The sequence below is a fragment of the Procambarus clarkii genome, chromosome 38, assembly GCF_040958095.1.
Source record: "Procambarus clarkii isolate CNS0578487 chromosome 38, FALCON_Pclarkii_2.0, whole genome shotgun sequence".
Taxonomy (NCBI): domain Eukaryota; kingdom Metazoa; phylum Arthropoda; class Malacostraca; order Decapoda; family Cambaridae; genus Procambarus; species Procambarus clarkii.
In genome coordinates this window covers 15,999,744-16,071,832 of record NC_091187.1, presented here as the reverse complement: position 1 = coordinate 16,071,832, position 72,089 = coordinate 15,999,744, and the positions used below count along the sequence as shown (strand labels likewise).

Here is a 72,089-nt window from a genome sequence, read left to right as displayed (position 1 = left end):
TATTATATCGTTTTGTTGTTTTAGATTCAGCTACTCGGAAATGTTTTTCCAAGTAGCACCGGATATAGTGAGCCCGTAGTGGACTTGTATATAATATCGATCACTAACTAAATAGTTGCCACTAGAAAGTAAATCGGTCATCTTTCATGATCATGATAGTCTATGGAGGCTGGGCTGAACAATTCACATCCACAGACTTCATGATGGAGGCTCTTAAATGAGGAAATCAACTAGAGCTGTGAGGTGGACGCGAACCTTCGACCAAAACCAGTCACGTACTCTTCCACTAGACCGCCGCTGACTTCTGAAAGTCATACAACCGGATTTCTACTGAAATCACAGGAAGTGTGGAGGTCTGGAGGCCCTTGGTGAAGCCAGTCCCAGTGTCTACATATGAACCACAGGCACTCTGGTGGAAGAACAAAGTGGTCCTACACCTTACGCACTTCAAAAACATAAATCACATTAACTTGATTCATATCAATGAGAACTTCCACTTGAGCTGTGAGGTGGTGCTTGTGTGTGTTTTAGGGGCTTTAAGGTAGAGTCCCCCTTCAGGGGATGGCACTACGGGGCCGACCCCGACACCCCTTATGTTTCTCTGGATAAAATCACCGTTAATTCTGCAAAATTTAATGGGTCTAGCCCCGAGCGTCTGGTCTCGAACATCGGACAGACAGACAATTTCATATAAAGATTGAAAGGGAAGTTTTAAAAGGAGTGAAGTTTGCCATCATCCTACAACATCAAAACTGAGCCACACACAGAAAATATTTGGATAGAACAGACAGACAAAAGGACATATATTCTTTTATATAAATATATATAGATATATATGTCCTGCCACCATCTTCCTCAGTTAAAAACATAATCCTCCCCCAAAAAAAGTGTTTTAGATATGATGTAACAACACTTGTGATTACAACTTGTCAAGTGATGCTGTACACAGGCTGAGAGCCCAACACTTCCCTCACACCACAACGCACATCTTCAGTACTCTATGCACAGTTTCATATGTTTTTGTACTAAGTCAGGGGACCCAGGGGACCTGCACCAGAACGGGGTAATTGTTATATGTTGAGAGAATCATCCTCTGGAGTTGTTAAGGTCACCATAATATATGATAGAGTTCAATAAGGTCAGGAACCTGTACACCAGTAGATTGACAGATGAGAGGCGGGACCAAAGAGCCAAAGCTCAGCCCTCGCAAGCACAAGTAGGTGAGTACAACTGGGTAAGTTCTACACTATTTATTTCCCATTTATTCAGGCAATTCCTCATTTATTCACTTTCATTCCTCCTAGAAACTTAGACTGATCGATACAGCGTCGGCCTGGCTATTTGCAGGTCTGCGTTCGATTTCCGATTGTCCACTTCTTTTAGGCACCGTTCCTTCCCTCCGTGGTATCCCATCTCCTTCCAAGAGCCATGTAGGCCTACTAGTCATGCACTTTCTCCTCATAATTTACCTTCTATTCCCAGATAATGAGTAGCCATAATTGTCACGCATTTTAAATAACTGTTCTACGGTAAAAAAAGGGTAAAGTGTGTCAGGAGGTCGGCTTTTGTTTGTCCTCCTCTCGTGTGATAAGATCTGCACGCTCTCATTTGCATACCTGCGCGGTGTGGGGGGGTTAATACCTGCGCGGTGTGGGGGTTAATGCCTGCGCGGTGTGGGGGTTAATACCTGCGCGTTGTAGGGGATAATACCTGCGCGGTGTGCAGTTAATACCTGAGGAGGGTATTATCACGACATTTGGCTACAAAATCTTATATTTTATCATAATCATGAACCATTGTTGTCTATAGTGAATGATTGCATGCAATATGATGTAATACATGGGGTAATTGTTATATATGTTGAGAGAATCATCCTCTGGAGTTGTTAAGGCCACCATTATATACACCTATAGTACCACCAAGTATACTTCAGCCCTCAGTATAGTCCAGGGTGAAAGTATACTCTCAGTATATATATATATATACATTGAGAAGTGGAATTTACCACTCTTTGTGTATATCATCGTATGGTCACCATTGAACTCAGTAATTATATTGAAAAATACTCTATACTAAAATTCGGGTTAGAAGTGTATCAAACAATGTACACTTTTCAGAATTCTTTTAAACAAAATACCCTTTTCAGACGTCATTTTTTTTTAACAAAATACACTTTTCAGAAGTCTTTTTTTTTAACAAAATACCCTTTTCAGAAGTCTTTTTTTAACAAAATACCCTTTTCAGAAGTCTTTTCTTAACAAAATAAACTCTTCAGAAATCTTTTTTAACAAAATACACTTTTCAGAAATATTTTTAAACAAAATACACTTTTCAGAAAACTAGTTAACAAAAATAGTTTTTGTTATCCAGTGTGTGTATAATGGTGGGAATTCAACAGTCACAAAATATTAACAATATTCATAATTATATGCTGTTGCTACAGGTTCAAGAGGCAGGGATACGAACAGTACAGAGACAACTGTGAACTCAGCACCCAGGGCGCCAGCAACTCCCATGACTTCACCCGGGACGAGGATTTTGACTTCTACGCCAAGAGCAGGAGCGGTCGCAATTGCTATTAGTAAGCACTTGTAGACTTGTTTTCAGTTATAAGTATAGATCTTCGTCTCGATATACAGGCGTGTCAGTAGCGTATGTTGAAAGTGTATTTTAATGACTGTCATTACATACACATATATATGCATACACACATTATATATATGTGTGTGAGTGAGTGTGTGGGGTACAGTCTTACAAGGGGGGGGGGGGGGACTGAATAAAAACATAAATGTCTTGCGAAGAGGTGAGTAATTGTATAAATATCTTGTCAGGGAGATGGTCAGTAACAATATAAATGTTGCAAACAATGCCCAATCCAAGAGCCAAGTTTGAGGCAGGAAGGAGTGACTTTAGTGATGGACAGCATTGTTCCATCACAGTTTGAAGGAAACATAATGGCAGCTGTGAAGGTTTGGTTAGAGCTGGCCTTCCTGCCTGACAGCTTAGCTTCTCTTGCTTACCAACACGCACTCCCAGATCCCCACAACTTCCTCATAACCACGTGCTCGGAAAAAAACAGGTGATGCTCATCAACCACGCGGTACTCAGTCTCAGAATAGCAGTTCCTTCAGAACATGGAAGCTGAGGCAGCTCACTGGCACGTGAGGTATCAACCTCTCGAAAGGACATATTCTGTAGGAACATGTCTAACACCACGCTCACGCCACAATGCTCCCTTGACCTATCCATCTCCATAAGGATTTAAGATGTATGGTTTGAAATTGGAACATATTCGTGAACAATTCTTGCATTAGTGATGAAAATTCTGTTTGGAGCTCTAGATGCACAAAGAACAAGCCTCAACAATTTATGCAAAATCTATAATAGCATTTGTTATAGGCCTAAAAATTCTAGAAAAACTTGTAGAAATGCTAATTTTCAAATTATCAAACCAAAGTTGAGAAGATGACTGAGCCATTGAAAATAGCCAGGTCATCTTATTCAAGAAAAAGGTGGAATTGAAAATAGGTATATTTTCTGATGCAAGAGATGCACATGACAAGTTGCCTGATCTTGACCAGATATATGGGGAGAGGGAAGATAAGTAAACAACTAATTACTTGAGATGAAGTTAATAAACGAACATAACAAAACCCAAACAACTCCCCCCGATGAAGTAGTTTCCAAGATGAATGTAAAGGATATCCTATTCATCCCTCGTTAATCACGGTCAATTAATCCCAAAGAGTTAGGCTCTGTTCAAGAATTGTGGAGAGTAACCTCTGTAATCCCACTTTGTTAATGGCAGATCAACCACACTCATTAAACTTCCCTCCATTGCTCATGACAGAGAGAGAACTGGGTAAATGTTTGATTTAGAGTGAAAAGCAGCAGCAAGTGAGGTGCTTCAGGGCTTGGTCCTGGGACCTATACTCTTTACCTTATGCAACAATGATTAAAATTAATTGAGCAGCGTCATTAATAAGTTTTCTGGAGAAGGAAACAGAGGTTGGCTTACTATTAAGCCCTTATTAGTAAGTAATTAAGCTTATTTCTGGATTTGTATGTTTATATGTGAACAAAGTAATGAATCTGACGTAAAAATATAGAATCAATGAAGATAAACATTAGTGTTACCGAATTTCAGGTTTTGTTTTTATGTAAAACAAAGATTTAAAGCGAAATAAAACAAATTGGGAAACGGCAGACAATTCAATGTGAAACATAACAAAAAAAGAACGTTTGCAAAATGTGGCAACCTCGGTAAAACAATGCATAACCTCACACAGGAGGATATCCTGGAGCTCTGTTTTTGCTTCGGTTAAAAAAATAAATCATAACCTCACGATTACGTGAACACACACACACACACACACACACACACACACACACACACACACACACACACACACACACACACACACACCATGAGTGTGTGTGTGAGTGTTCGCATGGAGTGGACGTGAGTGTTCACGTCCATGTGAACAATGGATCTGTTCACATATTACCATCCTTACTAATTTTGTTCACAATTTCAGTAATTTTATAAGCTCAGACTATACCTGACTTTTCCGTACATCAGTTAGGTACTGAGTGACTTGCCGAGGGCAAATCTGACAGGCAGGCTCTCTCATTTCATGAACCAGCTCAACTCTGATTGGCTAATATTTTATCTCTCACCCAATTATACCCCCATCATAATGTCGCCTATTTACATTCGCTAGAACACAGCACGTGGTGTAGTAACGGAAGTGACGTCAGAGCCTCGTTAAACACCATTGTTTCTCCTCGCCCGAGAGACATAATTTTGCATGCATAGGACATGAAATATATTCTAAACAGCTGAACACATCCTTAACTAAATACAACGCGTCCTCGCATTTACTTGACTGGTGTTTGGCTCGCTAAGGAGCAGCACACTGGAAGGAGACCCGTCAACCTACCGCTAATGCTCTCATGTTTAACACCTATTTGGTCAATTTTCCCTCTTTTTTTGAGTGAATACCCGGCGGTACCCGGCGGTGTCCGGGTCGACCTGGTGATCGAGTCGCCCAAAGCATTAATGTGTGTGTCAGCATGTATAACGGGCATCAGTATGTATCACGTGTGTCAGGATGTATCGTGTGTGCAAGAGAGAGAGAGAGAGAGAGAGAGAGAGATAGAGAGAGAGAGAGAGAGAGAGAGAGAGAGAGAGAGAGAGAGAGAGAGAGAGAGAGAGAGAGAGAGAGAGAGAGTGAGGTGCAGAAGGAAGGGATGCGGGGAAACCGAAGGGAAGAAAGAGGAATAGTGTGGGGAGAGAAAAAGAGAGAGAAGGGCGGATTTTGGGGAGAGGGAAGAAGAGAGTGGAAGATGGGGTGGAGATATTAGTAGAGGGTAAGAGCGGAGCGTAGCCCTAACACCACTGGGACACCCATGAACAATATGTACATATATAATGGTACAAATCGCAGGAACTAGTTACCATGTGATGGGACCACTGCCATCTGGACTTCATTTATACCACAGTTAAATCCAATAGATTCACGTAATAAGAAAGTCCTCGGAGCAAAGATTAAACCAGCATCCTGGGTCACCGTAGGTGCGCGTCTAGACAGCTCCAAGACGTCGGTTCTATACCCCCGATCTGCTCCAAAAAAATATTTTCATTGATGAATCGCGTTATTGGGATGTGACTGTTGATTCATGCAGGTTGAACAGCACCAGTCACCATATACATCAGCGTGCTCTAAAGAACAATAAGAAAATATGCAATTACTTTTTTAGTTGAGCTTGGAATTGGACTTTGGTCTCCAGAGTGTACAAGCAGACATGCTCTGCTTGTGGTCTCAAGAGTGTACAAGCAGACATGCTCTGCTTGTGGTCTCCAGAGTGTACAAGCAGACATGCTCTGCTTGTGACCACTGACGGTACAATATACTGAGAAAATATTCCTTGCTCTGTGACTAACAGCTCACAATACAGAGTAATTTTATCCTTTAGAGCATGTGAGTATGTATATGTGAATTATGCAACCTAACATCCCCCACTATTTTGCTGTGGCAGCAGTGGCGGTGAAAGTGGCGGCAGTGGTGGCGGTTGGGGAGGCGGCAGTGGAGGTTGGGGCGGCGGCGGACTCAGCAGTGGTCTTACTGACAGCAGGAATGGTAACTCAAACTCTTTGTCGTGTCTAGTGTTGACTCCAGTAATGCACTTTACCTGCAGTAATACCTTTCACTGGCAGACTCTGTATCGTGCACGTCACTTTGTCTCCTTGTCTGATGTAGTCAGTCATCTTCATCGTCATCTGAGCACCATCACAGTAAACTCACTCCTAAAGAGGCACTTCTTAAAATATTCTTCTAGACATCTACGACTCTGTTGCCATATAAGTGTTCATTCCCAATATTTTCTCTCTAACTCTAAATTTATTCAACCTGAATCCAGTGTTACGAGTTGTGTGTTCAGTTGATATATTGAACACACCATTTGCTTTCTTCCTATTAAAAAAATCTATCCCTGTATACACTTCACATAATCTACTTGTGTTTCATAGAAATTTTACAGTTTTCTGTAGTATAGCGATCCAAAAAGCACAGCTTAAAGTCCGCCACAAACTCGCATCACTCTTCTATCACTATTTCCGTAGCTCCTACTCTCAAGATTTAGTGAGTAGTGTTTTCTGTCTTCAAGTATGGTCTAATAATGCATCTTCCTCTAATTAAGAGCTTTAGCTATTGCTTATAAACGAATAAAACTGCTATATTATAGAACAGACAAGAACACGTTTGATATCCTAGATACTAAACCTCAATTTTTAGCTCACTTATATCGTTATATTGTTCTTGGTTATGCACTATGGGAAACTTTATCTTTGCAATGAACTGCGCATTAAAACGTTTCAGGTAATAACTTTGTTCTCATTTGGAGAGGTTGTTTAATGTTAGTAACTTTCCATGCTTCAGACACACTGTCATTGTTTATTGATTTATAAAACATGGTTGTTGACATAACAATTCCTTTCAATCTAAGAAAAACTCTAAAACAAGCATATTTCCAGTTCCTGGAAACTGTTTTGTGTCAATTAGAATAAACCTAAGCTTATGTAACTTAGAATTTATAAGACTTAGTAGTTATAATTGGTTAATGCAAAGCAAAAACTGCTTTTTCAAAGTTTCACCCAACATGACCCTTGAGAGCACGGGTGATGGCTGTAGTGTACTCAGGTATTATGTGGAGGTGTGTGTGGAGGTCCTCGAGCACATATTTACCATTTATAACCCAACCCTCACACATATGAACTGATATGTAAGTCACGACGTTTCGGATCGTCATATACCGAAACGCCGTTATTTAGATTTAATTTTACATGTGTGTAGGTTGTTTCACTTTATTCAGCCACGTTATTAATTATGTTTACCTAGTGGCCATTGTCTCTAGTGGCCACGTAGAGAACATGGAGCCTAGTGCCTACTAATTCTCTATTTGTTTAATACGATTTTTTCCAGTACATAATAAAGAAAAATTCTGAAGGCCCTATTGGCCCATCCGAGGTATTATATATATATATTGGCATATATATGTAATTATTAAGTAATTCCACGTCTATTATCAGGTAAATTGTTCCACAAATCAACAACTTCTTCCCCAACTAGTATTTACCCAGATCTTGATGCTTACCAAACCAGTATTTACCCAGGTCTTTTCTGAATTTAAACTTTTCAATTTGTGTCCACTGTTTCGAGGTCTATTTTGAGATGATATATTTAAACTTTATAAAATATATCTATATATTATTGTACTTCTGTTTCTTCTTCTGAAAACTGTTTCCAACTTATTTTTGTACCGCCTGTAAATATGTAAACGTTGCTGTTCACTTCTGAACCAAAATAGTTTATTTATAAGGTAAACATCAGAGGTCCCAAGACAGAGCCCTGAGGAACTGTCCTTACACTCGTATTTAACTGAAGTTATACTAACTCTGCTTTCTGTGAAATAACTAAACTCTAATCCAACTAAGGATAGTCCCTCCAATATCATGTGCCTCAACTTTTTAGTGAGTGTCTCATTGGTCACAGAATCAAAGGCGTTATTAAACTCAAAGAATAAAATTCAGAAGTGTTTTAGTTTCAGGTTGATCTTATCTCTGAAATCGAAGGTAGATAGGCTATTTAATCGAATTACTACTGCCGCCAGGAAGGAAAACAACCTAGTAGAGTGTTCTTCCTCTCGTGTGTCCTGTTTGACTTAGTAAAGAAGTTGTCTAGATTTGCGTTATCCAATTTGATTTGTATCTTAAGTGCCCCATAGAGGTCAGTCTTGTTTGGCCTTGCTTAAAAAGAGTTGTCAGTAGTGAGGTTCTCATCCTCTCTTGGTGTGTGAGTTGGCTATGTTTTGAGATGATTGTCATCATCCTCTGTTGTACTTTATCCACAGTGGTACTGTAGTCTTGTTACATTTCGTGCCCGAAATGTCTTGCCCTTTCCTCTGGCGTTTCTTGCCCGAAACGCTGTGCGTATAAGTGACTTAAGGCATTGTATGTACTAGCTCTTTCTAGAGATCCAACATTATCTTTGTAACTCATTTTGAGTGTACGTCACACACACAGAGATCACACTAACGTGATGCATCAAATGAACAAATCCACAAGGGCCGTGACGAGGATTCGAACCTGCGTCCAGGAGCATCCCAGACACTGCCTTAATCGACTGAGCTACGACAGGGTAAAAAAAAAAGAACTTCGGTTTAAACCCTTTTTACCCTGTCGTAGCTCAGTCGATTAAGGCAGTGTCTGGGATGCTCCTGGACGCAGGTTCGAATCCTCGTCACGGCCCTTGTGGATTTGTTCATTTGAATGTACGTACTTTTATCTGAATGAACATTTGATTTGATTTGACATGGAGGCCCTAGGAAAGGAGAGTGAACTGCACGACCATTTTCTTTTCCTTGAAGTCAATAGTTCGTCAGACTATTTCATGTGTTATTTTTAAAGTACTTTTAGTTGTTGTTAACATCTGCTCTAGAATTCCGGGGTTTAAAATGCTGAATTGTTTATGATATCATAGTGACTTGACCACTTACCGACAGGTAAAGCATGCTCGAGTAACGTTTAATGAACAGATGATCAACTTTTACATCGTTTAACCATTGTTAAATGACCGTCGTTTGCCGAGAATTGTCATGGGGGTTGAGAAGCTCATGTACACTACAATAATAATAATTATAATGATAACAATAATAATTATAATAATTAATAATAATAATTTTTATTCAAAAATATTCAGAATAACAAGAAGATACAAAAGTTGCTTATTTGTTACATAAAGATGCGTATTTAATATAGTTATTTATACGCAAATCGTATCGGGTATAACATGAAAATCTAAGACGCAAGGTCCTCTTTATACCCCTTTGGCTTCTAAGGTGTTATCGTGAGAGTGACTGAGTTAGAACACTAATATTGCAGATCCTGTTGTGACATTTTGGTCATATTACTATTTTGGTGGCATATTAGCTTGTTCGGAACGAGTCTTCGCATTCTGTGTTGATCATTTGCCGAAATCATTAACGATTCCGGTATTTGGTTGGTAATTTCGTGTCAATAGATATTATGACCAAGTCCTTTCTGCTGGCGAGAAGTCTAGTTCAACAACTTTGCCGTATAAACTCATGCACATAGCAACAACAGAAGGAAAAAAAAGACTCTCTGAGAGGAGGCGTTGACAAAGTTCGCGGGAGTATTTAGAAATACCTAAGTCTGCCATTTCGTTTTCTATAAGCTGTGGACTTCATCACATGCACTTTACGTTTTCTATAATCGAAATAATCCTCCATATATGAAATTTAAACTAATTCTTGCCAAAATTAATACTAATATTTTGGCAAATGACACTTAATACAATAAATGTATATACCATGTCATGGTCTAGTCATAGGAACATAGGTTCGAACCCTCATCACTTCTACGGATTTTGTCAATACAATCTTGGAGATTCACATTTACAGTGAAGAGAATCGAACTGAATTAACACATATTAAATTTACAACTATCATATCAATATTAATCACCGCCGAATTGTCAAAATATTCGAAATAAAAACACCTGAATTGGCTTGTTACAGTTATCAGGTATCTTGTGGGTTCAGGCTCATTAGTGCTAGAATAATTTTTTTTTTTGAGATATATACAAGAGTTGTTACATTCTTGTACAGCCACTAGTACGCGTAGCGTTTCGGGCAAGTCCTTAATCCTATGGTCCCTGGAATACGATCCCCTGCCGCGAAGAATCGTTTCTTCATCCAAGTACACATTTTACTGTTGCGTTAAACAGAGGCTACAGTTAAGGAATTGCGCCCAGTAAATCCTCCCCGGCCAGGATACGAACCCATGACATAGCGCTCGCGGAACGCCAGGCGAGTGTCTTACCACTACACCACGGAGACTGCAAAATTCATGAAACCATCAGCTAATTTGACCCTGTGATGAATAACAATGTCAAAGGTCAGATAGATAATTAAAATAATGATGAGGCGAAATCATATACATCAACGCTTTAGATTTTGATGCACAGCCGCGTGGATCAACGCCTTAGGTCGTGAGGCAAGATCGTGTACGTCAATTCTACGTCGTGAACGTCAGTTGTACGTCAGTTGTACGTCGTGTACGTCAATTGTACGTCGTGTACGTTAATTGTACGTCGTGTACGTCAATTATACGTCGTGTACGTCAATTATACGTCGTGTACGTCAATTATACGTCGTGTACGTCAATTATAAGTCGTGTACGTTAATTGTACGTTTCTTGCTTCAAGAATCACACCAGATGAGTTTGAAGTTATTAACTGCTTCTGTGAGTCAATCTTTCAGTATTGCAGAGAATGAGTTTCAAAAGAGCATATTTTCCTCATGAAAACAATATCCCCTTGTGTATATCATCCCTCATTCAGCATACGCACCTGATGTTAGTATACCTTGTATGTCTAGTAGTCATCATTCATGTGTTATACACACTCCTCGTGGCAGTATATCATATTCCTTTCCTCATGTTCAGCATCATGCAGGCGATATATTCAACTTGAAATAACATTCATCTTCCTCATATGCATCATCCATGATCTGGGGCCAGATTCACGAAGCAGTTACGCAAGCATTTACGAACCTGTACATCTTTTATCAATCTTTTGCGGCTTTGTTTATAATTATTAAACAGTCAATGAGCTCCGAAGCACCAGGAGGCTGTTTATAACAATAACAACAGTTGATTGGGAAATATTCCTGCTTGTAAACTGTTTAATATATGTAAACAAAGCCGTCAAAGATTGAGGAAAGATGTACACGTTCGTAAGTACTTGCGTAAGAGCTTCGTGAATCTGACCCCTGATTGCCTCACCTAATAGCGTTATAACTTACTCATTTCTCACCTCATCTCATGACCGCATATCGTCCTCATATACACCACCGCCTCTCATACTCTCTCACAAGCTCCCAAATCATCACGTAATCTTAACTTTCTCTTCAATATATCACTAACCTCCTCCTCCTTGCCCGCGCGGCCGTCAGAGTGCTTCCGGTTGGTGGTGACGGAGTCGGCGCTCGAGGGAAGAGTCGTTCGGGACAGCTTCACGGTGGCTGATATCCAGGAATGTGAGCGGGAATGTGCGCGATCTAGACGCTACATGTGCAAGTCCTTCTCCTTTAGGTGAGTCCTTCTTTTGGAGGATAAGTGCTTCTCCTTTAGGTAAGTCCTTCTCCTTTAGGTAAGTCCTTCTTTTGGAGGCTAAGTGCTTCTCCTTTAGGTAAGTCCTTCTCCTTTAGATAAGTCCTTATCTCTTAAATGAAACCTTCAAGAGAGTCCTTCTCGTAGACTAGTCCTTATCCATCAGGTAAGTCCTTCTTTCTTAAACAAATCCTTCTTTCTTAGACAAGTCCTTCTTTCTTAGACAAGTCCTTCTTTCTTAGACAAGTCCTTCTTTCTTAGACAAGTCCTTCTTTCTTAGATAAGTCTTTCTCTTTTAGGCTAAATCATAGTCCTTGAGGTAAGTCCTCCTCTGTCGAACAAGTCTTTCTCTCTCTGACATATCCTTCATATCCAGTCAAATCCATCTTTGGATAATTCCTTTTCTACATAAAAGGACAGAAGATAACAAGGTGTGTCGATAAACTAAGAGTTTCTCAAGGCAACACTGACGCTCTGGAAAATAAGTCACACTAATATTCTGCCACTTTAAAAATAATACGCTCCCGGGGGAGAGGTAATCTTAGTGATTTGAGAAGTGGAAGTAATCTTAGAACATTTCTGGAACAGTATAAGCTTCAGCTTTTCAAAATTTCAGAAAATTTCCTGCAAATGAAAAGAGAACGGCCATAAAGTAGACAAAGCCCTTATCTTGAGGTTATCTTGAGATGATTTCGGGGCTTAGTGTCCCCGCGGCCCGGTCCTCGACCAGGCCTCCTTTTTGTTACACACCCGCAAGAAGCAGCCAGTAGCAGCTGTCTAACTCTCAGGTACCTATTTACTGCTAGGCAACAGGGGCATTAGGATTAAAGAAACATTTTGCTCATTTGTCTTCACCTCCACCGGGGATCGAACTCGGAACCTCAAAACTACGAATCCGAAGCGCTGTCCACCCAGCTGTCAAGCACCTGAAGCCAAATGCTGCAAAACAGCGGAGAAAATATGAGCTCAAGCCAAAGGATCTTTATGGGCTTTTTTTATATAAAGTATGTGAGACCCGCTCTTAATTATGAAGCCCCGTCATGGAACCTTGCAAGAAAATACTCACGATTAAACTAGAAAATATGCGTGAGCGCCCACACACACACACCCACACACACACACACCCACACACACTCACACCCACACACACACACACACACACACACACACACACACACACACACACACACACACACACCCACACACGTAACTGTGAACACAGAACAGACGTAGAGAAAGTGAAGGAGGGCGGACGCTACGCTTCCTGCTTGTGACCTGTTAAAAAGTCATGAGTCGGGACCAATGACTCACCTTTCTCTTAATCAAGTTGTTCTTATGAACACCTTTAAAAATAATACAATCTCTTTATATTTAATATTATATTTTCTTTGTTTCTGTTTTAGGAATTTTTGAAACGAAATTTCTTAGATAATTGCAATTATTCAGTGCATTTATAAGATAATATAAATTGTAAAAACACAATATATTGTTAAAATATTCTCTAAGATTTCATTATAACATTTTTAAGAGTGTAAGACAGATAAATATTAACATTAGTAATCATACAAAATTTATCGTCACCGAATTTTTTTTTCGTTGAAAGAGAAACTTGATTGTTGTATATAAGAACGAAGCACTTCGCTGCGGTGTTAAAAATAACGAAACGTTAGCGAGAGGAGGCTTCACCGCGGCCAATCAGATAACGAAAGTAATTAACTGGTTTGATGTGAATATTTATTGCTGTGGTTCATGTCTTAAGCAACAGGATTGTTGTAAATACATTCAACAGGACCTGTTGTGGGAGACAAACCAGGGAGGTGACGTGGACCAGGCCATGGACTAGGGTAGTGGATAGGTGGACAAGGGTAGGGACAGGTGGACAAGGGTAGGGACAGGTGGACAAGGGTAGGGACAGGTGGACAAGGGTAGGGACAGGTGGACTAGGGTAGGGACAGGTGGATGGGGGTAGGGACAGGTGGACGAGGGTAGGGACATGTGGACAAGGATAGGGACAGAAGTATCAGAGTAGGGACGGAAGGAGCAAACAAAGAGACAAGTGGAACAGGATATGGACAGATGCAGCAAGTCAGGGACAGGTATAGGAGGGAAAGTACAGACAGACAGACGGAGAGAGGAGGAGCAGAACCAGGAGACGTGGCCATAAACAAGACAGCAAGAACAGTCTAGCCGAACTAGTTCCTCTCGCCAGACAGACACGGCCGCCACCCAACACTGATAAGAGTGATCAACATGACCCGGAACAGTTGACAGCTTCTATAAGACTAACCAGTCACGAGGAGCTGGATGCCGGTGTGACGCCAACCATATATCGAGGACCGTATATACAGGACCACCGTGTGAAGAGGGTCCTATGAGAATTTATTACCGGAGACTTGTCGAGCAGGAAGAGCGCTGACACACCAGCTTATAGCTGGAGATTCTCACTCAAGGTTCAGTTTTTGTTCACAAAACTCAACACAAGTGGCCAAAAAAAACAGACCGATCAGGTGAATGTCTTAGGAAATTGAAAACCTGCTCAAGCGGCAATGAACATGCTAATTAAAAACCAACTGCTGAAAGTAACAGTATTTACGAGCAATAATACTAATGAATTCTAATGCCTTTGCTGAATATTTCCAACTTTTGTACTAAACTTCAGCTCTACAGACATCTGTAAAGCCAATATTGACCAGACATCTTGGCCACATCTTTGGAAGAAGTTCAAGGAATGTAGATGAAATCTTTGGAGCAAAATGAGAGAATCGAACCAGCGTGTCCCGGGTAACCCCAGACGTGCGCGCCTCGCCAGTGAACCAAGACATGCGTCTACGGTAACCCCAGGACCCGGATCCGATCCTGATCCAAAGATCTTCTCATGGATATATCACGCTATTGTGATTTCATTGTGCATGAGGGCTGTGGCCCTCTACTAGAAGACAGAAATGACACTTAAAATGAACTACTGACCAATATCCTCTACACTCCAGCTGTTGGGTGGAGTCCTTGTTAAGGAAGTCCTTGGAAGGCCTTGTTAAGGAACTAGGCAACGACCATGTTAACAATTATTTGATTATTAGAAACAAGGTCTCAGAGATACTACATGTACGTGAGAAATGTTACAATGGATGGCTACAACATGGAGCCAGAACGTTTGTTATGGAGAAGCCATGTGTGTCATTGTTTAGGATATTGCTGGATAATTGGATTGGGTGTGATGCTGGAAGGAGGGCAGGTGGCAGGGTTTGGGGGGAGGGCAGGTAGGAGGGCAGGGGGAGGAACATGAGAGGGCAGGGGAAGGCAGGTAGGAGGGAAGGGGGAGCAACATGGTTGGGTAGGGGAAGGCAGGTGGGAGGGCAGAGGGATTCACATGGGAGGGGCAGGGAAGGCAGGTGGCATGGCAAGTGGCAGGCCCAGGTGGAAGGGTAGGTGGGAGGGCAGGTGGCTGGGCAGGGGGGGGGGAAAGAGAGGGCAGGTGGGAGGGCATGAAAAGGAGAGGCTCTCTCGTGGCTCCCAGCTATGTAGGTCACAGCTCCCGGAGATAACTTTCACCTGGGCAACGTCGCGTCGGTCGCTTACGCTCCACTTCAATAGCACTACTGCAGGGACTCACCTGTATGTTGGCGTACGGTACCTCGCGTCACCGGCACACCTGTATAGGTCAATACTAGTATCGTCACATTACCCACTTGTCTCACACTCACTCATGTGTACTCACGTTACCTGCTGAGGAATCACGTAAGGATGTTTTTACTCTGTAAACATCAACATATGACAAGAGCCGGCAACACTGTCCTGCACGTGTCCTCTCTATTTGTAAACATCAGCACGTGGCAGGAGACGGCAACACTGTCCTGCACGTGTCCTCTGTTTGTAAACATCAGCACGTGGCAGGAGATGGCAACATTGTCCTGCACGTGTCCTCTCTATTTATAAACATCAGCACGTGGCAAGGGACTGTACACAATCCGGTCATCGTAGAGGACTTACTGCCATGGCCTAAGGCCTTTTCCTGCAGTATAACAACATAATAGTATTTATCATGCATTAAATCTTCAAGTGCTTGTTACAAAACAATGTCAAAATAAATTAAAGCTATTAATAATTGTAATAGTAGCAAGATTTAAAATTGTGTTAATTATACTGTAGTTATCAGTAATATTAATGATAAATAACAGTAAAATTAATAATAACAGTAAAATTTCTAATAATATCAGTAACATTAATAATAAATAATAATGAATAATAATAACAAGAAAAATAATGAAAGGTCTCCACTTGGAAGGTATTACCGTGGCTCAATGAAGAACAAGAACTGTTTCCTGAGTGACCAGGAGCACCGAGACCTCTCCTCCTACAACCTGGTGAAGGAGAGAGAGTCAGACTTCTACGAGCGACGCCTCTACGACAGGGAGTGCGCTGTGGGTAAGTGAGAGAGAGGGAGGGAAAGTGAGAATATGAGATAGAGACAGGGGAAAACTGACAAGACGGATTAAGATATAGAGGAACAATAAGAGGCAGACAGAGAGCGTCGAAGCATCATCTTGACCCTTATTTCGCCCTTCAGACGAGCTCGAGTATGAGGACCAGTACCCCCCTGGTGAAGGCAAGGCGGTGGTAACGGGAATCCGTTGCTACCGCGACCACTGCCGGGAGGACCGAAAAGCCGGGTATTTCTTCTGTGAAACGGACCACACGGGTGCCTGGGACTACTGCTGCAGACCCCGTGCTCGATGTGGCTACTCTGAGGACTACCCAATTCCATGGTATGTTGGTGTAATTGGTACACTTGGAATTCGTCTTTTTGTTTTTGACTTTTCAAACCAGTTCTCAGTTCTTATGTTCAATGCTAGACTCTGGTGATTAACATAGTAGTTTAGGCTGTATTGAATACTGTAAGTCAATTAAACAATGAAAGTAGTATCATACATCAGCAGCTGCAGTATACCAATTAAGAATGAACTTGTTGCACCTGTGTTAGTCTTCATACATTATATTGACCAGGTAAACTATTAACAGAGAAAAAAGCCTACACAACTGATTTTTCTTTACTGTGTTGCAATATGTCAACATATTGCAATGTAGCGATGTTAAAACACTGATGGTGTGGCCGAGTATCTCCCGTGAAGATCAAGGATACAATTAATTCCTGTCTCCGGCGACAGTGGCAAAAGCAATGATCCTGATGATCCTGAAAGATTCTTCGTGCTTCGACTACAAAATATCAGGATTGATACGAAGCGGGTTTTCTCTTCACATGGTCTTCAATCTGACCAATGCAGACAACTAAACCGCTTGTCTACTCTGGCTTGAATAGCTGCTGGCGGTCATATTATAACTTGTGTAATACTAAGCAGCAGCAGCAGCAGCAGCAGCAGCAGCATCCTCTAATGTGTAGCCAATGACTTGACATCAGCAAGAGGAGACGGGATCATGGAAACTCTGTCCACTGGCTGTGTGTTTTAAGTTGGCTCCAGATAGCCTATCTGACACGCGGGCCCTGGCATTGATTCACTATTATGTTAAAGCTTGATCAGTCATTACCCACAATATTGTCAGCTGTTCCAACTGCATTAAACACGTCTTCTGAGGGAATGATGGAAGTCATGTTAGAGTCCCGAGAAATGCCATCTTTTCTCACGTAAGATAAATATTTTTTGTTGTTGAAAGGTTGCCAGGATTCAGTCTGTCAGAGGTATCGTGCCAGGCAGGCTTGGTGCCTCGTGGCTATGCAGTATTCATAAAAGTGGAACATAACTTCTCCTATGATCGAAAATTATGACTGTTTTGAGCGATAATAAATGTTTTACGTGACTCATATTACTGTCTCGTATTTGTGACTTTCATGATCAATTGCACTACACCAAATTTTTAGTATTTTCTGATGAGAACTGGATAATTAATGCTAAACTAATTATATATTCCTTTCATTTGTAATCACATATAAATTCCAACTTTAACAAAGCAATTTAACAGCTGTTGGAAATGTACCTCAAAATCCCTAATCATCATGTGTCCAACACATGACGCAGATGTTATATCGCCTGGTTATATTCATAACACAGGTGTGTTATGAATATTCACATTCACTAATAATTATACTAATTATTCACATTCACATTCACTAATTAATTATAATAATTAACACTAAGAATAATTATATTCACATTCACAGATGTTATATCGCCTGGTTATATTCATAATTTCTAAGAAATGTCACCATTCCCCACACACATATGTCTTTACAGGTGCTATGTAGGTCGAGTGGGTCACAATCAGTGGCGGCCGTGTAACGACAAGGGCAGGGAACGAGACTACCTACACGAAGACCCTCACCCAGAAGCCGACCAAAACCTCACCACACAGATGCCTATGACCACTCCCTATATCGAAGTCGTTGACCTCAACAACTAATATGTTCATCTCTACAGCCCTTTCCTGATATCCATTTCGAAGAGGTTTAGTGATAGCTGGCAAGATTTCACCTTTGCTCATATCACATGCTTTTGATTGGCAAAAGTGTCAAATTAAGCATTTTGTTTCTGGTTCTTGGTAAAGGTACTAAACAGGTGATAAAGGGGGGAGTTATCAGGGGAAAAGCACCAAGCCATTACGACTATATAGCACTGGGAAGGGGTCAGGATAAGGATTTGGGAAGGGACGGGGGAAAGGAATGGTGCCCAACCACTTGGACGGTCGGGGATTGAACGCAGACCTAAACAGGTGATAAGACATCACCAACGTCTGTTCTCCAGTTACATTATGTTTGCAGGTTGGCAGCTTAATTACTTTATTTCTTCCTATCAATCACTAGAACAAAATAGTTCCCGTAGCTGGTTTCAACGTTTGGGAAGAAATTGAAATCTAATCGCGAGTCTTGTTTTGGTACGAATATGATCAGAACTGACCCAAGACGTTGTCCGGTGCAGGTATGGTCCAGCGAGAATGTCTCACACCGGTATAAGTCCTTGAGAATTTGTTTGAAGCATCAGTATTGATCCAAGAGGCTGTTTTCAGACCTTCCCGCCAAACACACACCGAAACTACGACGTTGGTACAACGTTCGAGCAAGTTTTAACACTTCCTAACCAGTTATAACAACCAATATAGCAAGTTGTAACAACGTTCTAATACGTCATAAACACGTTAAGCCAAGATGTAACAACTTTATTTCAAGTTGTAACAAGCGGAAAATAGAGACAGTTTCGGTTTGTGTTTCCAGGGCTTCAGTATCGACCCAAGAGGCTGTCGATACTGAAGGTCTGAAGGTCTGAAAATGTTCTATTTTTGGAGGCATTTGTAAGGCAATTTTTTTTTACCGCATTTTTAAAATGTTTTGATAGGATTTTTAAGACTGTATTGATGGCATTTTTAAAACTGTTTTTTGATGGCATTTTTAAGACACTGAAAACCCCAAAACGATCGCGGTATTAATAGACATAAGGACAGTATTTTATGTTCCTTTCGAAACGATAATCTCAGCCCGTTTTCTCAATTTTCCACTACGTAAAAAATACAACTATTTTGACAAACCAGAAACGTGCAAACCCAAACAACCCCCCTAACCCCGTCGAGACCGATATACTGAATACGCCAATATTTCATATATTAATTTTGACTAATACATCACATTCTAAACCGCTTGGTCAACTCCGTAACAAAATGCGACGTATTACGCGAGAGACATGTGGTGGTCGTGTCGGGGTCTGTTAAACGGGTCAACGACATTCCTGTTAAACAGTATTGACCCGTTTCTCGCCCGCATCTTCACGCCATTTGCCACTCCGTAATAAATACGACTGTTTAGCGTTACCATATCAACGCACGCACTAACGCAGCCAACTAAACTTGTCGAGGGGCTGATGCGTTGAAAGCGTTAATATTGCTGAGGTTTGATTTGTGCTAACACGTCCGTTTTTTGACGGATTGGTCGATTCCGTAAGAAAATGGGACGTCTTGGGAGGAAAACCGGTTGTTTGCGCACACCTTCCAGCCTCGGTTCCTCTTACACTGTTGCCATCGTCGGCATTAATTCTCTCTCACATTGTTGCCATTCTAGGCGTCAATCCTCTCTCACTGTTGCCATCGTCGGCGTTAATTCTCTCTTACTGTTGCCATCGTCGGCGTTAATTCTCTCTCACTGTTGCCATCGTCGGCGTTAATTCTCTCGCACTGTTGCCATTCTAGGCGTTAATTCTCTCTCAGTGTTGCCATACTAGGCGTCAATCCTCTCACACTGGTGCCATTGTAGGCGTTAATCCTCTCTTACTGTTGCCATTCTAGGCGTCAATCCTCTATCACTGTTGCCATTCTAGGCGTCAATCCTCTATTACTGTTGCCATTCTAGGCGTCAATCCTCTATTACTGTTGCCATTCTAGGCGTCAATCCTCTATTACTGTTGCCATTCTAGGCGTCAATCCTCTATTACTGTTGCCATTCTAGGCGTCAATCCTCTATTACTGTTGCCATTCTAGGCGTCAATCCTCTATTACTGTTGCCATTCTAGGCGTCAATCCTCTATTACTGTTGCCATTCTAGGCGTCAATCCTCTATTACTGTTGCCATTCTAGGCGTCAATCCTCACCTAAACCTCAAATTCAGACGTACAAATATATGTGTTAATTATCTCGTGAAGAACACCAGACGTTTTAATTAAACATTTTATACGTAAAAAAAGCTACAAAAGCTGGACGAGTCTTGTACAACAGCACGAGATGCAACACGGCTTCTGTAATTATATATAATCTCTTTAATTCTTGACGACGGAATAGGAACAATTTAAATTGGATAATCTCTGTAGATTCTCGGTGAGTAAATGGAAACCAGGGGCCAGATTCACGAAGCAGTTACGCCTGCACTTACGAACCTGTACATCTTTTCTCAATCTTTGGCGGCTTTGTTTACAATTATTAAAGAGTTAATGAGCTCCGAAGCACCAGGAGGCTGTTTATAACAATAACAACAGCTGATTGTGAAGTTTTCATGCTTGTAAACTGTTCAACAAATGTAACCAAAGCCGTCAAAGATTGAGGAAAGATGTACACGTTCGTAAGTACTTGCGTAACTGCTTCATGAATCTGGCCCCAGGTGATTCACCAAGGGGGTATTGTCATTATAAGTGACTATCACTTGGTGAAGAAAACTGAAGGCATGAAAGAATTAACACATCTTGTCACTGAGGCTGCGAACCATATCCATCAGTGCCTTTACCTCTGGTTCCGGTAACTCACGTTCACGAGCCGCCACCAGTGAAAAAGAAGCGTTCAGACGTGTCTGGGAGCTGTGCTTGAACTTGACGTGACAGAAGAGAGATTTAAGAATGAAGGTAGCTAGTGAGAGACTTAAAAAAAAATATGAGAGCGTAAGAACGTAGAGTATCGTACCTCAGCCAACCAAAGACCCCAGTGACCTGATTGGGTCCCCGTGGTACCCCCCTCCCCCCCCACATCCCTCTCCACCAATCAAATCCTCGCCACTCCCTATTTACTCCCTTATATGGACCTGTTTTAGCTACAATCTATGATGTATCTGGCCCCATCTACACATAAACAAGCAGCACAAAATTCACGTTTTCTATCTGTCAATAGGTTAGGTGGGTTGGTTGGGTTTGTACGTTTCTGGTTAAGCAAAACGTAGTTTTTTATGTTTCTAGTTAAGACAAAAGTATTGTACTTTTATGTTTCTAGTTAAGACAAAAGTATTGTACTTTTATGTTTCTAGTTAAGACAAAAGTATTGTACTCTTCACCTTTTTAATTTTGCATTTTTAACAGTTGCATTTATTTACAAATTAAGAGAACAGACTGCAAGAAATGTGGTGATCAGTCATTTCCTGTGTGCCGAAGGTCAGTTCCAGACAGAAGAAGACATTTTATTGACGTATCTTAAATGATGCGACGGCAAAATTCTCTGTCGCAACTGTGTGAGAAATATTAAGAGAAAGTGAGTGCAGTTCTCCTTGTGTATTTAACATTATCTTCTTCTCCCTCGAGACTGAAGCCCCCGATGACCAAGCATATACAATCCCAGTCATCCATCATTTGTGGACTATGCTTTTTTTATATATAATATATGAGTGATGTAATATCTCACCCCACTTGTGCTTTCTGCTGCACGGAGGACAACCCAGTTCTTCAACATTTTTCCCCCCATGACATGACAGTATGATGAGCACTTTAGACTCCCACTAGTTAAAGAAAGGTTGACAGGAGAGGACCAGGTTGTACAGGGAAGGTTGCTCAAGCCCTTGAATTCCTCTGTTGACCTTTCTTTGATAACAGAAGCTTCATGTAGAAATATTTACATTTATGCTAGATAATTAGAAAGGCGACTGTGATTAGAGATAGCTAGCTCTAGATCTGGTATAGATTATAACTGAGGGATGCTCTACGCCGCCTCATATGTCCTTGTAAATATTTATGATAAAATGTGTTCCGTGCATCGCTTTCATGTATGTATGTAGCGAACATTGTATAATGAATGCCTGCAGTACAATGTAAAAGATGCGAAAAAGGTTATGATGAGGAAACTAAGTTCTTTACAAGTATACTATTATATATATATATATATATATATATATATATATATATATATATATATATACATATATATATATATATATATATATATATATATATATATATATATATATATATATATATATATACCAAATTTTATATAAATTTTATTTATATAATAAAATTTTGTTTCAAATATATTTTGATGCATGTATTAAGAGGGAAATAAAAGTGTTTTCGCAGTGCATTAGTGAAAAAATAGTAGCCAATTGACCATGACAACTTTATTAGCCTGTAATTAAAAATATAAATAAATTCTCAAGTAAAATAGTGTGACCTTCATATCGCATGTAATCGGTCATTATTTTAAGGTCCTGTTGCCCTTTTATTTAGAAAAAAGTATTTGAGTACATTTTGCTTTAAAAGTCTAAATAGAGTGCATTAAATGTATAAGTAAACATTGACGAATGTTTGAGAACGTTTTGCTTTAAATGCTGAGAATATAGTGCCTTAAATATTTAAGTAAATATTGACTTGAATGTTAAGGTAAAGTTTCCTTTAAATGCCTGAATAAATAATGACTTAAATGATTCAGAAAACATTGACTTGAATGTTCAAGTACAATTTTCCTTTAAATACCTTGACACTAAATAATAGTGTTAATGTTTTGGAGGAGAAAAACACCTTCAAACCAACATATACACACTTGTCAAACTTAACAGCTTATGTTGCTATATTATGTCTAGAATAAGGATTTAGCTTTAAGAATTACCTTTGTCTGTGATGTTTGTGGTATTTTCGTATATTTAAGTGTTATATCTTACAATTATTTTTTAAGTGTCACCTTTGTAAAACTTTGGAAATGTAATATGAACAAGCACTCATACAGATATTTTTACCGCATCTGTCAGAATTTTAATAAAAATATCAATGCCTGACTCGTAGTTCATTTAAACTTTGCGAATAAATCGATTGAGAATATCGTACTTTTGTTTCATTTAATTCCTTTTCATGCTTCTGTTAACAATCCTTCGAAATGATAGACTCTCATAACTTACGAAACAGTGTGGCTCAGTATTCAGCAAACAAGTTGCAAGTATACTTACGTGTGTAAGTATAGCTTACAAAATCATTTAGATCAGGGACAAAGTAGCTTGAAAAAATATCGTGGCTGGATGACTACGATCTAATGCAACACTTAACAAAACTGGTGCACAAGAACTACCTGAACTCACACAAACAAATCAATCATGCTCCCTACTCAAAACCTGTGATCACCAACAGAGGTAAAATCTAAATAAACGATATCAAAAGTGAGATTTGATTTGATTTGATTCAGTTAATCTCAAAACCTGTGAGCACCAACAATGAGTCAAGATCTAAGAGGGAAAATATCAGTGTGTGTTATGTAGGAGTCTTAGAATATTTATCACTAAGACGTTACACCTTCCTATGACAGTCTCGTAACACTGACTAGTCACCATGGAAAGTTAAGTGAGGCTAACTAAAGGTCGTCTTCCCTTCAATCTTACTCAAAGGTTGAAAATAAGGTTGAATATATTTCTAAATAAACGATATCGTTTATTTAGAGATATAGAAGACATTCAGTGATTAAAACTTTGAAAAACGTACCAAATAATGAAAGAAAACAATATGACTCAGGACGTGACAACCTCGGAGCGTCGACCCAGCCAGAGAATCCCCGCTTGGGCGAAATCGTCATTTTTCTCAAAACTCAAAATCAAAACCAGCCATAGAATCGCTTTGAAAATTACCAATTCACTAAAAACTAAAACGGAACATATAATGAAAGTAAACTTAGCGCTTCTTGGTGACGGGTCACACAATCAGACGATGGACAAGAAAAAATCGACGCCTCGGCGAAATCGTCATTTTTCTCAAAACTCAAAATCAAAACTAGCCATAGAATCGCTTTGAAAATGGTACCATTAGATTTACCACATCAATTTACGTTTCTTTCTGTAAAGTCTTTCTTTGCTAATTTTAAATATGAAGGCATTTACAGCCATATTTACCAAGATACAGCCATCTCAAATGGCAGACAAATCATCAGGTTTTCTCAACATATTATTAAGCAAAATGAGTTCAAAAACATCTAATAATAATTATGTTGATCACAATTAAAAATGGGTAGTAAAAATTGTCAATTCTATATTGTTTATTTACTTAGAGATATATTATTACGAATGGTTCTTAAATGAGAGTATGTGTGGTACTTATGTGGGCATACGTATGATACATATGGGCATATCTATGGTACTTTTATTGGCATATGTATGATACACAAAAATATGTACCATATTAAGGGCTAAATGCCCTTAAAATACCTAACATTTGCCCATATATGTACCATACATATGCCCATATTTGTACCATACTTATGCCCATAAAAGTACTATACATATGCCAATATTTGTACCATACATATGCCCATATTTGCACCATACATATGCCCATAAAAGTACCATAGATATGCCCATATGTATCATAAATATGCCCACATAAGTACCACACATATTCTCATTTAATAATCATTCGTAATAATATATCTCTAAGTAAATAAACAATATAGAATTGACAATTTTTACTACCCATTTTTAATTGTGATCAATATAATTATTATTAGATGTTTTTGAACTCATTTTGCTTAATAATATGTTGAGAAAACCTGATGATTTGTCTGCTATTTGAGATGGCTGTATCTTGGTAAATATGGCTGTAAATGCCTTCATATTTAAAATTAGCAAAGAAAGACTTTACAGAAAGAAACGTAAATTGATGTGGTAAATCTAATGGTACCATTTTCAAAGCGATTCTATGGCTAGTTTTGATTTTGAGTTTTGAGAAAAATGACGATTTCGCCGAGGCGTCGATTTTTTCATGTCCATCGTCTGATTGTGTGATCCGTCACCAAGAAGCGCTAAGTTTACTTTCATTATATGTTTTGTTTTTGTTTTTAGTGAACTGGTAATTGATTAATTACTTTCTCTAAGCTATTTGAGGCAAAGAATTATTTCCCTCAAAGTAAAGTTTGAGGGAAATTATGCAATTCCCTATAACTTGAAATATGGGCATATGTATGGTACATATATGGGCAAATGTATGGTATTTTAAGGGAATATACGTGGTACGTATATTGGCATAAGTATGATACCTGTATGGGTAAATACATGGTACTTTTATTGGCATATTTCTGGTACTTTTATCGGCATATGCATGGTACGTTTATGGGCATTTTTATGCTACTGCTTTGGGCATGAGTTTGGTAGTTATATGGGCATGTGTATGGTACTTATATGGGCATGTGTATGGTATTTATATGGGCATGTGTATGGTACTTATATGGGCATGTGTATGGTATTTATTTGGGCATGTGTTTGGTACTTATATGGGCATGTGTATGGTACTTATATGGGCATGTGTATGGTACTTATATGGGCATGTGTATGGTACTTATATGGGCATGTGTATGGTACTTATATGGGCATGTGTTTGGTACTTATATGGGCATGTGTATGGTACTTATATGGGCATGTGTATGGTACTTATATGGTACATGTGTATGGTAGCTATATGGGCATGTGTATGGTACTAATATTGACATGTGTACATCCAGGGAAGTAAGCGTTAATTACTAATTGCTTGTGCCTTCAAGGTATAGACAATTGCATAATTTCCCTCAAACTTTACTTTGAGGGGAATAATTCGTTGCCTCAAACAGCTTAGGGAAAGTAATTAATCAATTACCAATTCACTAAAAACAAAAACGGAACTTATAATGAAAGTAAACTTAGCGCTTCTTGGTGACAGGTCACACAATCAGACGATGGACAAGAAAAAATCGCTGTCTCGGCGAAATCGTCATTTTTCTCAAAACTCAAAATCAAAACTAGCCATAGAATCGCTTTGAAAATGGTACCATTAGATTTACCACGTCAATTTACGTTTCTTTCTGTAAAGTCTTTCTTTGCTAATTTTAAATATGAAGGCCTTTACAGCCATATTTACCAAAATACAGCCATCTCAAATAGCAGACAAATCATCAGGTTTTCTTAACATATTATTAAGGAAAATGAGTTCAAAAACATCTAATAATAATTATATTGATCACAATTAAAAATGGGTAGTAAGAATTGTCTAAAGTGTATTGTTTATTTACTTAGAGAGATATTACTACGAATGATTCTTAAATGAAAATATGTATGGTACTTATGTGGGCATATGTATGATACATATGGGCATATCGATGGTACTTTTATGGGCATATATATGGTACAAATATGGGCATATGTATGTACAAATATGGGCATATGTATGGTACATATATGGGCATATGTATGGTACATATATGGGCAAAACTATGGTATTTTAAGGGCATATACCCCTTAATATATTACATATTTTTGTACCATACATATGCCCATAGAAGTACCATAGATATGCCCATACGTACCATACATATGCCCACATAAGTACCATACATATTCTCATATAAGAATCATTCGTAATAATATATCTCTAAGTAAATAAACAATATAGAATTGACAATTTTTACTACCCATTTTTAATTGTGATCAACATAATTATTATTAGATGTTTTTGAACTCATTTTGCTTAATAATATGTTGAGAAAACCTGATGATTTGTCTGCCATTTGAGATGGCTGTATCTTGGTAAATATGGCTGTAAATGCCTTCATATTTAAAATTAGCAAAGAAAGACTTTACAGAAAGAAACGTAAAATGATGTGGTAAATCTAATGGTACCATTTTCAAAACGATTCTATGGCTAGTTTTGATTTTGAGTTTTGAGAAAAATGACGATTTCTCCGAGGCATTGATTTTTTCTTGTCCATCGTCTGATTGTGTGATCCGTCACCAAGAAGCGCTAAGTTTACTTTCATTATATGTTATGTTTTTGTTTTTAGTGAATTGGTAATTGATTAATTACTTTCTTTAAGCTATTTGAGGCAAAGAATTATTTCCCTCAAAGTAAAGTTTGAGGGAAATTATGCAATTCCCTATAACTTGAAATATGGGCATATGTATGGTACATATATGGGCAAATGTATGGTATTTTAAGGGAATATACGTGGTACGTATATTGGCATAAGTATGATACCTGTATGGGTAAATACATGGTACTTTTATTGGCATATTTCTGGTACTTTTATCGGCATATGCATGGTACGTTTATGGGCATTTTTATGGTACTGCTTTGGGCATGAGTTTGGTAGTTATATGGGCATGTGTATGGTACTTATATGGGCATGTGTATGGTATTTATATGGGCATGTGTATGGTACTTATATGGGCATGTGTATGGTATTTATTTGGGCATGTGTTTGGTACTTATATGGGCATGTGTATGGTACTTATATGGGCATGTGTATGGTACTTATATGGGCATGTGTATGGTACTTATATGGGCATGTGTATGGTACTTATATGGGCATGTGTTTGGTACTTATATGGGCATGTGTATGGTACTTATATGGGCATGTGTATGGTACTTATATGGTACATGTGTATGGTAGCTATATGGGCATGTGTATGGTACTAATATTGACATGTGTACATCCAGGGAAGTAAGCGTTAATTACTAATTGCTTGTGCCTTCAAGGTATAGACAATTGCATAATTTCCCTCAAACTTTACTTTGAGGGGAATAATTCGTTGCCTCAAACAGCTTAGGGAAAGTAATTAATCAATTACCAATTCACTAAAAACAAAAACGGAACTTATAATGAAAGTAAACTTAGCGCTTCTTGGTGACAGGTCACACAATCAGACGATGGACAAGAAAAAATCGCTGTCTCGGCGAAATCGTCATTTTTCTCAAAACTCAAAATCAAAACTAGCCATAGAATCGCTTTGAAAATGGTACCATTAGATTTACCACGTCAATTTACGTTTCTTTCTGTAAAGTCTTTCTTTGCTAATTTTAAATATGAAGGCATTTACAGCCATATTTACCAAAATACAGCCATCTCAAATAGCAGACAAATCATCAGGTTTTCTTAACATATTATTAAGGAAAATGAGTTCAAAAACATCTAATAATAATTATATTGATCACAATTAAAAATGGGTAGTAAGAATTGTCTAAAGTGTATTGTTTATTTACTTAGAGAGATATTACTACGAATGATTCTTAAATGAAAATATGTATGGTACTTATGTGGGCATATGTATGATACATATGGGCATATCGATGGTACTTTTATGGGCATATATATGGTACAAATATGGGCATATGTATGTACAAATATGGGCATATGTATGGTACATATATGGGCATATGTATGGTACATATATGGGCAAAACTATGGTATTTTAAGGGCATATACCCCTTAATATATTACATATTTTTGTACCATACATATGCCCATAGAAGTACCATAGATATGCCCATACGTACCATACATATGCCCACATAAGTACCATACATATTCTCATATAAGAATCATTCGTAATAATATATCTCTAAGTAAATAAACAATATAGAATTGACAATTTTTACTACCCATTTTTAATTGTGATCAACATAATTATTATTAGATGTTTTTGAACTCATTTTGCTTAATAATATGTTGAGAAAACCTGATGATTTGTCTGCCATTTGAGATGGCTGTATCTTGGTAAATATGGCTGTAAATGCCTTCATATTTAAAATTAGCAAAGAAAGACTTTACAGAAAGAAACGTAAAATGATGTGGTAAATCTAATGGTACCATTTTCAAAACGATTCTATGGCTAGTTTTGATTTTGAGTTTTGAGAAAAATGACGATTTCTCCGAGGCATTGATTTTTTCTTGTCCATCGTCTGATTGTGTGATCCGTCACCAAGAAGCGCTAAGTTTACTTTCATTATATGTTATGTTTTTGTTTTTAGTGAATTGGTAATTGATTAATTACTTTCTCTAAGCTATTTGAGGCAAAGAATTATTTCCCTCAAAGTAAAGTTTGAGGGAAATTATGCAATTCCCTATAACTTGAAATATGGGCATATGTATGGTACATATATGGGCAAATGTATGGTATTTTAAGGGAATATACGTGGTACGTATATTGGCATAAGTATGATACCTGTATGGGTAAATACATGGTACTTTTATTGGCATATTTCTGGTACTTTTATCGGCATATGCATGGTACGTTTATGGGCATTTTTATGCTACTGCTTTGGGCATGAGTTTGGTAGTTATATGGGCATGTGTATGGTACTTATATGGGCATGTGTATGGTATTTATATGGGCATGTGTATGGTACTTATATGGGCATGTGTATGGTAGCTATATGGGCATGTGTACATCCAGGGAAGTAAGCGTTAATTACTAATTGCTTGTGCCTTCAAGGTATAGACAATTGCATAATTTCCCTCAAACTTTACTTTGAGGGGAATAATTCTTTGCCTCAAACAGCTTAGGGAAAGTAATTAATCAATTACCAATTCACTAAAAACAAAAACGGAACTTATAATGAAAGTAAACTTAGCGCTTCTTGGTGACAGGTCACACAATCAGACGGTGGACAAGAAAAAATCGCTGCCTCGGCGAAATCGTCATTTTTCTCAAAACTCAAAATCAAAACTAGCCATAGAATCGCTTTGAAAATGGTACCATTAGATTTACCACGTCAATTTACGTTTCTTTCTGTAAAGTCTTTCTTTGCTAATTTTAAATATGAAGGCATTTACAGCCATATTTACCAAAATACAGCCATCTCAAATAGCAGACAAATCATCAGGTTTTCTTAACATATTATTAAGGAAAATGAGTTCAAAAACATCTAATAATAATTATATTGATCACAATTAAAAATGGGTAGTAAGAATTGTCTAAAGTGTATTGTTTATTTACTTAGAGAGATATTACTACGAATGATTCTTAAATGAAAATATGTATGGTACTTATGTGGGCATATGTATGATACATATGGGCATATCGATGGTACTTTTATGGGCATATATATGGTACAAATATGGGCATATGTATGTACAAATATGGGCATATGTATGGTACATATATGGGCATATGTATGGTACATATATGGGCAAAACTATGGTATTTTAAGGGCATATACCCCTTAATATATTACATATTTTTGTACCATACATATGCCCATAGAAGTACCATAGATATGCCCATACGTACCATACATATGCCCACATAAGTACCATACATATTCTCATATAAGAATCATTCGTAATAATATATCTCTAAGTAAATAAACAATATAGAATTGACAATTTTTACTACCCATTTTTAATTGTGATCAACATAATTATTATTAGATGTTTTTGAACTCATTTTGCTTAATAATATGTTGAGAAAACCTGATGATTTGTCTGCCATTTGAGATGGCTGTATCTTGGTAAATATGGCTGTAAATGCCTTCATATTTAAAATTAGCAAAGAAAGACTTTACAGAAAGAAACGTAAAATGATGTGGTAAATCTAATGGTACCATTTTCAAAACGATTCTATGGCTAGTTTTGATTTTGAGTTTTGAGAAAAATGACGATTTCTCCGAGGCATTGATTTTTTCTTGTCCATCGTCTGATTGTGTGATCCGTCACCAAGAAGCGCTAAGTTTACTTTCATTATATGTTATGTTTTTGTTTTTAGTGAATTGGTAATTGATTAATTACTTTCTCTAAGCTATTTGAGGCAAAGAAGTATTTCCCTCAAAGTAAAGTTTGAGGGAAATTATGCAATTCCCTATAACTTGAAATATGGGCATATGTATGGTACATATATGGGCAAATGTATGGTATTTTAAGGGAATATACGTGGTACGTATATTGGCATAAGTATGATACCTGTATGGGTAAATACATGGTACTTTTATTGGCATATTTCTGGTACTTTTATCGGCATATGCATGGTACGTTTATGGGCATTTTTATGGTACTGCTTTGGGCATGAGTTTGGTAGTTATATGGGCATGTGTATGGTACTTATATGGGCATGTGTATGGTATTTATATGGGCATGTGTATGGTACTTATATGGGCATGTGTATGGTAGCTATATGGGCATGTGTACATCCAGGGAAGTAAGCGTTAATTACTAATTGCTTGTGCCTTCAAGGTATAGACAATTGCATAATTTCCCTCAAACTTTACTTTGAGGGGAATAATTCTTTGCCTCAAACAGCTTAGGGAAAGTAATTAATCAATTACCAATTCACTAAAAACAAAAACGGAACTTATAATGAAAGTAAACTTAGCGCTTCTTGGTGACAGGTCACACAATCAGACGGTGGACAAGAAAAAATCGCTGCCTCGGCGAAATCGTCATTTTTCTCAAAACTCAAAATCAAAACTAGCCATAGAATCGCTTTGAAAAAGGTACCATTAGATTTACCACATCAATTTACGTTTCTTTCTGTAAAGTCTTTCTTTGCTAATTTTAAATATGAACGCCTTTACAGCCATATTTACCAAGATACAGGCATCTCAAATATCAGACAAATCATCAGGTTTTCTCAACATATTATTAAGGAAAATGAGTTCAAAAACATCTAATAATAATTATATTGATCACAATTAAAAATGGGTAATAAAAATTGTCTAAAGTGCATTGTTTATTTACTTAGAGAGATATTACTACGAATGATTCTTAAATGAAAATATGTATGGTACTTATGTGGGCATATGTATGATACATATGGGCATATCGGTGGTACTTTTATGGGCATATATATGGTACAAATATGGGCATATGTATGTACAAATATGGGCATATGTATGGTACATATATGGGCAAATGTATGGTATTTTAAGGGCATATACTTGGTACGTATACGGGCATAAGTATGATACCTGTATGGGTAAATACATGGTACGTTTATTGGCATATTTGTGGTACTTTTATCGGCATATGTATGGTACGTTTATGGGCATATCTATGGTACTGATATGGGCATGAGTTTGGTAGTTATATGGGCATGTGTATGGTATTATATGGGCATCTGAATGATACTTATATTGGCATGTGTATGTTACTTATATGGGCATAAGTATGGTACTTATATGACCATTCAAATTTGGTATCATTTGCAATTTCATGCAAGAGAGCAAGGGGTGGACCCCAAACCCATTTTGACTGCCCCACACCACCTACTAGTCACCGTGCAAAGTTAAGTTCCAATATTCCTCTTGCCTTACACAAACATAAATCCTTATTTATAGATATAGAAGATTGGCAATGATTAAATCAAGTAAGAAAAATCTGTCCAAAAGATGACAGGAAACATGGCGACTCAGGACGTGACGGCTCCACAGCTCAGCTGCCTAGAAAGAATTGTAGCCGCGGCGAAATCGTCATTTTTCTCAAAACTCAAAATCAAAACCAGCCATAGAATCGCTTTGAAAATGGTACCATTAGATTTACCACATCAATTTACATTTCTTTCTGTAAAGTCTTTCTTTGCTAATATTAAATATGAAGGCATTTACAGCCATATTTACCAAGATACAGCCATCTCAAATATCAGACAAATCATCAGGTTTTCTCAACATATTATTAAGCAAAATGAGTTCAAAAACATCTAATAATAATTATATTGATCACAATTAAAAATGGGTAGTAAAAATTGTCAATTATAAATTGTTTATTTACATAGAGATGTATTATTACGAATGGTTCTTAAATGAGAATATGAATGGTACTTATGTGGGCATATGTATGATACGTATGGGCATATCTATGGTACTTCTATGGGCAATAGTAATGTACAAATATGCGCAAATGTATGGTGTTTTAAGGGCATATATATGGTACGTATATGGGCATATGTATGATACATCTATGGGCAAATACATGGTACTTTTATTGGCGTATATGTGGTACTTTTATCGGCATATGTATGATACGTTTATGAGCATATGTATGGTACGTATATGGGCATGTGTATAGTGCTTCTTTGGGCTTGTGTATGGTAGTTATATGGGCATATACATGGTACTTATATGGGTCCTGCGTATTGTACTATATAGGCATCTGTATGGAACGTATATGGGCATGAGTATGGTGCTCATATGGGCATGTGTATGGTACTGATATGGGCATGTGTATTATAGTTATATGGACATATGTATGTTACCTGTATAGGCATATGTATGGTACTTATATGGGCATGTTTATGGTGCTCATATGGGCTTGTGTATGCTACTGATATGGGCATGTGTATGGGACTCATTTGGGCATGATTATGGTGCTCATATTGGCATGTGTATGGGGCTCATTTGGGCATGATTATGGTGCTCATGTGGGTATGTGTATGGTGGTCATTTGGGCATGTGTATGGTGGTCATATGGGCATGTGTATGGTACTTGTATGGGCATGTGTATGTTACAACCAATAAATACAAAAAGTGATTGTAATATCTACTCATAGTCATAATAACATAGAATTAAAATCCACACAAATAATTTATGAATTCTATGTATAGATTTACTTACACTTTCTACTCATAATGAATTTTTCAAATTCTCTGATAATACTTTACACTCGCCAAATATTACTGTACATGTTCCGTTAAATAATTTTCTTTGATGTGTAAATTATTCTTTGATCTTCTCTCTCGAGAAAGGTTAAAGTTCACTGGGTATCACTGCTTTCTTCCCGGGTTGAGTAGACCAATTTTTGACCTTTGAAACTTCGACTTGACATGAATCATGACCTAAAATCACCACATTGAGTGACAACAGCACATAGGGAGAGTATGGGGTTGTAAGGACATAGAGATCTTCTTAAGCTTGGAGAAGGCTTGTATGAGGGTGAGATCTTCTAAGCTTAGGTAGGGCTTGGCTAGGGCTTCCAAGCATATTGTAGGGCTCTTATGTAGAGCATGGGGTGATTTTTCTAAGATTGGAGATGGCCTGTTTACATCTGGCGGGTAAGATCTTCCAGGTTTGGAGACTTCTAGTATTCACATTGTGTAAGATAGCCCAAGGTTGGGGAGGGCTTGTACACACACCTGAGATGAGTTCATGGCATTAACCGAGAAACGTAGTCATTCGGAGCTTAGGAATATACTTATCCACGCACGGACCGTACTTGTACGTATACGATACGTACTTGTACACGCTCGGACCGTGCTTATTTACACACGTCCGGGGCTTATCGAAACTTGTAGGAAATAGTTCAAATACACAGAGCGAGGCCATCCATGCTTAGGGCGACTCTGTCAGGCATACGGCAGATTAACTCTCTCAAGACCATGGCGATGCCGAGTCGATCTGAAAACAAAATAAGATTAACATTAATTATATTTATGTTCATTAAAATTGAACATACATACATACATACATACATACATACATACATACATACATACATACATACATACATACATACATACATACATACATAACAATTATCCTGTTTTCCCTTTCACAGGGTAAAGAGACATCACTCTGAATGGGAAACTAAGGCAAATAATATTGGAAAAAAAAGTTATAGTGTGATTCATGTTATTTACAAATCTATATAACCCAACTCACATATATGAAATGAAAGCGACGACGTTTCGGTGAGTCCTCCGGATGCTTATGTGATCCTTGTGGTGTAACTTAAGGTTCAAAACGTCGTCACTTAAGGGTCCAGGAGCGACAGAAACGTGGTCACATATCGTACCTTCACTGTATATAGGGCCCTGAAAGCCCCCTTTGTCCAAGTTTCTGAAGATACACTGACGTTGGCCAGTATGTGTATGTGTGTGTGTGTGTGTGTGTGTGTGTGTGTGTGTGTGTGTGTGTGTGTGTGTGTGTGAGTGTTTACTAGTTGTGTTTTGCGGGGGTTGAGCTTTGCTCTTTCGGCCCGCCTCTCAACTGTCAATCAACTGTTTACTAACTACTTTTTTTTTCCACACCACACACACACACCCCAGGAAGCAGCCCGTGACAGCTGACTAACTCCCAGGTACCTATTTACTGCTAGGTAACAGGGGCACTTAGGGTGAAAGAAACTTTGCCCATTTGTTTCTGCCTCGTGCGGGAATCGAACCCGCGCCACAGAATTACGAGTCCTGCGAGCTATCCACCAGGCTACGAGGCCCCTGTGTGTGTGTGTGTGTGTGTGTGTGTGTGTGTGTGTGTGTGTGTGTGTGTGTGTGTGTGTGTGTGTGTGTGTGTGTGTGTGTGTGTGTGTGTGTGTGATAAAGACAGTTCCTGAGTCTCTATCATCTTGGCCTGAGCTTCCAGCCTATTGCTCCTAAATATCCATTATATGTCTTAGGAATTGTGGCAAAATGTGCACATTCAATGTTATTATTTGTAAAGACCGCTAATCACTTTAATGACAAGTTAAATTATTCCCAATTACACTATTAAAGAACTAAGAACGCCATTGAAGCTGTTTGGTGCATTTCTCAGCATATTTATATTATTAAAAATGACTTTTAACACTAGCAGTTAAAATTTATGCTTAAAACTTGAATTCTTCTGTTCAAAACTTTCTCCAAATAATAAACAATTTAATAAAGAATTTTGTTATAACCATATTTTGTATGTTCTGCTCTTGCTTAATTGTTCTCATTTAATTATGATTACAGGGATTGAACTTTAATTATTTGGTCCCGCCTCATAACTTTCAATCAACTGGTGACCAGGAGATTCCAGACCTTATCATATCTACACTTGAAAATGTGGATAAAGTCTTCTAAATCTTCACTCGTCAGTGCATTCCACATGTTCAATATTATAACCTTAAAAAACACTTCATTGCTTGGTGCACTTTTTTGAATCATTTAAATACATATAAAGTATTCACCTAGTTTTATTCACTTAGTTGTTCTTGCGGGGGTGTAGCCTCTCAACTGTCAATCACCTGTAATTAACTACTATTTTTTACACACACACACATACACATCCAGGAAGCAGCTCCGTAACAGCTGTCTAACTCCCAGGTACCTATTTACTACTAGGTAACAGGGGGCATCAGGGTGACAGAAACTTTGCCCATTTGTTTCTGTATGGTCCGGGAATCGAACCCGGACCAGGTCTTGTACAGCTGGCTTCGTTCTTGTCTCACAATCTAGGATCACAGGTATGATTCCTGGGTGAGGCATAAGTGGTTGGGCATGTTTTCTTTCACCTAATGTGTTTTTTCACCTAGCAGTTAATAGGTACATAGGAAGTTAGGCAACTGGTGTGGAGTTGCATCATGGGAAGGGGCATTAGTTCAACCTTGAAAGGATCTTGATACTAGCCAGCAACCAGGAGACCTGGTCGACGCAACCAGGAGGCCTGGTCGACGACCGGGCCGCGGGGATGCTAAGCCCCGGAAGCACCTCAATGTAACCTCACAGTAGCCTAAATATTACATATACTTAGGGTTTCTGCCTTCGACAAAATTATTTAAGACATGTAAAATTGAAGTAATAATTAGATGACTAATCATGATTCGTTGATGTTTCTGTAGTAATGCATATTACTGTACTTGCAGTTGAAGTCATCAAAATACCTCCAATTACTCGGTTTAAATCCTTGATGGATTACTACTTACTCTCTGTTGACATCACCTGTGGCCAACTTACTCTAATGAAATCACCAGTAGACTACTACTTATTTTTTATTGAAATCACCAGTGGATTACAACTTACTCTCCATTGAAGTCACCAGTGGACTAAAATTCATTGAAATCACCAATGGATTACTACATACTCTCAATTAAAATCACAAATGGATTACTATATACTTTCTATTAAAGTCACCTATGGATTCCTACTTACTCTCTATTAAAATCACCAGTGAACTAATACAAACTCCCGATTGAAATCACCAGTGGATTACTTTTTACTCTCCATTGAAATCACCAGTAGATTTCTTCTGTCTGTTGACATCACCATTGGATTTTGTTTCATTTTGAGCTGATTAGTGGAGTCTGACAAATATATCTAACCTGCCAGCGGACAGACAAACATACCTAACTTGATGTATTTATCTGACCAACCAGAGGGCATGGGAAATATTCCAAACCTTCCAGAGACCTGATATATATACCTGACCAGCCAGACGCTCTGAGTAATATACCTAACCTGCCAGAGACGCTTATTTATACACCTGGTCTATGAAAGGGGGCTCTGATTAATATGTGACCTATTAGAGGCTCTGAAGAATACTCCTAACCAGTCATATGCCTCGATGAATATACTTCACATGCCAAACGCCCTTGAAAATACAACTGGCCTGCCAAGGGGCCCTGATGAATAATATCTAACCTGCCAGAGGCCCTGAGGCATATATCTGGTTGGCAAGAGGCCCTTACGAGTACACCTTGTGTGCCAAGGGTCAGTGATGAATACACCTCAGCTACCAGAGGCCCTGATGAATATCCGTAACCTGGCTTGGGTTCTGGGAAATGAAACACATGGACGTAATGTTGACGCGTCCTGGAGAAAGTGTTGGCTAATGCCGGGGACCTAAACATCCCGTGTAAAAAGGCATGTGGCACCTCTCCTTGATACACAGAGACATTCCACCTAGATACTAACCTAACGGTGCGCGCATGTACATAGCTAGCCTCTTTTCTAGCACGCACTCTCTCTCTCTCTCTCTCTCTCTCTCTCTCTCTCTCTCTCTCTCTCTCTCTCTCTCTCTCTCTCTCTCTCTCTCTCTCTCTCTCTCTGTGTCTCTGTGTGTGTCTCTCTCTCTCTCTCTTACATGGGAGTGTCATAGACTAGTCAGGGTTGGCCCACAATGTAAGAACTATCGGCATCTTCTACCTGAGGTCCAGTAGCCTGCAGTAGCAGTAACAGGCAATGATAAACCTGAGTAATTTTTTCTCATCGATCCACCACTCATGAACAGAGTTATATCTTAGTACCGAGACTCTTTTAAGACGCGAGTGAATCGAGCCACTCCTTGTGACGGGAAATAGTGGTACTGAACCTCGTCCAGTATCTGAGAAAAGTAGTAATCTTCAGCTTCAAGACAATATTTATCCATATTATAGCAAACGCCAGCAAAGACTTTCCTTGTATAAGAAGGCGCACATATATTACCTAAATTAAACCAAACAATAATATCATTTAACAAGAGTTTAAGAAGCTTTTTAAGAAATTTACTTTTCCGTTCAGTGTTCAATGTCATTTTAGCCTGATTGGCTATTTCATATTAAATATCTCAATTTTTTTTTAAAGAGATTTTAATTTATGTAATGACAATTTTAAATTAATTACTAATTCTGAATTTGAGATCGAGAAATAGCTGAGCTGGGTGGAGAGGAGAAAGCTGCAGGGCTTACCAGAAGAACCAGCCAGTCAGCCAGCCCCACAGCCAGCCATCCAACCAGTCATCCACCCAGATAGCCAATCAGCTATCCAACCATCCAGCCAGCCAGCCAGCCTGACAGCCAGCCAGCCAGCCTGACAGCCAGCCAGCCAGCCTGACAGGAAGGCCAGCCAGCCAGCCAGCCAGCCAGCCAGCCAGCCAGCCAAACAGCCAGCCAGCCAGCCAGCCAGCCAGCCAGCCAGCCAGCCAGCCAGCCAAACAGCCAGCCAGCCAGCCAGCCAGTCAGCCAGCCAGCCAGCCAGTCAGCCAGCCAGCCAGCCAGCCAGCCAGCCAGCCAGCCAGCCAAACAGCCAGCCAGCCAGCCAGCCAGCCAGCCAGCCAGCAAGCCAGCAAGCAAGCCAACGCAGGGTCGATGACTGAGACCTAACTCGAGAAACAGAGTCCATCATTAACGGATTGCCTGTGGAAAACTACAAAGGGAAGATTGTACATTTCCTCTAATTTCCAATCTCTATGCCATTATCCACATGACAGTGTTAGAGTGCATAAGCATACATGACATCTACGCCATCCCACCAGACCCAGAGCCACACAAATTGTGAAGGAAGTGGAGTCATAAGCAGAAAATGGGATTATTTATATAAAGATATATGTGAGGGAGGGTTCGTGCCTAAATAGAAAAGTAGGACATATGTTACATATATATATATATATATATATATATATATATATATATATATATATATATATATATATATATATATATATATATATACATATATATATGTATATATATATATGTAGTGGAATCTTTGTCCAGGTGTTGCTGCAAGTCGAAATCCCATATGTGAGAATTTGGAGAAAGTGCAAACCTGTCTGCAATGATTTTTGTCTTTGCAACATCATAAAACTGTCAAGAGGTTGACTTAACCAATATTTACGTCGTGATTTCTAATCAGAGACGTGCTCCTCCACCAGGAGACGTCTGTGTTCCGGCACCATTAGTGATCGTTTTAGAGTCATAGAAGAGCCACTCTATGGAAGAAGAGCCACTCTATGGAAGAAGAGCCACTCTATGAAAGAAGAGCCACTCTATGGAAGAAAAACCACTTTTAAATAAAACAAAATAATTATTTTTAACTCTACAAATAATTTACAACTAAGTATAATTATTGTACATACTATACTAAAGCACAACCCTGTCCCATTACAAAATGCGACAGAGTTATAGACCACTTACACACAACCAGCTTATAACTCTTGCTACCCAATAAATAACAAATTTATAGTCTTCTTTAAGTTCCAATACTTCTACCCAATATTACTAAATAATAGCAAACTAATAATATTTTTTTTATCCTACGAGAACCAAATGAGACAAAATAATTGATAAGTTGAAGACAATGGAATACCTTAAGAAAACTGAAACACAGACAATATATTGACATGTTCTATCGTGTGACAAGAACACTATATTATATGCTTGAACTTTTGGCGTGTTCACGAGGGACTCTGAACAAAATAAATATATATATGTTTGTGTTTGTGTCTGATACAGTATAGTCAGCCCTCATGCCGCATACAGTATAGTCAGTCCTCATGCCGCATACAGTATAGTCAGCCCTCATGCCGCATACAGCACAGTCAGTCCTCTTGTCGGACATAGAATAGTCGTTCCTCTTGCTAGACACAGTACCGGATACAGTATAGTCAGCCCTCATGACGCATACAGCACAGTCAGTCCTCTTGTCGGACATAGAATAGTCGTTCCTCTTGCTAGACACAGTACCGGATACAGTATAGTTAACTCTTTAATCGGATGAAAAATAACCGGCCCTCCTGCCGAATTTAATGTAATCAGCACTTCAGCTGGATAAAATATAATCAGCACTCCAGCCGGATTAAAAGTAATCAGCACTCCAGCCGGATACAGTATAATCAACACTCCAGCCGGATACAATATTGATAAACCCTTCAGCCGGATAGAGAATAGTTGACACCCAGTTGGATACAGTATAGTTAATCTTCCAGTCGAATGCAGCTCAGTCTGGCCACCAGCCGAATCCAGTTAAATCAGCCAACCATCCGGATCCAGTAAATCCCTCAGTGTATCGTCAACAAGTAAGCCTGAAGTACCCAAGACGGAATAGACGTACCCAAGTACCCAACCCAATAGTACCCAAGACGATGCTTGGAGTAGCATCACTCCAAGTGATGTTGATCTGTTATTGAACACACTGGAATTTTTAAGCAACTGCCCATGTCGTAAAAATTGCTGTGGTTTAGGGAAAATAAAAAAGATATTGCAATATTGACGTTTGAGGGTCCTAATGATTATTGACTTCTCTAGGTTAGGTTCTGATGCTTTTGGTTAGGAGGGTAAACCACGAATATTTTTGACTGATGGGAAATCGAGAAACTTGGAGTCAAATTCACGAAGCAGTTACGCAAGCACTTACGAACCTGGGGCCAGATTCACGAAGCAGTTCCGCAAGCACTTATGAGCCTGGGGCCAGATTCACGAAGCAGTTACGCAAGTACCTACGAACCTGGGGCCAGATTCACGAAGCAGTTACGCAAGCACTTACGAACCTGGGGCCAGATTCACGAAGCAGTTACGCAAATTCTTACGAACCTGGGGTCAGATTCACGAAGCAGTTACGCAAGTACTTACGAACCTGGGGCCAGATTCACGAAGCAGTTACGCAGGCACTTACGAACCTGGGGACAGATTCACGAAGCAGTTACGCAAATACTTACGAACGTGTACATCTTTCCTCAATCTTTGACGGCTTTGGTTACATTTATTAAACAGTTCACAAGCATGAAAACGTCCCAATCAACTGTTGTTATTGTTATAAACAGCCTCCTGGTGCTTCGGAGCTCATTAACTGTTTAATAATTGTAAACAAAGCCGCCAAAGATTGAGAAAAGATGTACAGGTTCGTAAGTGCTTGCGTTACTGATTCGTGAATCTGGCCCCAGGTTCGTAAGTACTTGCGTAACTGCTTCGTGAATCTGACCCCAGGTTCGTAAGTGCTTGCGTAACTGCTTCGTGAATCTGGCCCCAGGCTCTTCATCATGCAGAGCAAAACAAGGACAATGATGATTGTGATCATCATGATACTCAATGAGGTGATTAAACCGCTCGTAAATGTGATGCAACATTGCAATCCGTCTAAATTACAGTCGCCATATTTTAGGAAATTGATCAATCCGTAAGGAATGCGATGTATTAGCACAAATTAACGCACCGTTATATGGACGTTTTCTATGTCTTAGCCTCGATAGATTAGGTAGGTTGTATGGGTTTGTACGTTTCTGGTTACGGAAAATGGTTGCATTTTTGTACGTTTTTGGAGTAGAGGAACCCATTGAAGAAGAGGAACTCACCCGAGTAGAAGAACTCACCCCAAGTAGAGGAACTCACCCCAAGTAGACGAACTCACCTAAATAAAGGAAATCACCCCAAATAAAGGAACTCACCCTCGTAGAGGAACTCACCCCACGTAGAGGAACTCACCCAACTATATAACCATTCAAGTCACGCACGTTCTAACACGAGAGGTGGAGGCCTCTCTCCCTCCCCCACCGCCTGGCCTAGTTCCTTCCATCCATGTCAGCTCTGTAGCTTGTTCAGCTGATCTGCAGAAGCAGTTATTAATAACTCGCTCTAACGAGGCTGTTCGCTGGCCATGACCTAACGGCCGTGTTTGCACTTCACGAACGCATAAAGACCTATTGCTTTTCATTAGCATTTTCGTCTCAAAATATTAAAAATTGAACAATTGAACGACTTTTTCATCTCTAAATATTAAAAATTGAACGGCTTTTTTATCTCTAAATATTAAAAATTGAACAATTGAACGACTTTTTCATCTCTAAATATTAAAAACTGAACAATTGAACGGCTTCATTAGCTTGATTATACTCAAGTCTCTTCTTGCAAGTCGGCGTTCAATCCCCGATCGTCCAAGTGGTTGAGCACAATTCCTTACCTTCGTCCTCTCGTAAATCCTTATCCTCATATTCCTTCCAAGTGCTGTATGGTCGTAATGGCTTAGTGTTTTCTCGTGATAATGACCTCTAGTCGCTATGCAATTGTTGATGTGTTCTCTCTTATTTATATAAAATCTTTCATCATTTTTCTGAGGTGCATTTGTGCAAAAACTACAGCAGCCCGTTAGAATACGACGGTTATATTTTCAAGAAATTTCTTGAATCCTTTCATGTTAATCATAAAAAAAACAAGATCATACACATTTATTGATGAAGATTAAGCCACCTAAGAGGTGGCACGGGCATGAATAGCCCGTAAGACCAATACAACACAATAATTTAATATATATCCGAGGGAAAATGCAGGTGACATGTGAGATGAAAGACAATGTTTTTGTAATTTAGTAACATTGGTTCATGAACATGAGCATAAGAAGAAAGTGCAGACGGCCTAATGCCAACGCGTGAGAGTTCCTGGAAGAAATGTCCCTATGGAGAATGTTGTCTATTAATTTGGCTATAATAAATTTATATTTGATAAATTTAAAATGGATGCAAAGTGCACAAACCCTTTTTAATATTCACATGGTATGACTTTGTAATTTGCATTAAATCAGAGTTAATAATGTTTCTATTAAAAATGGTACTATTTGTAATTGAAGAAAAACTTTCCCAATAAATATGGCGAGAATTGACTGATAAATGATAAAACAGAGTGCTTGCTATTTGACTCCTTCTTACAGAATATTTATGCTGCATGATTCGAAATTTCCAAACTTTTAATGTTTGAGCTATATAAAATGTATTATAATCTTAACAGGGGAACTTTGTAAAAGACATTTATCACTACTAGGGTTCTCTCTAACTAATAATTTCCTAATTGTACTTTCACAAGTTAAATCATATGTAAATAAACCATATGCAAATCATATGTTAAACCATATGTAAATCAAATATTTTCAAGGTCTTGAATATTCGTTCAAATCCAGAAAAATAGAGCCTTGATTTCAGCAGAACTAGTTTGAAGGCTCGAATGTTACAGAAGATAAATGAAATCGTTAATTATTTGTCTGATTAAATTTGGACAGATAAGGATATTATGTCTAGAAGTCGACAGGGAATTAACTCCAGCACTGCGGGAATTATCAAGTAACCAAGATGCAGGCGATGAGTCACAATAACGTGGCTAAAGTATGTTAACCAAACCACCCACTAGAAGGTGAAGGGACGACGACGACGTTTCGGTCCGCCCTGGACCATTCCCAAGTCGATTGTCTTAACTAAGACAATAGGCATAACTAAGATGCAAACGAACACTCAAGAAGAAGAAGAAGAAGAAGGAGAAAAAACTGGTCTGCAAGGTTAAAAAAGACTCCGTTCCATGTCTGGCGCGTAACGGTATCCGACACAAAATATACCGGATCTGGTTTAATGTTGGGGAGGAGGAGGTGGGAGGGGGGGAAGTGGGGAGTAAGGAGATAGACGAGGGAGGGGGGGAAGGTTGGGGACCGGAGGAAGATTGGTGGTAGGATGGAGTGGGGGGGTGGGGGATTGAAAGTGTTTCCAATGGTCTGATTCCTGTGGTAACAGCGTCTGCGTGTCTGATGGGTGACCCTCTTGATGCTACAAGAATTATTCGTTGTTTAAGAATATAATTATTTACCTCTATATATATACTTACAACACTATATAGTAAATCGATGTCTGAGTACCACAGGGACGCGCTCATACATATACGAATACCTAATATGTGAGACCAATACTGGAATATGTATCTCCAGTCTGGCGTCCACATCTAGTCAAACACAAAACAAAGTTAGAAAAGGTTCAGAGGTATGCCACCAGAGGTATGCCACTCCATACACAGTTTCAAATGTAGATATGATTTAGCCAGGTAGGCTCAGGAATCTGTACACCAGTTGATTGGCAATGGAGAGGCGGGACCAAAGAGCCAAAGCTCAACTCCCCCAAGCACAACTAGGTGAGTACAACTTAGGTGAGTATACAGACACCTCGCCTCCCCACACACATATACACCCCGTCACACACACATATACACCCCGTCACACACACACATATACACCCCGTCACACACACATATACACCCCGTCCCACACACAGCATACACCCCGTCACACACACACATATACACCCCGTCACACACACACATATACACCCCGTCACACACACATATACACCCCGTCCCACACACAACATACACCCCCGTCACACACACATATACACCCCGTCACACACATATACACCCCGTCCCACACACATATACACCCCATCACACACACATATACACCCCGTCACACACACATATACACCCCGTCCCACACACATATACACCCCGTCACACATATATATACACCCCATCACACACACACATATATACACCCCGTCCCACATACAACATACACCTCGTTATGAATGAAATGTTATTTAAGTAACTAGAATCACCGTGAATTTTACGTTTACTGAAATCAGCAATGAACTACTTTCTCTCTATTGAAATCTCTATCTCTCCATTACCTGCGGACTACTACTTGCTCACTATTGAAATCACCAGTGGATTAATACTTACTTTCTATTGAAATCACCAATGGATTACTACTTACTTTTTATTGAAAACACCAATGGATTACTACTTACTTTCTATTGAAATCACCAATGGATTACTACTTACTTTCTATTGAAATCACCAGTGGATTACTACTTACTTTCTATTGAAATCACCAGTGGATTACTACTTACTTGCTATTGAAGTCACCAATGGATTACTACTTACTTTCTATTGAAATCATCAGTGGATTACTACTTACTTTCTATTGAAATCATCAGAAGATTTCTATTATCTGTTGAAATCCCTTGTTGATTGCTGCTTGTTTCATGTTGAGTTCATTGGTGGAGTATTATCTATGCCTTTTTCTAACTTATCATTCATATAATTATATAAAAATAATATAGGGTATTGATATAGGGTATAGATACAGCTGGTGACCAAAAGTAAAGTAATTCTTCTATGCCAGAACATGTGCAAGTCACATACCAAAGTCACATATATATGGAATTGTCTCTCTCACTCTTTACATTAATAGCAATGTTGACGAGACCACACACTAGACGGTGAAGGGACGACGACGTTTCAGTCCGTCCTGGACCATTCTCAAGTCGATTGTGAGAATGGTCCAGGACGGACCGAAACGTCGTCGTCCCTTCACCTTCTAAGTGTGTGGTCTGGTCAACATACTTCAGCCACGTTATTGTGACTCATCGCCTGCAATAATAGCAAATGTCAAAGTGTCAAATTATAATTTTAACGGTTCATTGTCTCCCGCAGGTAACGACGGGATACCGCACTAGGCCACCGCCACCCTACCTGCCGCAGGCAACGATGGTATGCCGCACTACCCAATCCTCCCTTCCTGCTCGCAGTCAGCACCTACCAACCCTTACCTTATCTGCAGTTCTCATTATTACTACTATCCCCTACACCTTACTTTCCTCCTCAGCTCTCTCTTGCCTATTTATTGCCTGTCCCTACCTCCTCATCACAATCGACTTGAGAATGGTCCAGGACGGACCGAAACGTCGTCGTCCCTTCAACTTCTAGTGTGTGGTCTGGTCAACTTACCTTATCTGTACAAGGAACGCCGATATGCCGCATCTCTCAGCCCCGACCTTCCGTCCCGCTGGCGCCGATCATGAACCGGAAAAGCCAGACGCTCGTCACTCTACACCTGCTGGTACAATGAGGATAATGTTAGTAACCAGCTCGAATTCTTTCTTCTCACAACATTAACCTCTGCCCTTCCCCTCCACATCATCCCCGTGACGTCCAAGGGGGGCAGCCACCTCACGCGTGACATTAACACGGTCGTTCAGGCAAGATCACATTCTTGCTATTTTTTGTTCTTGAGATGTTGAGAGAGAGAAGCTTTCTCCTGGCTAGATGTGATGAAATGCCGGGTGTTAGGGTGAGAGTGGGCAGCCGGGCGGCGAAGCCCAGGAGAAAGTCGTGTCGCCCTTCCTTAGGTTTCCTTTCCGTGTCCTCCAAAGAGGGGAAACAATTCCCCCCCTATTTCGCCTCTCGGTACCTTGCAGACTCACCTCAAGATAAATGGAAGGAAATTTGATTTTCATTTATTTTTGTAGTCATATTTCATTAAAATGATGTTAGTACTCGTATCCTTAATATTTTTTCATTGTCTTTTCGCTTCCAGCTTGAAACGGTACTGGCTAGTCCTAGTACAACATTCTCGCAACACAACAGGTACACAGGCGTTATCTTGAGGTTATCTTGAGATGATTTCGGGGCTTTAGTGTCCCCGCGGTCCGGTCCTCGACCAGGCCTCCACCCCCAGGAAGCAGCCCGTGACAGCTGACTAACACCCAGGTACCTATTTTACTGCTAGGTAACAGGGGCATAGGGGGTGAAAGAAACTCTGCCCATTGTTTCTCGCCGGTGCCTGGGATCGAACCCAGGACCACAGGACCCGACCGGCGTGGGGGAACGCATGGAATATTTTCCTGACACGAAACGTTTTTATCACAAGTTGCAAGTGAAATTCTGGCGAAGGATCATAATTTGCCGTTAGATGTTGAACTGTTGTTCCAATCTTTCTGGCCTTCATGTTTAATTAGCTGGCGTGGGATTTATTCAACAAACCTGGGTGCATCGTTGTAATTGTTCCATGCTGCAACATAAGTCATATATGTAGGTTGCAACATAGTCATGCTTTCTGGTTGCAATGTAGCTATGACGAAGTTGTAGCAGGGAAGCATGCTTCCATACTACAACCTAGTCATGCTTCTCGCCTGCAACCTAGTCATGTTTCTCAGCTTAAACATAGTCATGCATTCATGTTGCGACATAGTCATGCTTCCCTGTGGCAACCTAGTCATGCCTCCCTTCTGTCATATATACATTCCTTCATGCTGCACCTTAGAAATACCGCACCAATACAACTATGACCTGTCAGGCTCCTCCAACACAAGTGTACTTCCAGCAAATTAAACTTTCCGGGAAGATAAGTCACTGAAGGGAACTATCAGGGGGCGAAAGCGCCAATCCATTACGACTATATAGCACTGGGAAGGGGGTCAGGATAAGGATTTGGGGATAAGCCACTGAGTGTCAATGACATTTTCTGATGTACATTCAAAACAGCAAAGTGATGATCAGAATGTGTGTATTTGATTAGTGATTCACCTCAGTAAAGGGTGACGGTAAAACTCGAGTGAAAGCAGGAGCTGCTATGAGGGCAGAGAGGTGCGTAGGACATGTGGAGGTGGGCCGGGTTGCTCCGCCCGGAAGAGAAAGCGGCCAGGCAAGATGAGCAAGAAATGCAAACAGAGAGAATTCTTCTTTGATATATTTCGCCTTTTGTTCACAGAACAGATACAGATGCTCTCGAACAAACTCTTGTTCCTACGAGGGGGGTTGAAATGCTTGCAAGCAATCAGGAAACTGTATAGTTATAAGCGTGTTTGGTTCAAAAGTGTACAGTGTCGTTTGCAGCACTGGAGGTGATGCGCTGGGATTGGTCGGCCCCGAGCTGTTGCTGGAAGTTTGCCATGTGAGACGAAGCCGTGGAGTTGCTCCTCACTGGGTCAGACCCGCCGCAGCCACTGCCAAGGCCGCACGCGTCCACAGGCGCTCTGGGAACACTCAAGGACACGGAGGTTCAGTCGCCGAAACTGTTATACAGAGTTGTGCGAGAGTATATTGAGCTGACGGAGCTGTGCGAGGATATATCTTACGATATATTGAGCTGATATCAAAGTTAAGAAGTGAGCACTTTGTCTCATTGTCATTTAATATGTAATGCAACTTTATAGTGACTGACACAACGTACTGTAACTAAACATTTGAAATGTTGCTCTTAAGGCAGTTAGTGACTCTCGTGGTGGTGATTGGTGTCGCATCGTCATCCATTAAATCTACGACTACATCCTCTGCGACCGTACCCTCATCTACGACCGAGGTGCCCGCTACTACTACTAGCGATGCGCTTACTACCAACTATTCGGTCGGAAATATCACCGAATTCCCGACCACCTCATCGCCAGCCTCTCTCTCCGAGGAGACAACGGTAGTGCAGGAGCCTGAGGCTACCCACGTGTTAACCAGCTCTTCTGTAGGAGAAGTGGAGACTCCTGCCGTTGTACAGGAGGTCGGCGACGACTGGTCTTATGATGAAGAACATGTAGAGACAACGACTGAATTCGACTACGAACTGCACTCCCTAGACGACGATGACTATGCATTGTACTCACTGAATGACACGGAACCTCCCACGCTGGCCGAGTTCCGAGCCAACGTTCCGGAACCGATTCATTCTCAGAAGGACGTTATTGTCAATAAAGATAATTTATTGCCCATTCTGATGACTGTAGTACAGGCTTATACCCACAAAGAGAACCCGACCTACTCAGACCTCCTGAAGGCCGGTGGAATCAGTGCCTTTAAGACCAGCCTCAAGTACCTAGGAGACGAAAAGCTGGCCAAAGGCCTTCTCACTCTCACGAAGAAGTTGACAGACGTCTTCAACGACGAGGATCTTAGCAGCGACGATTCCTCCAAGATTCTCAGTGAACTGGCCGAGGACTACCTCTCAAATCACCGCTTCAAGTTAGTGCTTCCAGAGAGCGTGTTGCTGCACGAGGAGGAGATGGAGGAGTTCATGACGCAGAAGGCCCTGTCGGAGCTGCAAGGGAGGTCGGCCACCTCCGAGACCGAGCTGAGTGTGGCCATGCCCCGCCAAGACCCCGCCATCACCTCCGTCATATGTGAGTGTCCCCTTAAAAATTGTCTGTTTTCTGTATGTTCCGCTTCACAGAATTATTGTTTTTGCGTTAATAGCGACATTATCGACGTTAATGTTCATTATGTTATATATTAATTACCATTTTTTTTATTACTTTATCACTATTTTTTTTATTAATGTAATAGTTATTTCCTGATTAATGTTAGCTATTGTTATTGTAATTAGTAGTATTATCGTATTTATTTTTAATTTTTAATATTATAACTATCATTATTATTATTATTATTAGTTAGACAAATTTTGTATAGTGAATTTGAATATTTTTAAAGTATTTAAACTCCCGGATGTGTATTAACACAACAAATAACTGATAATGCAGACTTAACAATGGCTAACCTCATAGACAATATTATCTGGAGATTGCTTGGGAGATTCAAATATATTGACCGTCTTGCAGACCACTCAAGTATCATTCATCTTCTTCCTTTGTGACCCAAACACTTGGGTTGAACGGTAGAGCGACGGTCTCGCTTCATGCAGGTCGGCGTTCAATCCCCGACTGTCGAAGAGGTTGGGCACTATTCCTTCCCCCCCCCCACGTCCCATCCTAAATCCTGACCTCCTTCCAAGTGCTATATAGTCGTAATGGCTTGGCGCTTTCCCCATGATAATTCCCATTTTCTCCTTTCTTTCTAGCTTTCTTTTACCACACTTTTCCTCACCAGCTCCACTTCATACAATAATATGCACCTCCAGATACAGTTGTAAACATTGTGTAGTTTCAAATGTAATGTTTCCATAATGTTTCTTTCCAGCATTTGGTCCTATGTCATGGCTGGCTGTCCTCGGAGGGCTTATTTCCATCCCATACTTTTGGTCGGGTTCGTCGACCGTAGCGAGAGCGGACAACCCAACAGTTCGACCCCAGCCTAATTTCCGGCCCCCTGGTCTGCCTCACTTCCGCCCTCAGCATCTGAGGAGAGACGAGAATGAGAAGCCCCCTCAGCACCAGCAGCTTGACCACCAGGACGTCGAGTACCAGAAGAACTACGCCCAGTGGTACCACCAATGGTACCTTCGATACAAGGATTATTACGACAAACATTACCCTTATCAATCCCAGTCTCGAAACAAAGGTGTTTCCCAACAAAGGAATCCTGCAGGTAATTTCCTGCAGCCGCCTCCCGCAGGGGGACCACAGGGGGCTCCTCCTGCCGGTGGGCCTAAGCTAGTTGAAGGCAATGGGCCGCCCTTGAACCCTCAACCACCGCAGCAGAAGCGTCCCTTGCAAGACTCCCAGAAGCCTCGACAGCAACAGAAGCCCCGACAACAACTTCGGAAACCTCAGGGTCAGAAGCAACCTCTAAAACGCCCCAGGATTCAGTCGCAGCCTCCCCCGCGTCAACAACGTCTCCCTGTAGGACCGGTTGATATTCAGGCCCAGGAGTCTAGTCTTTCAGAAACCATTGCTCTTGGCGCATCAGGTGACAAGTCCAACACATTTGGGACCTTCCAGAATGAAGGCAATAGAGGAGGAACCCACTTCAAGGTCTTCAATGGACCGCAAGGTGTGGCCACTGCTACTGTAAATCCAATCTTCAAAGTACCAAGTCCCCAGCCTGTGTATGTTCATACCACACAGAGTACACTTATCAACACAGAGAGAGGTTTCAAGCCCATCATCAAACAGGATTCTCCTGTCGATGATGCTACTGTAAAGAGACCGGCGGCGGGCGACTCTGCACCAGTACCAAAAGAAACCAAGCTAGGATTTAGACCTGCTAAGCACGAGACCGTATTACCGAAAAACAAGCCAACCCCGACCCCTAAGTCTAAGCCAGCAGTTGGGTTGGCACATCAGACAAACTCAGGAGGATTTAAACCTATTAACGTTCCCGGTGAGGCCTCCATAATCAAGTTAGAACCTGAGACGTCCACGCGCCAGATATCTTTAGTCACATCTGGTAAGTAATTTTGAGGATCAAAGACATTATAATGAAAATATCTCATTTTCTAAGTACCATAATTTTGATTACATATATGATCCCTGAGATAGAGTTCGAGCCATTACAGAGCCACAATAGTTTCTCGTGGCTACATCAAGTGTTCGTGGTCCCTATTGTGCTAGTCTTAGTTATTATATATATATATCATAATGTAATTACATTTGCATGACCAGGAGTGTTCAACACGAGTCCGTCACCGAACCCCACCACCACCCCGCAGCCAGCCGTGTTCTTCAGGACGGCCACAGCCAAGTCCGTGCGGGTGGTGACCTCCACGTCCATCGGTCACGGCCGACCGGAACCCCTTCCGGAGCTGAACCGCCCTCAGCGTCACCAGAACTCACAATCACCTACACAGGAACTTAATCATGTGAGTAGCATCATCTTCAGTGTGTAAGATCGTCATCTGAGATGTAAACAAACGAGTTCCTTACCTACAACACTGTAATTTGTTTCAGTTAAATGCAAAATAGTTGAAAGTAAAATGAGTCGTGAATTGTTTAAATAAACGACATAATATCATTTACACGGGTAATGGCACACATTAACCTTCAGTATACATATTTCCCGTCTGTTTATATATATTTCCCGTCTGTTTATATATATTTCCCGTCAGTTTATATATATTTCCCGTCAGTTTATATATATTTCCCGTCTGTTTATATATATTTCCCGTCTGTTTATATATATTTCCCGTCTGTTTATATATATTTCCCGTCTGTTTATATATATTTCCCGTCTGTTTATATATATTTCCCGTCTGTTTATATATATTTCCCGTCAGTTTATATATATTACCCTTGAGAATATACATTACCCTTGAGAATATACATTACCCTTGAGTACGTATATTATTCTATACATATTTGCTTTACCTCTGTAGCCGGAGAAGGCCGAGGCTCTGGTAGCCGCAGCTCCTCAAGCTCCTGGGCCCCAGATCATCAAGGCAGAGCCAGAATACACCTCTCACAACGTTGGATTCGTTCGCACCAACATCCCTACACACATCAAGGTCGTCGAACACCGCCCGGCCCAGGTACAACTTGTTCTCTCTTGTTCTATCTGGTTATTCACCTTGTTCTCTCTTGTTCTATTATATCTGGTTTTTCACCTGTTCTTGTTCTATTATATCTGGTTATTCACTTTGTTCTCTCTTGTTCTATTATATCTGGTTATTCACCTTGTTCTCTCTTGTTCTATTATATCTGGTTATTCACCTGTTCTTGTTCTATTATATCTGGTTATTCACTTTGTTCTCTCTTGTTCTATTATATCTGGTTATTCACCTTGTTCTCTCTTGTTCACCTTGTTCTCTCTTGTTCTGTTACAATTGCTTATTCATCGTGTTTTCTCGCTTCTTGTTCCACACTTGTTCATTTACTATTGTTTGGTTTAAATTGTTCTCTCATATGATGATCAGACCACACATTAGAAAACGGAGACACGACGACATTTCGGTCCGTCGTGGACCATCATGAAGTCGTTGGATAGAAAGAGAGGAAAGGATAAACAAATAAGGTATGAGAGTGACATGAAAGGTGAGGAGCAAGACAGAGGAAGAAGGAGAAGTTATGAATAAGATGAAAGGTAGGAAAAGGATGAAAGATAAGATGAATGGTAAGATTAAGAATAAGAAAAAGAGAATAGAAATGTTGTCGTTTTCTCCGTTTTCTAATGAGTGGTTTGGTCATCATATGTTCAGTCATGTTATTGTGATTCATTGTCTGCATATGTTCTTACCCTTGTTCTCTCGTCTCGTTCTATCTCTCTTGTTCTCTCATTATGTTCTCTCGTCTTGCTCTATTACCCTTCTTCTCTCATCTTATTCCCTCGCCCTTATTCTCTCATCTTTCTTCTCTGATGCTGTTCTTTAATCTTGTTCTCTCTCACTTGTTCTTTGCGTTTTGATATCTTGGTCTCGAACCTCGATATCAGTCGATATCAGACTTCTTCAATATATTATACACGCTTCTCAAACTAAGATTAAAATGCAAAACAAAATTGTTAAGAAAAATACAAATGTATCCTATAATTAAAACAGAAACTCCCCAGGCCATCTGTTGTAATATATACATAATCTTGTTATTCATTGTATAATATATGTATATCATACATATGAAATGCGTGGATTGGGTTATTTGTTTCAGCCACGTTATTGTGACTGTGTTAGTAACGAGAGCATGTGTGTGGGGGGGTACAGGATTTTTTTTTTATAATCGAGTTAACACGAAACGTTTTCTCTCCTGAAGGGATTTGGGTTGACAAGCAAGGCTTCGACACCTAGTTCGGACGTCCCCGTGTACGCGCTCGACCCCTTCTATGGCTCCAGGTTGTCACGGATCGACGTCATCTTCCACCAGTTGAAGCTGGAGGATGAAGGCTGCCGCGAACAGGTATGGATGACTTGTAGGATGGGTAAGACTTGTAGGATGGGTAAGACTTGTAGGATGAGTAAGACTTGTAGGATGGGTAAGACTTGTAGGATGAGTAAGACTTGTAGGATGAGTAAGACTTGTAGGATGGGTAAGACTTGTAGGATGAGTAAGACTTGTAGGATGAGTAAGACTTGTAGGATGGGTAAGACTTGTAGGATGGGTAAGACTTGTAGGATGGGTAAGACTTGTAGGATGAGTAATGATTTATTTTTATGACTGCTAACATACACATGCAAATATATATACACACACACACACACACACACACATATACCCACACGTGTATGTACGTGTGTGTGTATTCTCCTAGATGTACTCACCTACATGTGATTGAAGGATGGGTGATCCTTCCAAGTGTTATATAGTCGTATTGGTTTAGCGATTTCTCATCATCATTACCTCTATTATCTTCCCAGTTTACCTGCGTCTCAAAGCCTCCAACCCGTGGCCGCTAGTCCTACCGTTTCTAGATTAAAAAATGTCTCTTTTGCCACTTTGATAAAGCCCTCTCTCTCTCTCTCTGTCCTATGTTGTTATTACACATACTCTAGCTAGTTTGTCCTCTAACGTGATGAGGGCGAGTTCTCTCAGCTAGACATTAAAGTTGAGTTCTCTCAGCGCTGCCATGTGAAAGTTTACCATACCCTGAGCATTTTCTTTTGTAAGATTATGGATTTTTATATGTGGGAATTCGAAGCTGGAGCTGTATACTTGAGAGTCGGTCGTAAATAGGTTGCATACAGTGTTCTGAAGGCATCTATGTATTAACTTCTAAAGCCAATACAAAGAGGACCTTTCCAATCGTCATTACTTTGCAATTTTCAGGGTTAAAGTCTAGAAACCATCTTTCTAATTATCTCTAATGCTCATTGAAGTCCACCAGCAATCTTTTGCAATCCTTCTTATTATATTTGCGTCTTCCTCAAAGAGAGAAATGAATGATCTTATTTACTTTATTAGGCATTGATATATCAATGACATCTCACCATTCCAACCTCACCTGTCTGTTTCCTATGTATGAGGTAACTTTTCCAGTAACACTAGATTTGTTCTCAAGTTTGAATAGTAACAGTGCAATCAGGACGATGTCAAGGATTTTCTGGTTTCAAAGAAAACACAGCACACCCTTCTCTCTCTCTCTACTTTTATCATTGAAATTTTGTTTTAGAACAAGCATCACGAAATATAATTTAAGCAAGTATAATATAAATAACATTATCATATACCAGTTAATATAACATTATCATACATCAGTTAATATAACATTATCATACATCAGTTAATATAACATTATCATATACCAGTTAATATAACATTATCATATACCAGTTAATATAACATTATCATATACCAGTTAATATAACATTATCATACATCAGTTAATATAACATTATCATACATCAGTTAATATAACATTATCATATACCAGTTAATATAACATTATCATATACCAGTTAATATAACATTATCATATACCAGTTAATATAACATTATCATATACCAGTTAATATAACATTATCATACATCAGTTAATATAACATTATCATACATCAGTTAATATAACATTATCATATACCAGTTAATATAACATTATCATACATCAGTTAATATAACATTATCATACATCAGTTAATATAACATTATCATATACCAGTTAATATAACATTATCATACATCAGTTAATATAACATTATCATACATCAGTTAATATAACATTATCATATACCAGTTAATATAACATTATCATACATCAGTTAATATAACATTATCATACATCAGTTAATATAACATTATCATATACCAGTTAATATAACATTATCATATACCAGTTAATATAACATTATCATACATCAGTTAATATAACATTATCATACATCAGTTAATATAACATTATCATATACCAGTTAATATAAGATTACCATAAACTACTTATAATATTAGCATTCACAAGTTAATATACCATATGCATACACCATTTAATACCACCAATTACTACACCTATTACTACACCATTTAATTCACCATTTAATACTAAAGTTAATACACAAATGAATACACCATAGGCATACACCTATTAAAACACCATAGGCATACACCTGTTAATACACAATAGGCATACACCCGTTAATACACAATAGGCATACACCTGTTAATACACAATAGGCATACACCGGTTAATACACCATTTAATACACCAAACACCCATTAACATAATGTGTATTTGAACAGGTTGTCTGTAATATCTACAAGAACCCTGATGCCTACACCCCGTACAGTGACTTCCTCTCCAGACAACTGACAGTGTGAGTAGTGTTAGTGGGCACTAATGCCCTCTGATGCCCTTGGGTACTGCCCTCTGATGCCCTTGGGTACTGCCCTCTGATGCTCTTGGGTACTGCCCTCTGATGCCCTTGGGTACTACCCTCTGATGCCCTTGGGTACTGCCCTCTGATGCCCTTGGGTACTGCCCTCTGATGCCCTTGGGTACTGCCCTCTGATACCCCTCCCTTGGGTACTGCCCTCTGATGCCCCTCCCTTGGGTACTGCCCTCTGATACCCCTCCCTTGGGTACTGCCCTCTGATGCCCCTCCCTTGGGTACTGCCCTCTGATGCCCCTTCCTTGGGTACTGCCCTCTGATGCCCCTTCCTTGGGTACTGCCCTCTGATGCCCCTTCCTTGGGTACTGCCCTCTGATGCCCCTTCCTTGGGTACTGCCCTCTGATGCCCCTTCCTTGGATACTGCCCTCTGATGCCCCTTCCTTGGGTACTGCCCTCTGATGCCCCTCCCTTGGGTACTACCCTCTGATGCCCCTCCCTTGGGTACTGCCCTCTGATGCCTCTTCCTTGGGTACTACCCTGTGATATAATAGTATTCTACATGAAGAAAGTCTACATGACTTTCAAAATACTTGGGTAGTACCCAGGTACCCTTGGGTAGTACCCAGGTACCCTTGGGTACAACCCAGTGATCTCTCACCTCTGGACTACCCAGGAACACACACACACAACTGACTGAACGATGTTTGAAATACTTTGAAGTTCATCATGGTTCAGTCGGTTGTGCGTGTGCCTAAGAAGTCCAGGATTGGGAGTTCGATTTCATTATTTATGGCTTCAATATTTATAAAGTTTCTATTGTTTAGATTTCATAACTATTACTGACTTTTGATTAAATATAGTTTTGGACATTTACCAAACTTATTTAATTCGTTTATAATTAGATCATAACTTGATCATAATCTAATTATACCAGAACAATATGAACATTTGTCTTGTGTGAGGCAAAGTAGGTTCTAAATGACTTTCAGAATACTCGACTAAGATCCTTGCTAGAACTCTTTAACTCTCTTGGTGTCTAACTTGCCAGCATACAGGTAAACAGAGCAGTCGTACGCACCTGTTTGGTTCAATAATTAAATTAACTTTATTTCAACATGGTTCACATACGTCCAGCAAGTGTTGCCACCACGACATTCAACTCCGGACGGTCGAATCCCTTCAGTTAGCAAGCTCAAATATACCGATACCAAAATTCTAGTTCACATATTTATCTCATTGATACGTGGGTCAAGTTCAGTTCTTAGGAACCAAATTCCAGCGTCAGAGCCCACAGTCACATCCGGGGCCAATATGCCGTTCATACGGGAGGGAATTCATGTCATATGGACCAAGATCTATTTTTCTAGTTTTACCTCTGGAGAGAGGAATGTTAACCGGTGTTACTTTCCCAGCCTGAGGCTGGGTTTGCACGTGTAGGTCACCTGGTGCAGGTGTGTGAATCTGAGGTCAGTGTCGTTGATATGGTGCTATAGAGATTCCCTATTTGGACTGGTCGGTAGAGCAATGGCCTCGTTTTATTCAGGTCGACGTTCGATCTCCGATGATTCAAGTAGTTGGGCACCTTTCCTCCCCTCAGTCCTATCCCAGATGCCCGTCCCTTTATCCCTTCCATGTACTATATGTTCGCTGTTTATAGGCCTAGTGCTTTGTCCTAATAATCACCTTTACCTGGCTTACCTTCCAATAGTGATAGAATATGACCGAGCAATACTGTACAGGTCTGCAGACGAGGAGTGAAACATGGCTGAAATATGTTGACCAAACCACACACTAGAAGGTGAAGGGACGACGACGTTTCGGTTCGTCCTGGACCATTCTCAAGTCGATTGTGAATGACTGTGAGGGATTCACAATCGATCTGAAATTGGTCCAGGATGGACCGAAACGTCGTCGTCCCTTCACTTTCTAGTGTGTGGTTTGGTCAACTATATAAGTCTCTTAAGCTTCATATTATATACATATTTCTTGTCTTACAGGACGCTGGAGCAACTGCAAAGACCGAAGGTGTCGGATGAGAGGATCCTGAGGTTCTTCCGATACCTCAAGTCTGCGCGGGAGGGCCAAGACGGGTCGGACTGTGGGGTCAAGTACCCCGAGTGCCACATTGACACACTCTCTCTCTCTCTCAAACCTATAGTCAACGCCTTCCAAAAGGTCTCGCTGCTCATGGATGCTGCATCTAGTTAAAACTCTTCCTCCTTACATCAGTTTTGCTCTCTGGTATTCAGTTCATGTCGCCAGATCGCGATCGCTCGCGATCTGCGAGGCATATCGCAGCTCAAGGGACGGGGGATTGTAAAGTTACATTGAAATGGACTGTCGCACCATTACTAGGAGACTCACTTCCTTTGCTAGGTGTCTCACTGGGGCAAAATGGGAGAGTACCTTGTAGCACAAACTAAGACCGGGTATGTAGATTCTTAATTCCTTAAGTGTGTTTACTGCTAAAGCTCAGCCTCTAATTTTGCCAACAAAAAACTGATACGTTAAGGGACTATCAGCTCGTGAAATAAACCATACCCAAAACGAGGGTTTGGACTAAACTTGACCAAGAGGGCAATTAGAATGACAGCGTACATCAAAATTGAGGTTACATTTTTAGACAACTTTTTTTTTTTATTTGTTCTCTTCGCGTAAAAACCTGTTGTAGCTCCTCCCACATTGACCTGCGAATGAATGCCAGCCTTTCAGGAGTTGCCATTCTTCTTCTTTTCATTGCGACAAAATCACTTAGAGCAGCGATTGATAGGATCCAGACGGATAGGGAGACAACATAGCTAAAGCCACGTCCCATCCCTGTATCACCGGAAAGTCTCGCCGGAAGATCTCACCGGAAGATCTCACCCGAAAGATCTGGTCGGAAGGTCCCTACAGGAGGCACGTAAGAGAAATCCTGAAGTTCATTTGCCCTCTAGCGGAGAAAGTAGAGGCTCCTCCTCATACCCAGATCCACAAACCAGCTTTCATAACATTTCTAAATATAGCACAAATTGATATCGTTTTCAAATGCATGAGATATGAGAATGTAAAGACACGAAGCTCATATGTTCCCGCCACTAAAATAGTATCTCGTAGAAATTCTTGTATAAAACAGCAGGAGTTTTTTGTTTACAATGTGGTGGTCTGAGAGCCCGCTATGTCAGTGGTGTGTCTGGGAGCGTCGCTTGACCCACATCCGCCACCACTCACCAAACCTGTTTGGAACGACATTGTCTTCACTCGACTACGAGTTTTGTCCATATTTTGACTCGAACCATTTTTTTTTTTTGAGGAGTGGGTTAGAGGGGGGTATATTTACATGACTTTTGGTTTGTGCTACATGGTGCTCACGGGGGTATATTTTTTTGGAATTAAGGTCAAGAGCATTATATTAAACTCAGTAGTGAGTATATTCTTCATTCACATATTCTCCTCCTCGTTTTGTCATGTATGCCTCACAGTTTCACGGGTCGTAGTGCTGAATGAGAGTGGGGTTTTTTCATAAGTATTATTCCACTTAACGTGAGGATAAGAATAAGGTCATTCACAATTTAATGTTGCCCAGATCATTGATGGATGTGGGTTTAAGTGCTGCCACGGCACTTGGCCTCATATTATGTCACTTTACTCAGCCACTTACGCATGCAGCTTTGCGTAGCATTATTTATACGGCACAATGTGCAGCAACATACGTATTGCATTTTGCACATATGTAGGGAACTTTGTGCAACCACATACGAACAACACTTGGCAACATAAATCTGGCACTTCCCAAAGCCACATATGTTTACAACATACCCACAACCACATATGAATGACTTTGATCACTCAGGATTCATTATCTCTGTCTGTCTGTCTGGCTCTCTCTGTCTCTCTCTCTCTCTGTCTCTCTCTCTCTCTCTCTCTCTCTCTCTCTCTCTCTCTCTCTCTCTGTCTCTGTCTCTGTCTCTTTCTCTCTCTCTCTCTCTCTCTCTCTCTCTCTCTCTCTCTCTCTCTCTCTCTCTCTCTATGTCCTCGTGCAGATCCGCTTGCTGTGTATAGGTCGCTTTATTCACCAAGACTTAGACCGAGCAAAGCCTCTTTTTCAGTCACAATTCGCTCGGTCCGCGTCGACATCCACATTTTAATCATCGTCTTTGTCGTAATTTATTTGAATTATTTATTTGTGATATGTTGTGTGCTCCTGAACTTTTTATATAAAAAAGTAGATGTTTCATTAATGTTAATACTTGTTAGGGAGTTACTGTACAACATCCAATAAATTATTTATATTATGAAAGGGTTTTTATCCTCCTTTTTTATTTGCTTTTATTTAGTTGTTTATTAAAAAAAAAAAATAAGGCGATGTGAACTTGGCTTTTGCTCGCTTTTCAAGTGTTTATGTCAGAGAGTGTACATACCACGAACGGCTACACAACAAATGTATATATGAAAGCAATGTATATATATCACGTGTGTATGTATCAATGATGTATAAATCGCGAGTGTAGACATACACGCATGTATTGACAGGTACAGATGAACGTACTGGAGGGGTTTTGTACCAGTCTCTTCTGTAATCTGTCTCTCTCAGTGTCCTCCTTTCTCAGTATCTTCTTCTTTCTCACTGTCTCCCTCTCTCATTGTCTCTCTCCCTCATTGTCTCCCTCTCTCACTGTCTCTCTCCCTCACTGATTCCCACCATCCCTCTCCCTCTCTCTCTAACTTATCCACCGCCTTCTTCCCTCTTCTAAATCATTAAAGTTCCAATTTGGCATAATCTACAACTAGCCACCTCCTCCTCTTCCTCCTCCATCTCTGTCTTCTCCTCCTCTTCTTCCGAACACTTCCCATTCTGCACCTCGCCTCACTACAAGGCCATGGTTGGTGGTTGGTAATGCCAAGGTCAGTAGGCCAGTGGGTCTGGGCGGTGGAGGACTGCATGTCAAACACCCCAGCCGGCGCTCCCTCGCTCACACACTACTCGCTTTACTCTCTCTCTCTCTCTTGCTCTAAAGTGACGGGTGAGAGAGAGAGAGAGAGAGATGGAGTTAGAGGCCCACATATGTTTTAGTATCTCATCTGTATGGTGTCTAACTGTATCTAGAAGTTTTCACAAATGTATCTGTATCAAAATCTGTATCAAATTGTATCTGTATCTGTATCTAGAAAATCTAGGAGTTTTCACCTAAATGTGCTGGCAGGGTCGAGCGTGAGCTAACAGCCATCGCCTTTTTGAACATTCTGTTGTTTATAACGTTAAATCAATTGCTATTTCGTTCTATAATATTTTTAATAAATTTATTTTATCATGTTAACTTCAACTACATCTTCGTCTAGACTGTTTAACTTACATGCAAAACCTGACTCGTGAGTTCTCGCTCCCTATCACGTCTCCAAAGTGAAATAATTCAACTTTTAAAACAAGTTGTGTATTGGTCGAAGATGACGCTGCCTCGATATACTTACACACACACATACATTCATACATACATACATACATACATACATACATACATACATACATACATACATTTTTTCAATGTCAGAGTAGTTAGTGGATGGAATGCACTAGGCAGTGATGTGGTGGAGGCTGACTCCATACACAGTTTCAAATGTAGTTATGATAGAGCCCAGTAGGCTCAGGAACCTGTACATCAGTTGATTGACAGTTGAGAGACGGGACCAAAGAGACAAAGCTCAACCCCCGCAAGCACAACTAGGTGACTACATACATACATACATACATACATACATACATACATACATACATACATACATACATACATACATACATACATACATACAATGCCTAATGCCACTATTACGCAAAGCGTTTAGGGCAGACTTATATACATGACTTATGACTTACATGACATGACTTATATATCATGTGATTCCTACGTGATGGTAGCCAGCCTCGAGCCACCACACGGAAATTGCATCGGAAGTGTCTCTTCCTATCACGGCTGATTGTCAGGAAATGGCACCTTAGATTTCACTCGGGTAAAAGCCCCGTTCACGGCACCGCCTCTCTTGTGAGGTTTGCTGGGTAGGGAAAGCTCGATTATTTTTTGTATATTTTTTTTTAAGCACCTTGCTGCGTGGTGGAGCAGACCGGAGGTTAAACAAGTCTCTCTAAACAGAGAACAACATGCTTCAAACACAGCTGCTGACGCGGAAAATGTAGGAGTAATGCGCCTGAGAACGTCTGCTGTTTTATATATAAGAATTTCTACGAGATACAACTGTCTATTTTTGTGGCAGGAACATATGAGCTCCATGCTTTTACGTTCTCATATCTCATACATTTGAAAGCAATTATTAGTAATAGTGATTATTACTATTTCACTTATTTTTTGTAATACTGTGACACAGAGAACAATATGTATATGTTCCTCTGAAGCATTCGTGTGCTGTGCTTCTCTCTGTGTCCTCTTCTTTGGCTCCCCTCGCTTGTTTGGCATCTCCTGTGCGGTTCTGTATCAAAAGCTCTTTTTGCAGTGTGTATTTATTATTTGTGCATGCAGAATGGAGCTATTAGCTCTTGGACCCCGCCTTTTTAATCGATCTAATTGTGTGATGTGTGTGTGTATGTGTATAATTATTAAGTTTATTTACAAGATAAGAACTACACTCGTGGTGTCCCGTCTTTCTGTGTGCGTGCGTGTGCGTGTGTACTCACCTAATTGTGCTTGCCGGGGTTGAGCTTCGGCTCTTTGGTCCCGCCTCTCAACTGTCAATCAACTGGTGCACAGATTCCTGAGACATTAGCTCATGTGTGTGCGTGGGTCCATGCGCATGTGTAGAATCCGCTCATATAGGTTGAAAGCCCTGACCCAGTCTTGCAAGATAGGACTATGTTGCAATACAGTCACGCAGGGAAACTACTGTATTTCACCGCCGTTATTCAGCATGAAAGCTAAATTCTAACTCGGTCACAGCGAAGGGTGACGCCTCGGAGCGTGACTATTATCTACTACCCGTGTAGGTCTCAGTCTACCACTGTGACTGGCAGGATTTGCTACCAGATCTTCTCTCAGAAGAGTGGCTGTGTGTTCTTGTGCTCCTATCACAAGACTATAAATTACCTTGTAAGAATCTTCGCTTCTGGTCTTAGTTTTGGTATTAAATCCACTACTAAGGATAATTTTTCCAAGTATATGACTTCCCTTTGTGGAAGAGATTACTTACAGTCGCATATTGCCCTTCTCTGTCTTCCTTACCTTGCACTTGCTGATATTGAACACTAACAGCCATTTATCTGCTCAATTCTGAAGTTTGTTATGGTTGTTCTTCAGGACTCTTTAGTCCTTTTAATTTTATAATTTCCTCATTAACTTTGTGTGGTGTGTAAACATCGACATGTGAGAGTAATTAAATATTGCGAAATCTATTTAAAAGAACTTAATTTATTCTAGTTTGAAGCGACACGCATAAGACCTACTACAGGGGTCTCGGTAGTACAGTGGGGCTCGTTCTCGACTCACAATCGGGAATCCCGGGTACGAATACCTGGCACACACAAATGGATGGGCCTGTTTCCTTTCACCTAATGCCTCTGCTCACCAAGTAGTAAATAGCTACCCGGTAATTAGTCAGCTGTTGTGGAATTGCATCGTGGGTAGGGTCAGTATTTCGATGTTGGAGAGGCGGGGAAAGATGTCGATATAAGCTTAACATGTATATATACATATATACATATATACACGTATATGTACACTAGCTGCTTGACCCCGGCACTATGAATTAATATTATAATTATTATAACTGAATATATATATATATATATATATATATATATATATATATATATATATATATATATATATATATATATATATATATATATATATATATATATATAACTTGTAACAACGACTTTCAAGATCGAGGCAAAGAACTTCACTTCAAGGAAGAAAATTACTTTTAAAGGCTGGTGTGGTGTTGTGTTTAAGGCCTATATCAGCCTCTGAAGGGTTATGAAGCTCACCACAAGAGCTTATACTGACCATCTAGATTTAGATTTAGATTATATTTAGATTTATAATTTTTATTCAGGTAAAGGTACATACATTGAAGATGAGTTACAAACATAATGTTGGATTTAAAGATAGAGCTAGTACATACAATACCTAAATCCACTAATCTAGTCTGTATACTCCTGAACATAGTACTGGACTAAAGTCAACTCTGTATCCTGTAAACGCCTAGAAGCAGAAAACATTGTACATAACCCCATGTACTATTTCTTTAATGGGATGAAAAACATTTGAAATTTATGAAATGAAATAAATCGTATTATTATTGATACACTTAAGAATACTGACTTTCAGCGCCGTGGAGAGGGGGGGGGGGGACCTGCTGCCTGGGTAACAGTTTCTCCCCCGAATCAACCTACCCTGGCTTTGCGCCCTGGTGAAGCCACTTCAGACCAGGCCGACACCAGCGTGCAACTCCATAGTCTCCTGAGACTGATGGATGCCTACTTTTTTTTTTTTGAGATATATACAAGAGTTGTTACATTCTTGTACAGCCACTTAGTACGGGTAGCGTTTCGGGCAGGTCCCTGGAATACGATCCCCACCGCGAAGAATCGTTGTTACAACCAAGTACCCATTTTACTGTTGAGTTAAACAGAGGCTACAGTTAAGGATTTGCGCCCAGTAAATCCTCCCCGGCCAGGATACGGACCCATGACAAAGCGCTCGCGGAACGCCAGGCGAGTGTCTTACCACTACACCACGGAGACCTACTACTAAGAATACATTAGATACACAATTTTCCTATAGACTACAGTGAGGGGGAAACCTTCTAAAAGCTGCCGGCTTCCTGTCCCCGTTGAGGCCACTAGAGAGATGGTGGCCCAGCAGGTAAATTCAAGAAACTACGGCCCTAATGCGACCTACTGAAGTCCCCCCTGAGGGTATCCATCCTCTCTCTCTCTCTTTACTCCGTACAGAAAACGACCAATAAAATGGTATACTTCTCTTTTTACTGGGGGGCCACTATTACATTGTAAGTGTTCGATGCCATTGGCAAGTGTATCGCCGCTGGGAAGCGTGTATTGCCCCTGGCAAGAGTGTGGTGCCGCTGGCAAGCGTGTGCGTTGCCACTGGCAAGTGGAAATTTATCATAACTTACGCAGTTTTCGGTAAAATAAATATCTACTTAATATTTAATAATAATAATTAAGGTTAAGTTGTAAATTTGGTTAAAATTGTTGCCTTTTAGGGAGATAAATTGTCCACTTGAAGTGTGACTACTTTTAGCATCCCTATTACCCGCCCTATTGGTAGTCTTGTGAGCCCATTTTCAGCGCTTCTAACATTCCTATTAGCGGCTCCATTAACAGCTCTATTAGCATTAATGATATCATCCCTTTGTCCAACCACTTAGGCTGGACGGTAGAGCGACGGTCTCGCTTCATGCAGGTCGGCGTTCAATTCTCGACCGTCCAAGTGGTTGGGCACCATTCCTTCCCCCGTCTCATCCCTATTCCTTATCCTGACCCCTTCCCAGTGCTATATAGTCGTAATGGCTTGGCGCTTTCCCTCCTGACAAGTCCCTCCGTCCCTATTAGTACCTCTATTAGAATCTATCAGCAGCTTTATTGGCAACGACCTTAGCCTCTCTAGTATCATCCCTAAGAAGAAACCCTATTAGTATTCTTGTTAACATCACTACTAGCAGCCCTATTAGAATCCTTACTAGCATTAGTATCCCTATAAGCAGCCCAATTTATGCATGCATCCAATTATTCAACGCCAATCAATATGTTATTTGTTATGTTTTCCTACTATTAGCCAACTACTGACTTTCTCCGCGATATGCCAACCACAACAGTTACCTAACTTTCGGGTAATTATTCTACTACTAGGTGAACAGATCCTTCAGGTGAAAGAAAACGTACCCAACCGTCTCTTTGTTACTCTAAATTTAACAAGAATGAGAACACACGTGAAAATATCCAAAAGAGTATATATGAACTAGTAGGCCTATTGCTTTCCTACCTATAGTTTTCTACGTGTCTGGTAGGTAATATATCTACTTTGAGCACTAGTATTAAGCCAATAACAAAGACCTTGCCATTAACTAGTAACTTGATTGAGTGGGACAGAAATATATTAAAATAAAATTTAAAAAATTTAAGTAAGGAAAACGTATATTAAAGAAGAAACAAAAATGCAAGAAGAAACAATTCAATAAAAGGAAATTATGGTAAGTAAAATCAAACAAATTCAGATAAGAAGAAAATATATTAAAAGAGAAAAACAAATCGAAGAGAAATGTTAAAGTGAGAGAAAAATGTAAAAAAGAAACGCAGGCTGAGACCCACGAGAGGGAAAGATCGTACATAACATTAAAAACCCAGAACACTGTTGAGACGAAGCTCGGAGAGATAAACCAACACATTCTGGAACATTATATCCCCGGATGGGACAATACATTAAGGGATGATAGATCCGCGTAAGAAACAATACAGTAGGGAGATAGATCCACGAAATAGCCAATGCTATTTCGGTACTAGGCTCCTACCATACAAGGAGCGGGTGGGGGTGGACTAAAGGTCACTCGATATATTGAACACTCAAGTTAAAATTAGAAATCCCTTGTTTAGACTTGGAGGCTAATCTCGAATTAATTTCAATACACTTTTGAAATTTTGCAAATGAAGATTAGAATAGTTTTCTAATCTTCTAATTTCTAAGAATAGTTTTCTCTCTCGAGATGTTTTCAACATGAATTGTTTTCACCCAAGTTGCTCCTATATATGGATTAATTAAGCAATCAAAATAAATAACTTTCATAAAGTTTTTGGCTTCCGCGCATATAGACGAAATATATAATAGTTTACAAATCACTGAAGATGGGATTATAATAGTATTAAGAGTTCTGTATAAACAATGTTGTACATAGAACTTTCCAATCCCCGTCGAATCCCATATATTAAACCAAGATGCTAATCTACAGTGCTATTCAACGCCATAATAGGGAATAAGGAGATCCAGAACTAAGTCAAATACAGTTGTATCAACTGTTTTAGTTCTGTGTATTTACCGTTGTTGTGGCAACACTGTATGACGTAGTCTAAATGTCTTCGTGACGGAAGCTTTATTAAGTATTAAAGACTGTGGCATTCTTACGTCGTGAAGCATGTTATTACTGGCCTGCGTCATGGTACGTCTCTCTACGTCATAGTATGGGATTATTCAATGCGTTATTGTACCTAATCATTCCTTGCGTCGTTCTATCTAATTATTCATTATCTCATTGTAACTGATCATTCTTGTGTTATTGTAGCTGATCATTCCTTGCGTTAATGTGCTTGACCATTCCTTGCGTCATTGTATCTGACCATTCCTTGCGTCACTGTGCTTGACTTGCGTCATTGTATCTGACCATTCCTTGCGTCACTGTGCTTGACTTGCGTCGTTGTATGTGACCATTCTTTGCGTCACTATGCTTGACCATTCCTTGCGTCATTGTATCTGACCATTCCTTGCGTCATTGTATGTGACCATTCCTTGCGTCACTGTGCTTGACCATTCCTTGCGTCATTGTATCTGACCATTCCTTGCGTCACTGTGCTTGACTTGTGTCATTTTATGTGCCCATTCCTTGCGTCACTGTGCTTGACCATTTCTTACATCATTGTATCTGACCATTCTTTGTGTCATTGTACTTGACCATTCCTTACATCATAACACATATCTGCTTTTTTAACTTGCGTCTGATGTCTGCCACTCACCTATCTCAACACACCTCCTCTCTTCTCCCATAGGGATAACATTAGCAGGAATACCACAGGTGATATGATTCAGAGCACCATGTTCCCCAGGTATGTCTCACCATGACTATGTCAGTCAATATGTTACACTTAAGTTAGCTTAATTTATCCATCATCTCTTTGGCAATACTGTTCTGTTTGAGTAATAAAGGTCTATTCTTGATTTCTGCAATTCAATGCAACCGGTTTCTTGCTAGTAATCCTCTCATTATTATTGGTAATGTCTTCTCTTGGACGTAATAGACTTGTGATAGACTTGTCATAGACTTCTCATAGACTTCTCATAGTGGGTTTTTATCCTAAATCCTCCCAATTTTGTTTATATTTGTATTTCTCTCTCCAGTAATCCTCGTTTTGGATTTTAAGAAGGAAATTAAACTGAATAAATGACTATATAATTTGTTCTGGCACTTATGGAGTTATCGATGAGCTGTGCTGGTGCCAGCTGTTGCTTGGTGACACGCGCTGGAGTAGGCAGTGAGGTGAGTGCCAGTGTCCGGACGGCACCTCACTATACCTGCTTATACTCATCTGCTGCTGCTCCACCTGCTCTTCAACACAGCGCTCTACCTGCTGATATTTCTCTACTACTCCGCCGACTACAGTCCCATATGTATAATATTATATGTATCCTGCAAAGTGAAGGCCGACTACACAACTGATAACTAGTGTTTTCACGGTGTGTAAACTCAATGTGATTAGTGTGAAAACTGAGTTGTGGAGGCACCAGAGCAGCTGGCAGGGTGGACGCACTCTGACAATCGGGAGCGCTGCAGTTAACACCAACGCTGTTCACTCAGACAGGCTGGCGTCGAAGGTACTCAAGGAGTCCTCCAGCTTCCACAAGGTAAACACAGTTTACCACTTTACAATCCTGGTGATCGTGGGTGACTATTGAGTCTTGGGGGGAAACTTCATCATTTTTTGTTCATGTAATAGAAAAGTTTTCCAGATTTCCTGTCACTGGAAAAGGTAAAACATAATTTTTATCCAAGAGAACGATATATTTTTGTTCCAAGATATATATGTATATATATATGTATGTGTGTGTGTGTGTGTGTGTGTGTGTGTGTGTGTGTGTGTGTGTGTGTGTGTGTGTGTGTGTGTGTGTGTGTGTGTTCAGGTGTACTTTCATTACAAATTAATGCATGGAGTAAAAGGGACAAAATGCAATTGCAATTCTTTAAAGGAATACATTGATTTGTCATCAGAGCTAAGATTGCCCCCGACACTATTGAACTTCATTAATGACATCATTTCTATCTTTTGAAGCCGCGAATACCGTAATTGGTTTAATCTTGAAGCTCATTTTGACCTTCAAACGAGTACAGTGAGCTGAAAGAACACACGGATGAAAGAGGGAGAGAGAGAGAGAGAGAGAGAGAGAGAGAGAGAGAGAGAGAGAGAGAGAGAGAGAGAGAGAGAGAGAGAGAGAGAGAGAGAGAGAGAGAGAGAGAGAGAGTGAGAGAGATGTGGGGAGACGGAGGGAGAGGTATTCAGGGTGGAAACGAAGAAATGAAGGAAAGAATGAAGAAATTAAGGGAAATAATAAACGGGAAGAGAAAGAGAATGTAGGGCCGGAATGAGAGCAAGAGCATGTAAAGTGAATGAAAGAGTAATTTAATAATGTGTTGGTGAATTTAGCAGAGTAGGAGTGGATGAGTGATGAGTAGGTATGCAACACAACACCATATGCAGTTATGAATGATGATTCATGGAGGAATGTTGCAAATACTGGAGCCTAAAGTGTGTGTGTTGAGGTGACGATCAATCCAGATGGTGACGCAACTCTTCCCAGCTGGCTGAACCCATTAACATTTACCATCTGCCACACCTATTATCCCTCACACCCATTATCTCTCATCAACCCATTAGACCTCATACACATAAATCCTTTATCCATTATCTCCACAAATACCCATTTTGCATTCTCCTCAAATTACTCAATAGTTATTCAAATACATAACATCTGTACCCAGCCACTTGGGCCGGACGGTAGAGCAACGGTCTCGCTTCATGTAGGTCAACGTTCAATCCCCGACCGTCCAAGTGGTTGGGGAACCATTCCTTCCCTCCGTCCCATCCCAAAATCCTTATCCTGACCCCTTGCCAGTTCTATATAGTCAAATAGTATGGCGCTTTCCCCCCCCCCCTGATAGGTCTCTCCATAGCATCTATGACTCGTACTAACTCCTCCTTCGTCAGGTGGAGACCAGTCACCCTGAAGACCGCGTCAGAAGACCTCGCTGAGACCTACTATGAGCGGGTCGCAGAGCAAGACCCTTCGCTTCGCTCTGCTGCTAGTGCTGCAGGCCATCGAGGGGACGGAGGGTGTCTCCCTAGCAGGTGGGGGAGCACAATGGGAGGTTGAATAATGGTCTCATACACATTTTAAGAACCCCCAGAAGACCTATTAGACCTACTACGGGCTCACCATAGCCCGTGCTACTTGGAACTTTTTGTTCCAGGTAGTGAGTCTTGTATCACTTTCGCGCTGTCAGCAAACTGAAAATTAACTAGGGCAAAGTGCTCTCAGCGTTTCGGGCGATCGCGCGGCAACACTGAAAAGTGTATATTCTTTTCACTGTGCTGATCTTAATTTTTGATGTACATAATTAATTTTTGTACCAATGTTTTCGCAATAGAATATTCTACAAGAACATATGTATAAAATGTCACCAAAGCATGAGTTAGACCACCACCAGATAAAAAAACTATGTCGATCACTAGCCGCGAGCTCCAAACAGCGACGAGATGTTTCCATTCTTTTCAGGGTTGTCAACTTCACACTTGTCTTACAGCGTTAAATTTGGTATCACTGGGATCGCAATAAAATTTCCTATACGGACATATGCATATAAATGTAGAATCATGATCGAGGCCTACCCGCAAGTGTGTGTGAAGTGGGCGAAGTGTTACCTGTTACCACACATCGGCGAAACCAGTATTGAAAAGTGAATATTCTTTTCACTCTTCTGACCTTAATTTTCTATGTACGTATTTCATTTTTGTACCAATGTGTTCGCAATAGAATGTTCTAGAAGAACATATGTATAAAATGTCACACAAAGATGCTTTAGATCGGCACCAAATAAAAAAACATACGTCGATTACACTCGCCGTGTCAACAATACAATACTTTTACCACGAAGATACAATACAATGCCGTTCTCTCAAATAGGCTATGTGGTTATTAAAGAAAACGGCAAACATATGGCAAACGTTTTGTTTTCAAACGTATATGTTTTCATGGCAAACATATTCATACTATCCCCAAGTCGATCGGATAAGAATTGAATTTTATAGAAATATTTGTTCATCAGACTTAAAAATACGTCTCTCGCTTACATTCAAGAGAAAAATAGGTGACCCAATTTTGGGTCCGCGGGGAGAGACACAGCACCGCTCCTGTGCCAGGTAAGTCCACTACGGGCTCACCATAGCCGGTGCTACTTGGAACTTATTCCAAGTAGCTGAATCTATAACAACAACAGGTTCTATGTATACCTAGCCGAACATACTCGTATATATAACCCTCGCTTGAAACAATGCAATGATAACGTCTACTGCTACACTCGGGAATCTATTCAGTAGATCAACAACACCAAGCTAGTATTTACCCAGGTCTTTTCTAAATCTAAAGCTATTCAGTTTGAATCTGTTGTTCTGCGTTCATTCTGTTGATATATTGAAACCTTATTATAATTGTTATACCATTTTATCCATTCGCATACTCAAATATCGTCACCTTGAATTCTTCCACTATCTACTGAATGCAAATTTAGCTTCCTTAATATCTCTCTTTAAATGGGATTTTTTTAATTCTTGAGATTGACAAAGTTAATCAATGGAATTATAAACCTCTTATATAAAGTGAGATTAAGAAAGCATAATTTACATTCTCTAGAAAAAAACAATGTATGAAGGGTGACACGAATTATGTATATACACTGGAATTATGTATATACACTGATGAAAATGTATTATCAGCGGAGATACTAATAAGGTGTTAGATTTATGTGCACTAAACGGAACATGAAACAATGACAACAAATTGAATAAGTTTAAAATTCAGGAAAGACTTGGGTAAATACTGGTCTGGTAATTAGGTTGTTGATTAATGGAACAAATTACTGGGTGTTATGAGACGCGGGATTCTCAGATAAATAAAAATATTAGTAATGATTTCACTAATTATAATAAATTCTCCTTTGTCTAATGTATTTATTTTGTTATTGCTATAAGTACAAGCTAACTATTACTACTACTACTCTAGTAGTGGTAACATAATGACTATTGTTGCTATTACAAAATGTTT

The 72,089-nt window shown here is 39.9% G+C and overlaps 2 protein-coding genes across 2 annotated transcripts in view; both read left to right on the top strand.

Moving 5' to 3' along the window:
- The window catches only part of LOC138372267 (uncharacterized), a 50,605-nt gene extending 28,380 nt beyond the window's left edge, over positions 1-22,225 (top strand). The window contains exons 6-11 of the mRNA XM_069337543.1: positions 2,444-2,581; positions 6,043-6,143; positions 11,535-11,673; positions 15,974-16,113; positions 16,256-16,454; positions 17,937-22,225. Of these exons, the coding sequence (XP_069193644.1) occupies positions 2,444-2,581; positions 6,043-6,143; positions 11,535-11,673; positions 15,974-16,113; positions 16,256-16,454; positions 17,937-18,102 (883 nt within the window). The 3' untranslated portion in view covers positions 18,103-22,225. The remainder of the gene's footprint in view (positions 1-2,443; positions 2,582-6,042; positions 6,144-11,534; positions 11,674-15,973; positions 16,114-16,255; positions 16,455-17,936) is intronic.
- Positions 22,226-48,103: 25,878 nt separating this feature from the next.
- Positions 48,104-60,254, top strand: LOC123771867 (uncharacterized). The gene is made up of 7 exons (XM_069337797.1): positions 48,104-49,263; positions 50,057-51,205; positions 51,421-51,617; positions 52,131-52,283; positions 53,497-53,640; positions 55,912-55,985; positions 57,999-60,254. Exons 1-7 carry the CDS (start codon positions 48,348-48,350, stop codon positions 58,207-58,209), a joined length of 2,844 nt encoding a protein of 947 aa, XP_069193898.1. The 5' UTR covers positions 48,104-48,347; the 3' UTR covers positions 58,210-60,254.
- The last annotated feature ends 11,835 nt before the right edge of the window (positions 60,255-72,089 follow it).

Excerpts from the sequence above, each read along its gene's own strand:
- LOC123771867 (XM_069337797.1), top strand. The coding sequence starts at position 48,348 with ATGTTGCTCTTAAGGCAGTTAGTGACTCTCGTGGTGGTGATTGGTGTC. Across the intron at positions 51,618-52,130 it reads CTACACAGGAACTTAATCAT|CCGGAGAAGGCCGAGGCTCT; the intron begins GTGAGTAGCATC and ends TTACCTCTGTAG. Across the intron at positions 55,986-57,998 it reads CTCTCCAGACAACTGACAGT|GACGCTGGAGCAACTGCAAA; the intron begins GTGAGTAGTGTT and ends CTTGTCTTACAG.